General features: G+C 41.0%; 2 protein-coding genes across 4 annotated transcripts; both read right to left on the reverse strand.

Moving 5' to 3' along the window:
- Window positions 1-3,120: 3,120 nt before the first annotated feature.
- Window positions 3,121-14,377, reverse strand: slc5a1 (solute carrier family 5 member 1). Its single transcript, XM_061799332.1, has 15 exons — window positions 14,053-14,377; window positions 11,798-11,869; window positions 11,615-11,719; window positions 10,928-10,987; window positions 10,733-10,837; window positions 10,248-10,353; window positions 7,611-7,691; window positions 7,318-7,526; window positions 6,569-6,704; window positions 6,397-6,504; window positions 6,180-6,330; window positions 5,927-6,095; window positions 4,265-4,480; window positions 4,099-4,198; window positions 3,121-3,798 (listed from the first exon to the last, which is right to left on the reverse strand). The coding sequence occupies exons 1-15, from the start codon at window positions 14,188-14,190 to the stop codon at window positions 3,584-3,586; spliced, it is 1,971 nt and encodes a 656-aa protein (XP_061655316.1). The 5' UTR covers window positions 14,191-14,377; the 3' UTR covers window positions 3,121-3,583.
- Window positions 14,378-23,136: 8,759 nt separating this feature from the next.
- gnaz (guanine nucleotide binding protein (G protein), alpha z polypeptide) lies at window positions 23,137-58,054 on the reverse strand. Of its 3 annotated transcripts, none has more exons than XM_061799335.1 (4): window positions 57,795-58,054; window positions 40,023-40,132; window positions 38,877-39,937; window positions 23,137-25,017 (listed from the first exon to the last, which is right to left on the reverse strand). In XM_061799335.1, exons 3-4 carry the CDS (start codon window positions 39,597-39,599, stop codon window positions 24,673-24,675), a joined length of 1,068 nt encoding a protein of 355 aa, XP_061655319.1. In that variant the 5' UTR covers window positions 39,600-39,937; window positions 40,023-40,132; window positions 57,795-58,054; the 3' UTR covers window positions 23,137-24,672. The 3 variants fall into 3 exon arrangements, with proteins under 3 accessions (XP_061655319.1, XP_061655320.1, XP_061655318.1); XM_061799336.1 differs by lacking the exon at window positions 57,795-58,054 and adding an exon at window positions 46,776-46,858; XM_061799334.1 differs by having other exon boundaries at window positions 38,877-40,132.
- Between the last annotated feature and the right edge of the window lie 14,035 nt (window positions 58,055-72,089).

Raw genomic sequence — 72,089 nt, forward strand, 5'->3', positions numbered from 1 at the left:
GTATATAGTAAACCATGAGGCCTCCTGTTGTTCAGTCCTGCAGCTTCCTGCCAAGCTAATTAGCAGACGGTAATGAGAAAATGAACTCAGTACAGAAATATGTCAGTGAAATCTCAACATCTTTACTCAGTCTCGTTTTTGTGCACCTCAGGAAGTCAACACTGTCATTGTCGCAATAACTAGTTCTCAGAACTCTAGTCATTATTTCATCCAGTGACATAGCATTATTGTCCGGGACAAGAATGCTATGTTCCAAATCAAGTCCCGCCACATGTTTCTACTCAATCAAGTATTCATGAGTGTTTGGAATGATGAATTAATAAAGACGGTGTCACAGTGCTGCAGCACATTTCTGCAGCATTTGAATGTTTAATTACATGTTTTTTTACTCTGCTATTGCAGTAAGTACTGACCGTTTAACTTCCTTTTAACATTAAGGAAGGCTGTTGCACAACAGATCAAAAGATCGTGTTGAACCTGTTTGCGAGAGCACACCTTTCGTATATAGCTTTTAAAAAAGACATGGGGAGGGGGCCGAGAGGAATAAACAAAGCTCCAGTTGTAAGATTAGAGCTGAACTCCAGTGCACCAAATGCTGTCAAGTGCAGTGAGGAATGCACTGATGTAGCGTACACTGCATATCGGGGAAAGCAAGCGACCACTGAGCAGGCACATGTACAATCACAGACGGGCTAACTCTTCAGGTGAAGAAGCAGCTCTCTACATGCACCACAAAGACAAACAGCATTCATTTGAGGACATAAATGTACATATTGTGGACAGAAAATACATTGTTACAAAGAGGCGTGAAAGATGACATCTACATTAAGGTTGTGAAATTATCTCTGAACAGGGGAAGGTTGCAATGCAACACAAGCCCTTTTGCAGCACATACTTGATTGATGCATCAAGTTGTTGAGGCGGTGGCTGTGGGGTTGTTTGTGTTTGGCTATGCGTCCACAAGCACTACATACACAGACTACCTGTAAGTGATTGAAGTGTTGTTTATGAAGTGCTCCCTCCTCGAGTAAAAATACTTTTTGTGCCTGTATGGACACTCACTTTTGTCCACATTCTGGGCTCCGCTTCCACAAGTAGAAGCTGCTCACTTAGTCCCTACGCCGTAGCTCCGTCCCTGGTCTTCATGGTAACAAACGTCAGGCTTGCCATTGTCCCAGCAGTAATTCAGTCATACAGTCAGTCACTTGCATGAGACAGGGCTGCCCCTCAAAACAGCCTAACTTCAGAGAGACAAAAAAGTGTGCGTAAAGTGGGTATTTTGACAAAAGCAAGTCAAAGACATTTTTAAGACCCAGGAATCGTTTTAAATTGGCGACAAATGAAAAATAATTAGCATGAGTTAGTTCAAGATGGTGTAGTGGTACATTCGCCTGACTTCGGTGCGGGCAGCGTGGGTTCAGTTCAAATGGTTGTCCGCGTCTATCAAAGGTGGGTAGTAACGCGTTACATTTACTCCGTTACATTTACTCAAGTAACATTTTCCATAAACTGTACTTGTCAGAGTACTTTAAATGCACCGTACTTTTTACCTTTACTTGAGTATTTATGTGAAGAAGGATCAATACTTTTACTCCGTTACAATGATCTACATCTTCGCTACTTTTATTCATCCATTCTTGCGTGTGCGCGTCTATTTTTAGACTCCATCTTCGACTTCCGCATAGGGTGCCCGTTGCGCCATTCTGACGACACAAGGCGGTCACATGACCACGTACGTTGCCTTCGTGAGCCAATCAAAATGACTCATTTTGGGGAAAAAAACTAAAACAAAAAAGCCTTGCGAGTGTCTTTACAGACTCCCAAAAACAACAGCTTGGTCATGCAGCTCTTCAATTGTGACTGCCCAACTTGAATATTTCAGCCCCCTTATAACTTGAGAAAACACCATGCGGTAAGTTGCAGATGTTTCTATTGTTGTTTTGGCAGTGATATGGCAAAATTAGCCCTATCATATGGTGTTTGTTGCACACCTCAGTCTGTTTAGCAAACAGCTTCTTCATCAAGTCATTTAAGTGAATAAGCAAATAATGTTTCTATAGGGCCCAATGTATGTGTTGTTGGTTTAAAATTGAAACGGAGGCAGGTGTGTGTCGACTCCCATATATTATTATTATTTATTTTATTTATTTTGTTGATGTTCATGCTCTGATTTAAAAAAAAAAAAAAAAATAATAATAATAATCTGAAGTTACTCACAAGTTACTCTTTACTTGAGTAGTTTATTTCATTGAGTACTTTCTTACTCAAGTACATTTTTGGATGACTACTTTTTACTTTTATTTGAGTCATATTATTCTAAAGTAACGATACTCTTACTTGAAAAAAACCCCAAAACTTTTTTTGTGAGCGTTATCAATGTGTAGGATTATTAGGGACAAATGGAAAATAATAAATAAATATAAACAGGAAAACCTCACATAATTGCAAGGCAAAACGTTGAGTAGTATTATGAGTACAATCTATTAGGAGAAAGATGTTGTGATATTAGGAGTAGTCATTAGCACATCAAGACGTACATATTATGAAGGAAAAAAATCATATCATGAAAGGTCACAATTTTATGAGAAATCAAATCAGACTATAATGAAAGCAAAGTGGTTATTTTCAAAATAGCCAAAACCAAAATATTATGAAAATAAATCATAATGCTATGTAATTACTCCTTTATATACCATAACTTTACATTTAAAATAACGTAAATGTCAAACAGGAAACAAGGAAAATACAAAGAAGTACACATATTTGCTGTTCACTCATTAACCATATTAAGCCATAAAGGTTGAGACAAGGTGTCGAAACAGGATCCTATAGCACATTACGTGCTAATTAGAAAGCCTAATTAATGGTGTAATGTTCTAAGAACAACCTTAATGATGACCTAACCAAGAATGTCATGCGTGATGTCATTACACAGTGTGCAGGTTTGTTTTGGCACGAACAGCGACCTCTAAAGGTACGTCAAGAAAGTACTTTTCGCCTGAAATCAACAAACGCCAGTGCATACATTGCGGACTTTACGCATGCATCATTAAAGGTGGAGGAGTGAGGGAGCACATACACATATTTTGTCATTTAAATAATTCACACTCGATGCAGATGTTAAAGACTAAAGACTTTAATACTGAATTTAAATGAAATTTTTAATTCAATGTCATTTTATTTTCATCTAAAAAACAAAACAATGTTACAAACTAACACCGGAGCCACATTTGAAGCAGTGTTGTAATCAAATGTGATTTAATATTTTATTATTTGGGCATTTATTTTTTATTTTATATTATTTACATTTTGAAAATATTTTTTACAAAATGTAAAAACTTTTTTTTTTAAATAACACTGGATAAGTGTTAGAAGTACTGTTTTATTATAATATATTACTTAATCCAAGCCAGTGCAACTGTACAAATTGATGATTGACAGCAATGACTCTGAATTTGAAAGTGGCACGTGTTAGACAAAACAACAAACATGTAAGTTTACACAAGGAGTTTTGCAAGTGACATTAATCATAAAAGAAAATCCTCTTGAATATTCATTGTATATGTATACATCAATAGTGTGTTTATCCATAAAACCCATGAAAAAAGACGGCTATGCAGAGGAGGAGGATAGCGTTGGCATTGACGACGTTCCTCCATAGCGGCACTTCGGACGTGTCCGTGAGCTTCTTCTGCAGCTCGGCCTGCTCCTCTTCACTCAGCTTTGGAGCTTTATTTTGCTCCAGGCCGCAGAAACATGCCAGCGCCTTCTTGCACAAGCCTGGTTCCTCATCTGGTTCTAAACAGAAAAGAACAAAGGTAGATGAGTTGATGGGTTTGCAAGCTTGGATGTGTGTGGGGTTATTGAATCAGTAAATCAGGACAATAGTGTGTGTGTGTGTGTGTGTGTGTATATATATATATATATATATATATATATTTAGGGTTGAATGGACAGCCCCAGCAACTCAACAAAAGGTTCCTGAAAAATGAGATGGTTCAGGACTGATGTTTGTTTTTTTGTTTTGTTTGTTTTTTTACCCTAAATATAAATAAATATTATTTTAATAAATATTATGATTAATCCTGTGACAATTACCCTCGATTTCCATACTGTTGACATTTTCCACCCAGTCGTCTTGTTCCAGGTCGACTCTCTCTTCAGTACTGTTCCTCAGGCTCCAACACAGTCGATACAACTGCATACCAGACAAGGTGTATAGAGTGACATTCCCATTTTCCCCATTCAATCAGACACTACGTACGTTTTTGTCAGCGATGGGTTTGGTCACGAGGGAGATGCCGACGATGATGATGCAGGAGATCACAAAGAGGATGATGGCGAAGTACAGGTAGTGAACACCACATATGATGGTGGGACAGTTACTGGGCTCCACACAGCTGCCTGTGCCATAAACAAACTCTGCTATCATCCTGAAAAGGCCGATTAGGAGGCCGATGGCGAGGCCGTAAAAGGCACCCTGTGGAACAAAATAAGTTCTTTAAGCGTCCATTCATCAATTTTCGATTGTGCTTGCCCTCATTCGGGTCGAGCCTATCCCAGCTGACTTTTGGGCGAGTAGAGTTACACCATGTACTAGTCCCCAGTTAATCGCAGGGCATATATAGACAAACAAGCATTCACACTTACATTCACACCTTGAAAAATATTTGTCTTCAATTAACCTACCATGCATGTTTTTCGAATATGCGAGGAAGCTTAAACCAACACAGCAATAACAACAACAATAATCTGAATTTATTTGGTTTCTATGTAGTTTTTGCATTGTGCACCCAACAAACTGCAATCAAAACAATCCAGCTTTTATCTTTTGTGCTCGATGAAAGCTAATGATTGATACTGAAACTGGTGAGGTTATCATGGTGCTAAGCATGTCATTGTTTGAAGTCAAAGAGGTTTGCTCCTAGTTTTCATTCCAGCTGAGTGAGTCTTAAGCTGTGGTACTCATACAGTAGTAGTCCATGACCTACCTGTAGTGGTATGCAAAAGAATCACTAAATTATTATTACTATTATTACTCTGTAGTGGCTTAAACTGTTTTTTTTCTTTGTTTATTGAACACACACACACATATCTCCGGCCTCACCTGTGTGGAGTTTGTGTGTTTTCCCCGTGCCTGCGTGGGTTTTCTAAACGAGATCCCTGTATACATAATATCAATAACCATAACTAACGGGTCCATCCAAGTGTAAGAGATATTTTACAGTTGAAATACACACATTTCAATATATTCAAGCTAGCATTGCTAACTTCTTCATCATCCTCAATCAATATTCGTGTTTATCTCTGATATATACATATACACATACAATTTTTTTATCATTTTAATTGTATGTATTTATTCCATTGTACTTGATTTGTATATTTCTTATTTTCTTTAATTAATGTATTTTTCTATTCCAGTGCAGTGCATTTGTGAAGTACAGTTACGTTGTATTTAACGTTTAAGTACAATACAGTTGTATATAATCTGTTTATTTCTTAAACATATATTAGATACAATTAACTTTTATGTGTAATACGTTTTAATTGAACCATCATTTAAGCGCAGTGTTAATGTTCAAACTGCATGTTAAAGTGGCTGACAATAATATTTAGTAAATAAAACCTCTCCCTCTTCTACGCTACTGTATTTTTAATGGTGGTCATTATGTCGGCTTGGGGAGCTAAATATTTTTAGTGATTTCTGTTCCTTCTGTTCTGTTTTAAAACCCATTCTAGATCATTACAACACCAACATGTTCAACGTCACCGCATTACAAAACATTGAACGGGAAGCTTTGACAAAAGCAAGGACCTTTGCACAGTCAATCTTTAACATGATAAACAGAGCAGAGTTCACCTCGCTGTTTTACCAAGCCACTGGTAAAAGATAGTAACTAACAACTGCACAGTAGGAACTCACAGACTCGTTGACTCGCTTGCAGAAGATGGCCAATACGAAAACGGCAGCGACGGGCGGCGTGAGGTAGCTGGTGATGGACTGGATGTAATCAAAGAGCTGACCACTCTGAGCCGACTGCACCACCGGGATCCATGCGATGCTCACGCCAATCAGTATCAAAATAAAGACCCTGCAATAAATACGAGCACAGTGGCAGTCAGCCGCATATGAAGCTGAACCATAAGAACAGGTTCACGTCCAGCATTTGTTTAACCTGCCAGCGATCATGAGCTCCTTTTCAGTGGCAGAGCGACGAATCTTGGTGTAGATGTCCATGGTGAAGAGAGTGCTGGCGCTGTTGAAGATGGAGGTCAGGGAGCTCATGAGAGAGGCCAGCATGACCGACAGCATGAGACCACGCAAACCTGAGAATGCATGGGTTGAATTAAAAGAGAGAGGATGAGGAGGAGGCGAGGTCCTCCGCTACCCACCGTCGGGCATCAGATCCACCACCAGTTTGGGATAAGCGATGTTGGTGCAGCCCACCCTGGCCTTACAGTATTTTTCACATTCAGCCGGGTCCACGCAGGCCACCTCTTCTGCAAAAACAGCACTGTTCAGCTGCTTTGGCCAAAGTCGCCTAGAATCATGAGCATTACTCACTAGGGTAGAGGATCCTGCTGATCATTCCAGGGAAAACCATAAGGAACATGGGCATCAGCTTCAAGTAGCCACATAAGATGCAACCACCTTTAACGTGTGATAAACTCTTGGCTGACAGGCAACGCTGCACTATCACCTACACACATTGTTGGGAGGGTGGAGACAGACAAGTCGATATAATAATACAGCTGTTGTTAAAAAAGTGAGCACAGCTCAATCCTTATAATAGCTCCAAAGGCTTCGTGCACTAAACACTGACAAAATACAAAATATTATTTAATTTTGTTAACAGGTTAACACATTCACTGCCATTGACGGCTTTAAGTCAAATATCCATGTTAACTGGGAAGGCTGGCAGTGAATGAGTTAACAACATTGGTGGCCCACATCAGTGGACAGTGACGAACTGTAGTGGAACATCTTTCTGTGAGGTTCAATGATGTGTTTAATAGTTTAAGTCAACGACGACATGGCAGTACAAGCATATTAGTCGTTTGTTACACAAGAAACCGTAGATAAAAGTAATAAAAGACATCTAATGTTATCTGCATGAGTCAAAGTACATGAAAGCACATTATATCCAACCACACTGACCAGTAAAGTGACCTCTTTAGTGTTGCTTGGCCAAAACGATTACCGGTAAGATAAAGCTGCATATTTATTTGAACAACTGTGATGGGATCTATCAAGACTTTTTTTTTTCATGACCACCGCTGTGTCGCAAGTGACGCCGTGTACATATGACTGACCTGATCAGTGCACCAGTACCACGTGGCTTGAATAGTGAGTCCAAACACCAGTCCGGGCCACGGCAGGTCTCCTGTGATGGGGTCCCTAAAAATGTGGAAGGAGTCCTTCCGAGGCTTGAAGCATCTCTCACTGATGTTCCCCGTGATGGAGGGAATGGCCTCCATGTAGCGTCGCTGGAAGCTATCATAGCCACCCACTTTATCGAAGGCTGCAAAACAGATCTTTCTTTATTACTCATTTCAAGGAGGATTCGATACAGCATTAAAATGGTTAAATAAGAAGAACATATTACCAAAGCCCATGAGAATGAATGATCCAACAAGCATGATGATGGTCTGTAAGGTGTCTGTGTAGATCACTGCAGCCAAGCCACCTGAAGGATATAACACAACAGCTTTATACTGCATAACACATTTCCACTGTATTTTATCACCGCTGCATCACGTCATCAATCTGATTGGCCACATTTTTGGGGCAATGCCGTGGCATTGGTTTTCTCTCCATTATTGTTTTATCGTCCTAATGGGAAAACTGTTGGAATGGAGTAAATGCAACAGTCCTGAAGGGGCCTGACATACAAGTCCGGGATGAGTTTTAAATGCTCTTTGCTTGTTCGTTCATCCGTTCAATTGTTTGTTTTTAGCAGGATCATGCTTGAAGCTTCCTGCTGTCCACCGCGGACTAAACGGGATGGTTGTGAGGAAAGGCGCGACGACGAGAAGCGTAAACGCGATTGCCGTGGATGCCCGGCGAGATGTTTAATTGTCAAAACATTTCCTACGGCAACCATGGTGCGGTCGTAGTAAAACGGGAGACACGCTATTAAACTTGACAATACTTAACAGGGTGCATCAAAACTTGGTCGTGGTCTGTAATGGGACGGGAAGCATATGTATTTATGAGAGAGAGAGAGAGAGAGAGAGAGAGAGAGCACTGTGCAGTGTGTATGTGAATAACAGGCTCTTTTGCATGTTTCGGTACAAGATATGGATTGGTGAATTAGATGTTGACAGATGAAGATGAAGCTGCACCTTCTGCCTTGGTGCAGGTCTGTGAGTGCAATTCTAGTTCTCTTTGATTTTTTTTTTCTTCTGTGGAAAAACTTGACATTTAAGTAGCCTGATATGAATTTTGGACCGTAGCACAGATGGTAAACTTCCCAAAGCCATGAAAATATGGTTGTTAAATATATTAAGCTGCGATTGACTGGCAACCAGTTCAGGGTGTACCCCGCCTCCTGCCCGGTGATAGCTGGGATAGGCTCCAGCACGCCCGCGACCCTTGTGAGGATAAGCGGCTCAGAAAATGGATGGATGGATGAATGGAATGTAAAGCATTAAACCGTTTGTGACTCACGATCTAATGTTTCATCCATCAATGTGCTGCACCTTCTGGTGTGCCCGCTTTGGCCACCAGGAGGCACTACTGTATAATACAGTCACGCTGATAAACAAAGAAGAATAGACTTCTTCTTCGGCTGTTCTACCACTCGGTAAGTTGCCGTAATATTATAATTTTTTTGTAGCGGATGAAAAATATATGCCTGTGAGTGATGTTATATTAGCTGTCTGTATTGTTCCACCATATGCATTTAAATATCGGTCTCTTAAAAAGGTTCTAAAACTGCGACTGTTGATCCTAACCGTTAGCATGTCAATGACGTTTCCCATTCATTTGGTCGTTGTTTGTTAGCATTAAGCTCGCGGATTTACCTAAAGAAAAGCTGCGTTTGTTTTCACAAACACAATTCTCTTTATTTTATTCTTAGTTTGACTGTAAACTTCAACTGGGAGTGGCATTAACCAGCTTGAAAACTCTTTTTGATGAAATGTGCACCATTTGTTAAAGTGCTGCTTATTGTTAAGTGAGTTGAACTGAGTTTACTGTCACCATTAAAGTGCTCGTGTCTCTCTCTTTTTTTTTTTTTTTTTTTTTTTTATTATTATTATTTTTTTGTCCGTACTGTTCAGCTGTTAGGTCAAGCAGAAAGGAGGATATGCATCCCTTTTTTACTGTGTCACAGTGGACTTTTTAAGCAAGAACAACAAGGTTGCTAGAGGGGAGTGAGGAAAGAAGAAAACAAAATACAAAGCACTAACTGTAAACAAGATGAGGAAAGTAAATCATTATATTCCTAGAACAATGACACATTACATATGAGTGTTGTATGGAAAGCGCTCGTATCTCAAGTTTGCCCTCGCAAGTGAAAGCAAAAATTCAGCCAAATGAAGGCTCGTATCTTGCGAAACTCTTAAGTCGAGTCACTCATATCTCAAGGTATCATTGTATTCACATTACAGTCACACCTGTGGATTTAGTCTTTAGTGAACTTAACTTTCATGTTTTTGGAATGTTGGAGGAAGCCAGAGTGTCCCTGGAGAAAAACTACACAAGCACAGGGCGAACATGCAGGAAGGAAGGTTGGAGCCAAGATTCGAACCCAGGACCTTTGGACTGTGAGACAAATGTGCTAACCACTATATAACCATGATGCCTTTTCCAACATCGTTTATTATGGATTTTATTTTTATCTCTTGTAAATTGTTAATAAGCATTGCAAACAATCCACAAATGACAAAGACAAATCCAAAGGCACTCCAGAATTAACCCCCTTGAGGCTGAAAACAACCGTCACACTTGCATTCACAGACTTTTCCAATGTGGAGTGTATTTAATGTGTATTAATATTTATTGTTATTGTATTCTTAAGCTCTTCCACTCTTCAATTAGCAACGACACTACAGAAGCCTAGCTTGTAATTATCACAGTTTATGAATCATGAGCACCAATAACCACCAAATATGCCACCGACAAATTAGTTGAGTCTCAATTCTGTGGGAAGACTTAAGCCCCAGGAGACGGCCATTTATGTATTTATTTTATTATGTGTGGCCTGAGACGGAAATGAATACATTCCGGGAGGACAGACCTGTGACGGTGTACAACGCCGTAATCAGAAGCAATGCAACGACGGCCAGGTAGATGTTCAGACCCAAGGCCTGGTTGATGAAAATGGCGCCAGAGAACATGTCTGCCTGAGTGGACAGGAGATTATATGTCACAGCAATTGATAACTTTCAAAGTTAAGACAGTTATATTGTTTTGACTGGTTTTCTTTGGCCTGTAGTTGATTAACCAATAATTCGGCTTAGCATCAGGCGGCCCTGCAAATTTATGTCCAGGAAAAAAAAAATCTGAGCATTTGTAGTTCAACTTGTTTTTTTTTTTTGCTTCAATTATTGTGATTATTTACTGTATAACTAATTGTGTATGTTTTATAACATTGCTGTTGCAAGAAAAGGCCACTGCTTTCAGACACAGCCACAGAGGTTTATTTGCCACATTGAAGTGCTTTACATTGTACAAATGTACCTAATAAAGTGGCAAAGAAAAAAGCCGTTTTTGCATACTTACTGAGATCTTGGTGAAAATGTACAGAAAGAGGGAGAGCACGGAGAGGTAGATGCGAATGCGCTGACCCCCAAACCTCTTCTTCAGGTACTCGGGCATGGTGACTACCTAAATACACCAAAATGCTGTTTTATTTGATATGCCATACTTTCCACAGATCTTGTTTAAATTTGCTAAAGAGTGAGTTGGCCTGTTTACCCCAGCTTTAATGTAGATCGGCACAAAGAGCCAACCCAGGATGACCACCACAATGAGAGCCTAAAGTTAAAACAATCAGTTTATTTTGGAAACTTATAATGAATGAAATACAGTGAAAGAGAAATGTGTGTGTGTGTGTATATATATATATATATATATATTATATATATATATAATATATATAAATATATATATTATATATATTTATATATATTATATATATAATATATATATATATATATATAAATATATATATTATATATATATATAATATATATAAATATATATATTATATATATTTATATATATTATATATAAATATATATAATATATATATTTATATATATTATATATAAATATATATAATATATATATTTATATATATTATATATATATATAATATATATATATATATATATATATAAATATATATATTATATATATATATATAATATATATAAATATATATATTATATATATTTATATATATTATATATAAATATATATAATATATATATTTATATATATTATATATATATATAATATATATATTTATATATATATATATTATATATAAATATATATAATATATATATTTATATATATTATATATATATATAATATATATATTTATATATATATATATATATATATATATTATAATGTTTAAAATCATAATTTACTCACATTCCATTCAAATCCACCAATGGCTATTCCCGAGGCTGCACCGGTCCCAGCAATTCCCACAAAGTGCCCACTTCCAATGTTACTGGCAAAAAGAGATGCGCCAATCTTTGGAAGGTAGAGTTATTATTATTATTATTTTAGAAAGCATTCCACATTCAAGAGACGTGAAAACAAGGGTCTCACCGGCCACCAAACCATACTTCTGCCTGCCAGGAAGAAGCCACCTACAGTGGCGCGGTTGGTGCGAACCATAGCCTGCAAACAGAAGGATTTGAACATGCTGTTTATTTCCTACAGTTATGGTGTTTTAAAAGATGTGGTCACTCATTGTAAAGATCCCCCAAACAGAATTACACTGTAGTAAGAGGTTGCATTTAGGGTTGTGGGGGGGGGAATCAACTCAGTCAACCACGAAAATTGATCGACACAAAAATTTCTCCCTCTAGGCAATAAAAAAATATGAATAAGGACCATTTCAGGGTGTACCCCGCCTCTCGACCGAAGATAGCTTGGATAGGCTCCAGCATGCCCGCGACCCTAGTGAGTATAAGCGGGACAGAAAATGGATGGATGGATGTTTGCGTACCCCAGAAACAATTTGCGTTGTCCGGACCCATTTGGCCACTGTCCATGTTTACCGCACTGACTTTTGTTGCAGAATCACACACTGTTGGACAAGTGAAAACATTGCTAAAAACGACAGAGGAGCATCTGTAAGGGATTTTTGAGACACTATTAGATGTGTAATATACATATAACATGATGTATGAGTGAGCTGAATGGTAGTTAGTGTTTTTTTTAAATGTAGTTTTACCTAAAATGGCAATAGCTAACGCGCTAATACTAATCATTAATGCTAACCTTTTAGCAAAGGCTATTTTTGTTGTCAAATTCTGTACAGTATTTATACCATACACTTAGTACCAACATATGCTGTTTAAGGATAGAAGTCGCGCCCTCATAAATGTGACTAAAATGTTATTAGTAAAAGAAAAAGGGGGCGGGGCAAGGCAGCGATTACTCGAATACGCCACGAAATATCTATCGGTTAACATATTCTAAAAAGATTCGATAGTGACAGTGATAGTGTATTTTTTATTAACTCATTTAGCTACATGAGTCAAAATATTAGATGTCAATATTAGTGCTGTGACGTTTACAGCACTGAAAACTGTAACGCCAATATTCAATATTTCTATATGAATACAATACTTTCAAGATTCAGCATTATCTTTGCAACGAAATGTTTTCCTCTTACTCGATACCAATGGTGTGGCTGGAGGTGTATGCATATGTTGGTGTCTTTTACATCTTAGGGTTCTATTTTCGTAGATGGACGCAAAAATGTATGTATCCTTATTTTCGTGCAAGCGCAACACTTGTTGTGTGTGTTTTCCAATTTGGCAGACTGGTCTGCCAAGCTGGGCGTTTCGGCCCAGCGAGGTTGTGCCCTTGGAGATGCGTCCGGTAGCGTGATAATTTGGGGGCAGAAAGTTGGTCTCAACGTGTGACTCCTGAGATCACGTCTAACTTTTGGCACAGCTGTTCCATCATGAATTTGTTCAGAGCACAGGCAGACAGATTCTGAGGACTTGTATGGTGGATGTCAGACAGATTCCATTCATAAATATTTGAAGAGCGGGAATCAAACCATATGAATCATTTGAATTATCAATTCATGGAACACATTATTATGATGATTATTATTAACATCATTTTTATATTTTGTGGTCATCCCACTAGAATTTGCCTCACCATCCAAGAGCAGCGACAATGCATGTATCTGGAACCAATATTTAGTTCATTTATGCTTAGTTTTCATGGTGTTAAATGACTTCACACGTCTGATGATACCAATCTGCAAATTAAGTGAAGAACCAGTCTGGAAATGTTTGTCCTGATTGAGCAGAGGGACAGCTACAACGTTTTTTTTTTTAAGCTACTCACCACCTTCTACATCCTGCTAGAATTTGCGCACCCCCTCTTCTCTGCACACACACTCCAAAAAAATCAAACAAAGCCTGCTCATAAAGGCATATGGAGAAAAAGCCAAGTCTCGCGTACCACCGAGTGTGTTTTAGTAGTGGAACAATCTTGCTGTAACTTTTTAAGCCATGCAGCACCTTTTTTGCACCATCTCTCCCCTGCACAAAACCTTTAAACAAGTAAACAAAATAAAAATAAACCTGCTTATAGCCAATAAAGTCCCTCTGGGAAAACAACAAAGTAAATGTGTAATCTTAATTTTTAATGTCACTCTCTGAAAGGCACTTGTGCCCCCCAGGTGTAAGTGCACCACAGTTTGGGAATCTCATTGCTTTTTTACTATTATTTCTGGGTCTAGGTTTCAGCTCAAACTAAAAGAAAACAGAATTGACCTTGACAACAGATGACTACTTTCATACCCAAGAAAGAGGTACCCTAAAGGTTGAACTCACCCATACTCCAACAGCCAAGACCACCAAAAAATAAATCACAATGACAGATATATCAGCAGCATTGTTGAGGGCCACCCCAGTCGTGTTGTTTCTGGCATCACTCTTCACCAAGGTGAAGCCAAAGGAGTTACGAGACATCGTTGAAGGTGTCCACCACTCGCACAAGTCTGGATGACTGAAACACCTTTATCCATTCAGGGGACAGCATCAGGCGTGGGAACGTTTGGATGGGCTAGTGGTGGGAGTGGGGGAGCTGGGGGCGATAATGGAGCAAAAATCCAAAGTGTCAACTAAACCAGTAAGAACCTTGTGTTCAGTTATCCAGTTGTTATTCATTATGTGTAATTGTGTTCACTGAAAGCAAATATGTTGTTAATCATCAACACACAAGGAAATACATGCTGAGAGTTCCTGGAAGACAATGCACCTAAAGATAAATCCTAGCGGCCAGTATCTTTTCACCTTAGGACACATAACGAAGACTCATCCGGCGGCACGGTGGTCGACTGGTTAGAGCGTCAGCCTCACAGTTCTGAGGACCCGGGTTCAATCCCCGGCCCCGCCTGTGTGGAGTTTGCATGTTCTCGCCGTGCCTGCGTGGGTTTTCTCCGGGTACTCCGGTTTCCTCCCACATCCCAAAAACATGCATTAATTGGAGACTCTAAATTGCCCGTAGGCATGACTGTGAGTGCGAATGGTTGTTTGTTTGTATGTGCCCTGCGATTGGTTGGCAACCAGTTGAGGGTGTACCCCGCCTCCTGCCCGATGATAGCTGGGATAGGCTCCAGCACGCCCGCGACCCTAGTGAGGAGAAGCGGCTCAGAAAATGGATGGATGGATATCAAACATCCACTTGGCTACTGTGTGTCAAACAATGAAAGGTGAATCCGTCAATCAGTAAAAAGAGATTAAAGAGAGCAAAATTCACATTACTGTACAGTAAAACCATGGCTCATATTGATTATGTAGATCTTATATTATTGTGTGAATGATTAGTTTTCTCATACAGATGTGTCGGTTAAAAAAAAAGAAAAAAAAAAGCCTCAACCATTAAATGTGCGACTGTGGCCAACATATAATAGGTCATCACCAACATCCATCCATCCATTTTCTGTACCGCTTTTCCTCAAGAAAAAAAAAATTATGAACTCACTCATTTTTGGACCAGTGAACTCAACTAGTTCATATTTGGAATGATGAACTGAACTTTGAACTAGTTCGTGTAGAAAAACAACTTTCCCATCACTGATCCTGTGTTATTTCACATTGGAATATATATTGCTGTTTTAAAAACAATTGCAATGTCAATTTTTTTCCAATTTGCGCCCTAGCGATTACTGATGATGATAAAACAATCCTAATAAAGTTTGAGAAAGACATTGTGGTATAATTTAATTTCAGTGGACAAAATACTGCACTTCACTTTGCAAAGAAAAAACAGAATCATCTTTATTAATCAGGTATGTTAAAACACACACGGAATTTGTCACCATTAGTTAGTTGGTGTCACTGTAATATTTCAGCAAAAAAGGAACTATAAAAAATTTACATTTAGGATGTAGAAAATGTACAAAGTGCAGAGTCATTAAACAATGTAAGATGTGCAATACTGATCAACAACAGAACTATGCGTGCAAATGACGCAAAATGACAGTCTGACAGACCTACAGTGATGAATAGAGTAATAATGGCACTACATGCTCCAATGGTAAATGTGCAAAAAAAAAAAAAAAGGCTCCCAAAGGACACAAGTCAACTGTTTATGGCATAGGGGAAAGAAGCTGTTGGAGTGTGGTCGATAGCGCCCTCCACAGGAAAGGAGTTGGAAAAGGTGGTGTCCAGATTGGGGTGAGTCAGAAATGATTTTGCCTGCCCTTAGTTCTTGCAGCGTGCAACGCCTCAAGAGTGGCTAGGGGGTTACTGATGATGTTATCATGTTGATCTCTTGTCTCGTATTAATCTTTTGATGTCAAACCCACATATTTTCTGGCCACCCGTCCAATCCATTTTTTGACAAATGTTTTAGTCCAATGGCAAAAGTGAGGGAACAACATAACATCTTAATTAAACTCTGATGATAAATATTTTTAAATATGAAACGTAGGTGGTTAATTCATTAAGAATGGTGGCTGCTAGTTCAGCAGGGTACAGGCGAGCTTGAGCAAAGCCTGTAACGCTATTAGAAAGCTTACAAATAATACGCCATTGTATTCACCATTTTAATGTGTGCATCGTGTTCACTCCTATATGAGGGCGCATACAAGCACCTAACGGGCACAACGTATTATCCGCGTGGTGAATTTAAAACAACTTAATTCATATGTAGATAATAAAGTGTAACCACACATTAAAGGAGAACATCACTTATTTTAATAAAATACATTCATATATGGGTATCCACCCAGTTAGGGCCACATCATGAGTCGCCGGTCAATCCTTTTGTTTTTAACACTTTTAAGAGTGCCAAGTAGATGGCAGCAGACACTGATGAGAATCACCACCACACATTGTGGCGGAAGGCAATATATTGTGCAGGTATGTTAAGGCAGCCTTTCCCACGGAGTAAGAATTGTCAGCATTAAGGCAGCGTATCATTTAACGTTTGACATGAAATTATTAGTATTAAACAAATTTTAAAAAACTAAATAAATCTTACAGCAGCCATTAAACAGTTGAAGGTCAATTTAAATTGTCATTCCAATTAATCTGACCGCATAGGTCAATGCTGTCAACATGCTAGCCACAGTTACGTTAGCTGTATTTTCGGGCAAAAAGCTAATGTTAGCGTGTTCGTCATAGCAAGGTTAGCAGTAGGTTTTTGACTGCAATTAAGTGTACTAAATGATGATATAAACAACCTTGCGGATGCTATTTAGTAAAGAGAACAAGATGAGAGAACAGAAAAGGACAGGACAGGATGTGGGAAATGAGCGAGGCAGTGCTACTGATGAGTGGTGCGGCGGGATTCCTTTTTAGTGTCTAAACACCTGTAAGAACCTGTGAGTTTATATGTTAGTTTAACCTATGTTGTTATTAGTGGTCCCAGCACAAGCAATTAAATCCTATAGCATGTCTATCGAACTTATGAGTGAATGAACACCCTATCACATGCATGTTAGTCAATTGGTGTACGGAGTTGCTGGCACATTGAGCAAGGGTGGCCCAAAGGGGGCCAAGCCAGCGAGCCAGTCCAGCAGGGGACCCATCCAGAGGGCCACCACCGACCCCCCAGGACCCAGGCAGGTCCCCAGCACTACCGAAACGCCTCAACCAGTCCAAAAGGGAGGGGCACAGTCACCGGACCACCGTGCCCCACGCCCAATCACCCCCCACCCAGCGCGCCCTACCACTGCCACCTCCCCCACCACCTCCGGAGAGCACGGGGGCCCCAGCCACCAACAGGGAACAACGCAGGAGGCAGCCACCACCCAAAAACAGTCATAGCCCGCCAAAAGCGAGCCCATCTTAAGCGCCCGTCGTGAGCAAGTACAGGCAAGGGTGTCAAGAGAGGGGGGAGGAAGGCGGTGCCCAAAGGGGGGCAGACCCCCAGGAGCCAAGTCAAGAGGAATGTGAAAACCCACCCTAATACTATGGTTACCAGGTCACCAGCTGGCAACCATTATCCCGATACCGTGATCGTGTGTGGCGGGCCAGAGAGCAGGCCGGAGTACCGGGACACCTGGCTTATTTTTTTGACAACTCAATGATGGGAAGAAATTGAGCTCAACATGTATGCAACCTAGTGGCACGGTGGATGACTGGTTAGCACATCTGTCTCACTGTTCTGAGGAGCTGGGTTCAAATCCAGCCTCGCCTGTGTGGAGTTTGCATGTCCTCCTCTTGCCTGCGTGGATTTTCTCATCGTGCTTTGGTTTCCTCCCAAATCCCAAAAACATGCATGGTAGGTTAATTGAGCACTCTAAATTGTCCGTAGGTGTGAATGTGAGTGTGAATGGTTGTTTGTTTATATGTGCCCCGTGATTGTCTGGTGACCAGTTCAGGGTGTACCCTGTCTCTCGCCCGCAACCGTAGTGAGGATAAGCGGTTCGGAAAAAGAATGAATGAATGAATGTATGCAACCTTTGACAGTGCGGAGTGGGGCAATAATTGCTCAAATGTTACATGATATTGCTCAAGCGCTGTTTAAAGCAATGACAAACGTATTATTTAACAATAGCTCTAGCCTAGCTATTTGTTAGCAGTAGTTTGTGGCGGTGGTTGTAAATGAGAGGCACGAACAGGGCAAAAAGCTGATCGTGTATGTAAGTTGTAGCCAGGTAAAGTGTACTTTTTTAAAAACATTTTTATGGCTACTAAATGATATACACATTCTAGTGATAGTGACTATGGAGGACTAAGAGTGACAAATAAATAAATAAGTGTGTTACGTTAATTAAATTATTTCAACATTTATTTAATGAACTCTATGCATGCGCCACTTCCACGTTTGACTGAAGTGGTGAATAGTGTCCATTATCCATCCATCCATTTTCTGTAACGCTTAACGTTAGTGTCCATTATTTCTCATTTAATTGTTGCACTTTTTTCCCCACTTTCAGTATTTAATTTTGTAGCTCCTGTACCACTTTTATTTTGACGGCTAGTGATAGGAAGAAATTTTTTTTAACTGCCGACATTAGCATGCTAGGCATAGCTATATGTTAGTTTACTATTGTTTTTCTAAATGAGGTACATAAGCCATGCAAAGTTTTGATGTTAGTGTGATAGTACATCTTTAAAATTATATAACTGGCAAACCGTAGCTCACTAGTTACTCACAATCTGTTTTCGAAGGCTTAACAATGGTAAGAAAATTGGCTCAACCAGAGAAGTTAGCATGCTTTGTGGTGGTTCTGCTAAAAGCTAATATTAGCACGCGAGCTGTAGCTAGGTTAGCTCTATTTTATTTATTTATTTATTTTATTATTATTATTATTATTATTATTATTTTTTTTTTTTTGCTGCTACCAAATGATATGAACAAACTGGTAAAACGTTGCCCTCTGCACAATGGTCATTGTATCAGACTATTGCGAGATTAGTAATTCGGACTGCTCTAACTGCTAGAGGACTCTGCATCTTTTTGCACAGTTGTCAAAAAAAAAATTGTACCGGCATTACCAGATAACTAGCAACCCTTTATTGCTCAGTTACTGTTTTTCTCAATGTCTTTATGTCTCAAAAGTGTTCTCTGTCAATTGACTGTCTGTTGTCGTAATAGAGTGACTCCAACTACCGGAGACAAATTCCTTGTGTGTTTTTTGGACATACTTGGCAAATAAAGATGATTCTGATAAGGTACTCACTGTCTGGGGTCTATGTTAGCAGAAAAAAACCCAAAAACATTGTATTCTTAGGCATTTGCTTATTTATCGCAAGTCATATCATCATTGGAATTTTCAACAACGTTATCGCATTTTGCAGATTTTCCCAATTTTGTGCAGCCTTAGTCTTAATACTACTAAACGAGTTGGTGGAAACGAACTGGTTACCGCCAAAGGAACATTAGTTACGGTTTATTTTTTGACTGTGAGTCCACTGAATGACAGGAACGAACTGAAATGACCTTTTGAGCTATTTTTTGTCTAAAAAATCAACTGGCCTTAAGCAAGCCGGAAGCTAATACTGTGCAGCATCTTGTTTGTTCTGTTTAGTATTGGTACTACGACTATGAATTGGAACACTAACTTTTTCCATCATGATATCAATATTCCATTTATATACCACTGAAGTATTGAAGAAATACTGCAAATGAAAAAATACAAATGAAATGACTGTTTTCAGTTACTTTTTTCTAAGAAATGGGGATATTAAAATAAGGCTAAAATCTTTCAGAAAGAACGTGCTAAATCATGTTAGTGATGACATACCGTACTGGCGACAATAAATTGCGGGAGATTATTATGGGCAAAATGCCCCAACTTTTAAAGCTGCTAGTATGAGGTTGGATTGCTCTGTTAAAGTGGTGTGTTTTGAGGGAGGGGGTACCAGGGATAAATGAATCATACCAAGCAAGGGTTATCGTGACGATAAATAGTAAACATATTAGGAAATGTTTGCAGCTGTGTTCTTTATGCAGATGAAACAGGATTTAATTTGGAATTTTATTTCCAACAGAGAGATTGAATAGTGAATGGCAACCGACTCAAAATTCAGTTTTCATATCTGGACAATGGATTGTTATTCTGGGCACTCAGTTCTAAGAAAGCATGATTGTAGAATTCTGATTGCTTCTCCGAGATAATTATGGTATACGACCAAGGGATTTTGAAAGCTGCAGTTCAAACTACATTGATCCTTCAGTCAAAGACTTTGCGTAGTGGAATAAGTACATTCATTGGTAAACTCAGAACATTACAAGTAAATTCAAGTGACAGAATTTTGATTTCTTTGCTTCCTTGTGGCCCAATTTGGATATTTCTCACAAAATCGGATATCCTCAGATCAGAATCAGGATATTCAAAATATGGATTGGCAGCGATTGGACCACTGGATTGTTACTCTTAATCATATTTCCAACAAAATACATAAAGCAAGAACTGCTCGACAAGGTTATTGATTTTCTATGGATCAGGAAGCTGTTTTTCAATGAGACAACGGTAGCTCTAACAGATGGTTCATGGACAGATGTCACGTTAGTTGATTATTTCTGTCTACAGGAAGAGCAGAGCAACACTCACGGTCTGGGAGACAGAGGGTGTGAAAGGGCAGAAGTTATGGCTGCTTCATTTAGGATGGGTCGCTGTGGACATTTGGCTCATGGCAGACGGGTCAGAGGATGAGGTAGTAACAAGAGGGAGCCCAGAGGATCAGCTCAATGCTGTCGTAGCTCTTTTTGTCAGCACACTGAGGCAGAGACTTATTTCTTTTTTTACTCACCAGGCAGTCTCTACCCAAGGAGGAGAGAGGTGGAGATATGGAAGCTACTGAGGGGGCACAGAGGCCAAACTGGGAACGTGTCAGCTGGATGAGGATGGGAGGTAAGATGAGGACACGACCAAAATCACAAGACACTTGAGCCCTGGGTTTGCAAGGCCTGTTTTGGAAGAAGGTACAAATACTATTACACGGAGCAACGTCATTAAAAAAAAAAAGTCAGGAGGGCTTGCTGGCATCAATACATATTTTAACTTTTTGAAACCCAAACATTTCAGGAATGTTGGAAATGTTGGCTGCGTTTTTTGCAGTGAATAGATGTTAATTGTTTGTTGAATCCATTTGACTGCCAAGAATTTCAGTAGTCGCCTACGGTTATTGGTGAAGTTGTTGCATGATTACAAATACCTTCATTCCCTTTTCATATTTAATTGTCTCTATAGTCGAGTGAAATTTGAGGCACGTCTGGTTTATCTGGGTCTGTGTCACGTTAGCCGCTATTTTAGCGGGGCAGTCCAAAATTCTCCATCCTTGACTGCTTCCTCTCGGTCCACCAGCTGGACACAGCTATAAGAAATCATCCCTCTTGCATGTCCTATGTCTGCCCTGAGACATTAACCCAGTTGGTCTGGCCTGTAACTCCTCAAGAGGTACCAGGCATATGTAATATGTTCTACAGGTGGAAATTGCAGCGTAGCTCCCTGATTTTGCACCATCAGCCGATCATGTTAACTGTACATGGACAATGATATCAACATTTCTTGACAGTGTCCAACAGAACACAGTATGAGCCTAGGACGTAGGACAGAGACAATTTCTATCCAGTGTATAAATACAGTACACTAGCCGATTTGTCCTACCATACACTAACATTTTCCTGAGATACCTCTACTGAGATTTGCTGCCGGGGAGGAATATTTGTTCTACTCTGGCCTCCCTTGAGCTCCTCTCCAATGCAGGGGCAAACCTGGCCACCGCGTGGAAGAAACGTGTCCTTGTTGGCACTTCCCTGAGCTTGTGACAGGTGAGAGTCAAAGCTAAGATCAGCGCTGGAAAAGCAGAACCATTTAGCTGCACAGACCAATAATGTGACTGGAACACTGATGGAGTCCTACAGGCACTTGTTTGATCCTTCCCTCACTTAAGAACCCCAAGATTTCTTTATCTGAGGTAAAACTTCACTCCTAAACTGTAAGACACCCTTTTCGGATTGGGCCTCAGATTTGGAGGTGTGGATTCTCATAGCCTGATAATGTCCATGTCACAAAGCACATCTGGATTAGTCAGGCAAACCCCCTGTGCATTTTTTATTTATTTATTTATTTTTTAGTCTTAAAGTCTTAAACTCAGACTTTTTGAAAGTCACAGTCATGTTTCCTCCATCTGTAATTACTTATTACTTTTACTTTTTACTTTACTAATTACTGGCGGTATTGGCCTTACATCTTCTGTCTTCATCCACAGAAAAGGGACTCCACGTACAGAGTGTCATTATTTGACCAGTGGAATTTCCCTCCGGTCATGCATCAGCACCACCTTATGACCAAAACTATCTGGGAAATGAACTTTGTCCTGACGGTCGTTGTTGTTCCTGGTTCATTTACAGTAACGTCATTGGATTTTGTTTTGCAGTTGGGTTGGGTTCTGTAGCTTTAAACCTTTTTTTAATGTTTGACACTGACGCTCTCCACATGACATTCACGAGGCTTGCTGAACGGAACTATCCAATCTTCAGTGGATTTTATTTCTCACACACATTATTTCCAGGCATTGCTCAAATCAGTCCATAAAATAATAAACCACAGGCCTAATTCCCTTTGTGGAACATTCAGTGGACTAATTAACACAAAATGAGCAGTGAATTTATTTGAAGACATCTGGTGTGTGATGTTATTTGTAATATTCGATCTACCCTGTTGATGAATTATGCCACAACTTTGTCAAAGCTTCAGTGCGTAAGCATAGACCTGCATGTTACTTATGTTGTCACCCAGTCACAAAGAGGCCACGTTTATTCAGGAGTAATTTAATTATGTTCTTGATGTAGCAATTAGTTGTGCCCCAGCAGCATCATTGTTCACTGGAGTCAAACTACCCATTCCATAATTTTAGACAGCCTGTTCCCAGTTGCCATTCAATTGATGTTGCATAGTTAGACAAACAGTTTTTGACAAAGTCACTGTCAAGAAACACATTTACAACACCATGAAAATTTGCATAAGTTGTTTTATTCATTGTTGTCCTTTTTCATTTAGTTTTGTATTTTTTGTACTTGAAGTGGACATCTTGTAAAGTCAAGCGTGAAGCCCTTAGCTGAGTTGTTTGTACATCGTACGTGGAAAGAGGGTAAGAGGAGGAGCGGAATGGAATAGCCCCTTCTCCTTCTCTTTCTCTCGCTTTCTCTCTGTCTCCTTTGCTGTCTCCCAACTCAACCACTATTATTATTTGTTTTGACAAAGTGTACCGTACAGTATATATACACATACCAACTGTTCGACAAGTTCCACATAGAGAATGCAAGGAAGATTGAACATTGCGTGTCTTTTTCACATTTTTCATCTCTCATTTTCACTAATGAGACTTATCATTATCATTTTTTTTAACCATCATAAAGTCCTCATCACTTTAATTATATTGATAGAACTCTTCAATAGATTCCTCTCTTGACAACTGTACAATCTTACACAGTGTTTGACTTCAATATATAGTTTTGGGAATATATTATTCGAACCTAAGAAAACATAAACAAAATTCCAAGGAAAATAGAGTAGTATCCCGAAGTAACAAAATCATGCATGTTTTTAAGAGAGTTTTTTTCCCCCATAAAACCAAAGAAAAATAATCATCAATGTTGTTTGTTTTATTTACAAACTGATCTTGGCACTGTTTATGTCATCTTTGCTGTAAAGTAGAATTATCATCGAGAACACTTTTGATGCTATCGAGCATAACACTCCTGGTATTAGAAGTCAGCGGCCTGCTTTAAAGGGCAGGTTTGCCACACATATTCTTTTTTTAATGCACAAAAAGCAAAAGAACAGAGGAACAGAACAGCCTTTATAGAGTTAGGTGGAGAAGAACAGAAATAGTGCGTAGAAAATATTTTTCAGTTTAACTTTAAACTGTGGCAGCTTCCTCTTTTAGGCAAAAAACCTTTGACATCATACCTGCCCACATTAAATTTCTGCCCAAGAAACACAGGCTCCTCCTACAACCCCTTCGTGACTCTTAATGTTTACCGTTGTTAGAGGGAAAAAATTCTTCAGAGAGAACATTGATCCCCCCCTCCCTCCCCACATTTCTTGTAAAGCAGCATTAAATGTCCTCAGGCAAACAAAATAAAAGACAAAATTAACGAAAAGCCACCCGGCAAGTACGTTGTCTTTTGTTTGGCAGGCTGGTGGGGAAACTGTCTCACATGTCCAGTGTTGTCACGTCAAGTGCTTGACTCTCAATGTTGTGTGAGCAAACATAAAGGTGTGTGTGAGTGTACGTGTGTCCACGTGTGTGCGCGTGTGTTTAAGTGTCTCTGCATACTCATTTTCAGTGCAAACACATTGGGTATAAATTTCTATCTTCGATTAACTAAAGTATTTGAATCCTCACCCTCCTTCCCTACCTCATTTCATTTGCATGTTTTTTTTTTTTTTTTGGTCATTGATGCCCCACATCAATTAGATTCATCATCAGACAAACAGATACATCCCCTGTTCAACCACCCACCCACCAACCAAACGTCTTGTCCTAGCACAACCCAATATACTTGAGATTGTTCTGGATGATCACGTCCGTGACGGCGTCGAACACAAACTGGATGTTGCTGGTGTCGGTAGCACAGGTGAAGTGTGAGTAAATCTCCTTGGTTTCCTTGTTACGGTTGAGGTCCTCGAACTGTCGCTGCACATAGACGGCCGCTTCCTCATAGGTGTTCTGGCCCTTGTAGTCAGGGAAGCACACTGTCAGAGGAATGCGTTTGATCTTCTCAGCCAAAAGGTCCTTCTTGTTAAGGAAGAGGATGAGTGAAGTGTTGGTGAACCAGTTGTTGTTGCAGATCGAGTCAAAGAGGCGCAAGCTCTCAGCCATTCGACTCTGTGCAGAGGGAAGGGCAATGAAAGAGAATCAGACAGTAAGACATTGCACTTCCAGCACGCACATTAATCCAACGTAATGCATCATCACACTTGATTCAGAGAACAGAAGTCGGACAACAAGACCATGTATAAAGGTCACAGTCGTAGAAATCAACTTGAGTTGTCATGGTGTTGTCAACCAAAACCCAAGACTAAATTGCTTGGGTGCCATACTAGATACTTTAACGGAATCATTTATGTGTAAATGCTGTGAAAAACAACACACCCTAAAACCAAGACAGAAAATGGAAACTAATGTCTGGCAATGTGTTTGAGCAGTGCTAACTCCACCAACACGCCAGTTCTTTCTTTGTAATTTGACCCCCAAAAAATGGTTAGTCAAGGAAGCATTTTGAACTGGTTTTTCCACACAAGATCCAAAGAAATAGTGGTAGTACGTAGTAATTAAGTAGTAAGGTCCCTTGCACCATTACTCCTCCTGCAGTCATGAAATGTAATTCATTCAAGCTATACAGAAGAAGAAAAGCGAAATAGCAGAGAACTAACTAAAAGAAAGATACAGTAGCAGCTTGTCCCAAATTGTTGTTATCGTTTGGATGTTTCATTTGAAGACTGATGACATCATAAACGCAGTGCAAAAGGTATCCCTTCTTCCTGTTAGTTTAAGGATACATTAAGGATACATCTATCTGAGACTATTTGCTGCTCAGACCAGACAACAATTTCCACATGATAGCACACATTCACAGTATGTACTGTGTTGGGTGTTAACTCATGAACATTTAATGTCAAATATGTTAAAATTTGAGGGACCTTAATTCTTTTAAAAAAAATAGTCACCTAGCCTAACCACATACCATCATGATATCAGAGTGGAATGGTTACTCAACCAGGTTTGACTTCTGGAGGTGCCTCTGAGGCATCAGTAGACGAAGTGGAAAAAATAACAGCAGGTTCTTTTAGAATGCTTTGTATTTTTTGTTTTGTTACAACAGTTGTACACTGATCAGGGGTATTCATATTAATGCTAGCGCGAACCAGAGTTAAGATGTTTCCAAGTGGCTCCTCAATTGTTTAGTTAAGTGATCTTGGGTGGCGATGGTAAGCAAAAAAAAAAAAAAAGCTCATCTCCTCATTCAAACCCATGTACCATCCAAGCTTTTATTTTATGGAATTATTAAAATGTATTTTATTTCAGGGAAGTCTGGGCTTCCCTGCTTAAGCTGCCGCCCACGTGACCCAAAACCGGATAAGCAAAAGAAAATGGATGGATAAATGTATTTTATGGTGAACCTACCACATATTTTGACATTTATTAGCTAAGTGTTTTGAAAGGCTCTCATATTTGTGTCATTTGTGCTGATTTCAAGCTACTCTCACTGAAAATGTCCGTTCCAAACATGGCACAATGCCATTATTTACTTGGTCCTGCTGACTCCATCGTCATCAGACTAAACTGCATGTTTTGTACTGGGCTTGATTCTCATGTGCCAGTCACATTTTGGAAAACTTATCAACTAATAACGTTGTTTCGTGTAACAGTGACAAGAGCAGTATCCGAAATGTTTGAGAAATTAATAGAATGATAACACTGACTTTATTCATATATGCGGTACTGTCACAATGAACTTTGTCTACATCTACTTTCAATCTACCTGTTAGTTACCTGGAGGGTTAAGATTCTTTTTAAAGGGAGCATCTGATGGCCTGCAGTCATACAGTGTTTGTTGTCAGATACAGTAAGTTTAAAAGCCATCTGTTGTCACTCACCTCACTTGAAATCACATGGTAGAAAATTATCTTGATTGTGGTACACAAGCAGTAGGCGTGTATGCATAACGTTTGTTCCAATACAGTTTGTCGTCATGTTCGAAATACATCAGAAAAGAGAGAAATAAAACTAGAACATTGAGCCTCCCATGGCAGCTGCTGGCATGTGGCGACGGGCCAATAGCTTGTGACTGGGAGGACATTGTCAGATGGAGGGCTGTTGTTTAAAAGGAATAACACAATGCTCTGAGCAAATCACAAGATCTGCACATCCTGGAAAAAATAAAAATAAAAAGATACTCTGGGTGAACCTAAGGGAAAGGAGCAAGAACCCTCAATGAGGATTTCAATCCACAGCTCTTTCATTGAACCTACACACCGATAACAGAAGCAGTGGCATGCCAGCTATATTTCATAGACACACAACACACACGAACTGTGTCATACAGGGAAATAGACCAAGTAAAAGACAATCATAGTGCAGATGCAAAGTAAACCTCGATCTTTCGGTGTCGTGAGTGCACTATTTTTGGACAATGATTAAAAGGCGACCATTATGACAATCCAAAGTTGCATGTAACCTAAAAATAACCTTACACACAGCAGCTGGGTTTAAAGGATTATTTAGTCATAAAGCTGCATCTTTATAATTAATTAAATAGAAAATATAATTCAAGATAAAAAGAAATAATAATGAAATGCAAACACTGGATAGCATTGCGTAGCGATATATTTTTGGGAATTGACGTGTTCTGAAACATCAAAACCAACTATGCCTAGACAACATATTCGACTCTTGTTAATAAAAAGAGGAGTTTAAGCTGGTCATTGTTTCGTCAAATGTAATCCCTTCGACTCACATTTTCTGAACTGTTATGCAATTTGAACAAAAGCTCTCCTTTCATTCTAACCTATACAGTATGTATCCAAAGGGTTCTAGGCTAGTCCACCCAGACACAGTACGCTAAATATAGTTTAACATGCCGTTTGACTGCTATCCTCCACCTTGCATTGTCCGAACAGGAGAGCACCACATGAGCCCAGAAAGCCGCTCGTCTTTCTACCCGTCCTCTAAAACTCATTTGCAGTAAGCAATTTTAACTCGCAGTCTTATACATGTAGACTTACCACAGTCTTTATTAGGCATGGATGCAAACTCTAATAATGAGACAATCCCAGTGAAACCTGTTAAGTAGAACTTTTGGATTGAAATATGACATAAAGTCACACTAAACATCTGTTTGAATAAACCATCATTGTGCACATTATGAGAGCGTAAAAAAATTCACTCAGGCTGTGCATTTTTCTTTGGCTTTCTTTCCTTTCCTCATTAATTTGTTAAGAGGAGTAGCTACATACTGTAGATATCCCGCAAAATTATTTCATACACGAATCAGATAATCAGATAATTAGACCCTTGCTCTGACTCACGACATATGATGTGACATAAAATGTTTGAGGAACAGTGAGAATTAATTTCAGCCCCACTTGACAGGAGACTTTGCCGAAAACCCTTACTTAGTGGCATTTTTAACGATGTATGATGACATTCCTGTGGAGGTATGGAAACATCTAGGAGAGGTGGCTGTGGAGTTTTTGACCAGCTTGTTCAATAGAATTCTAGCGCGTGAGAAAATGCCTGCGGAATGGAGGAAAAGTGTGCTGGTGCCCATTTTTAAGAACAAGGGTGATGTGCAGAGCTGTGGGAACTATAGAGGAATAAAGCCACACAATGAAGTTATGGGAAAGAGTAGTGGAGGCTAGACTCAGGACAGAAGTGAGTATTTGCGAGCAACAGTATGGTTTCATGCCTAGAAAGAGTACCACAGATGCATTATTTGCCTTGAGGATGTTGATGGAAAAGTACAGAGAAGGTCAGAAGGAGCTACATTGTGTCTTTGTAGATCTAGAGAAAGCCTATGACAGAGTACCCAGAGAGGAACTGTGGTACTGCATGCGGAGTCTGGACTGGCAGAGAAGTATGTTAGAATAATACAGGACATGTACGAGGGCAGCAGAATAGCGGTGAGGTGTGCTGTAGGTGTGACAGACGAATTTAAGGTGGAGGTGGGACTGCATCAGGGATCAGGCCTGAGCCCCTTCCTGTTTGCAGTGGTGATGGATAGGCTGACAGATGAGGTTAGACTGGAATCCCCGTGGACCATGATGTTTGTAGATGACATTGTGATCTGAAGTGAAAGCAGGGAGCAGGTGGAGGAACAGAAAGATGGAGGCGTGCACTGGAAATCAGAGGAATGAAGATTAGCCGAAGTAAGACAATATATGTGCATGAATGAGAGGGGTGGTGGGGGAAGAGTGAGGCTCCAGGGAGAAGAGATAGCAAGGGTGGAGGACTTTAAATACTTGGGGTCAACCATCCAGAGCAATGGTGAGTGTGGTCAGGAAGTGAAGAAACGGGTCCAAGCAGGTTGGAAAGGGTGGAGGAAGGTGTCAGGTGTGTTATGTGACAGAAGAGTCTCTGCTAGGATGAAGGGCAAAGTTTATAAATCAGTGGTGAGGCCAGCAATGATGTGCGGATTAGAGACAGTGGCACTGAAGAGACAACAGGAAGCAGAGCTGGAGGTGGCGGAAATGAAGATGTTGAGGTTCGCTCTCGGAGTGACCAGGTTGGATGAAATTAGAAATGAGCTCATCAGAGGGACAGCCAAGGTTCGATGTTTTGGAGACAAAGTTAGAGACAGTTTGGACACGTCCAGAGGAGAAATAGTGAGTATATTGGTAGGAGGATGATGAGGATGGAGCTGCCAGGCAAGAGAGCTAGAGGAAGACCAAAGAGAAGGTTGATGGATGTCGTGAGGGAAGACATGAGGGCAGTTGGTGTTCGAGAGGAGGATGCAGGAGATAGGCTTACATGGAAAAGGATGACGCGCTGTGGCGACCCCTAAAGGGACAAGCCGAAAGGAAAAGAAGAAGAAGCTTTTGTCTTTAGTTTAGATTTACAGCTCGTGTTTTTTAATGTTTGTTTGTGTTTGGGCAGATGTGGGTGTGTACTGTATACGTTACCAGTTAGTGTATTTCGATAATGTAGAGCTCGCACACATGGTGTGTGTGTGTGTGTGTATATATATATATATATATATATATATATACACACACATATATATATATATATATATATATATATATATATATATATATATATATATATATGGCAAGCGGAAGCGGATTTGACATTTAAAAGTTTCACTGATCAACAACCCCTCCCTTATTTGTTTGTTATTTACAGTTAGGTCTCAACAATCCGTTTGATCCAAAATCCATTATATTGGGGTCCATTTTATCGAGGTTCCACTGTATGATCTGCACATACACTGTACTTGCAATGGTAGCTATCCGATGTGACATTTGTATCCACATTTGGAAGAGGCCTGAAGAAATCAAATTTCATGCATGTTTTTTTTCTCTTTACGCTGCCATGAAACATCCAAATTGAGCCACTTGAGAGGAAAAAATAAATTGGAATTGGCACTTAAACCTTGAACTATAAATTCAGCCTTAATCAGAACATCGACACAAGAGTTGGAAAAAATTGAAGCATATGGACCATCTGTTTCGCAAATCACCTTCATATTATATTTACTTCATTAAAAGTTGTTTTTACTTCTTAATATTCACAGTGCTTAATTTTTATTGACACTTATTTTAGACTGGTAACAATTTTACAACATCCAGGTACGTATATTGGAATTGTGTTTGAGGTTATACTGTCATTAGTTAATGACTACCTGAGCATTACTATATAGGCCTGTCACAATAATTACTTATCGTTCAAAAAAATAAAATGGACACGTTTTTTTCCGGACTCGATAAATTCTCATTGTTGTGGTGTTGCGAGCCGATAGAGAGTTGGACGGCTCCACTCTGAAGTGGCCTGTTTTTCGTGGCTAGGCTAGTACGTATTAGCTGCTAGTGGGGTCGTGGAGCACTAGCGGACTGGCGTTGGCTCAGTCTAATATTCCACAGCCTTGCTCCATGTGTTGCATGTAGATCCACACAACAGAGACACTTGAGGGAAAGTTAACTGTTTATTACGTTTGCTGAGCTACCAAGCTAAGGAGCTAAACAGCTCGCTCAACCGCGGTGAGGTCGTTTAAAACGTCAGCGCCTCGCTCAGAGTTGTGGTGTGTGTTAGTCCCCACATAACACACACATACCCATGGGAAAGTTAACTGTTTATTAACCATAACCGCAGCGGCACGTTATTCAGCTAGTAATTCAAGACAGCAAATGTATTTGATTGACAGGTGAAGGGCTATCTGTCTCCAGTGCCTTCAGCAGACACGACCACACAGTCCTGCAGCTCAAGGGTGGGCCTTATTTTTCATGATTTGTTTTATTTTGCAAACGTGATTTATTTGTTAGTATTATTTTTTAATTCTTTCAAATTTGGCAGGCTTTTTAAAAACACTTTTCTCTGTGGTGTGTGTGTGTATGTGTCAAATTTACAAGAGATTTGTTGGGGCTCTATAGTGTGTTAATGACTCTCTATACCTCAAATGTGTAATATTTGTTTCAGGTAATATTTGTGAACAGAGTCTGTTTTATTTATATTTTTAATTTATCTAAGATATTTTATGGATTGTTCTACATTTCAATGCCAATTTTCAATATTCTGTAGAATTAAAAGTTAACTGTTCTTAAAAAGGATGTACTTGAATTATTATGCTGTAATATCAATATATCAATGGCATTTTAAAAAACTGATATAGTTGTTGGGATTTGGGGAAAATATATCATCCTACTGTGGTTTGCACGCCTAGTCCCCTTGTCTGGTCTGTCCCTCTGTCTGTCCCCTAAAACTCTTTTATGTCCGGTTGCATTTACAATAAACCTCAGAATAATCAAAAAATAAATAAATAAACGGAAGGAGAATTTCAAACTCCTCTGTTGCACAGCAAAACTGTTCCAGCACAAAAGGGATAGTGATCCACCATTCTGCAAGGCCATGCAGCTGAACAGGACAGGTTAGAAAGAAAGAAAGAAGGAGAAATCATCCTAAAACATTTGCTATCATGACAGCCTATTACTGTATTACATCATTAGGAAAGCTAAATGTTTGATTGGATCGCATAAGAAATCTGTGTAACTAATGAAGCGTCTGGTGAGTGAACGTATTACCCATCATCTCCTCACAGAGCATTCCATAGGCGTACAGCTTTAACATTAATGATGTTCAGTACAATTTCACTGCTCTATTTCTTGTGCAAGCAACATAAATCCACAGCCCCTTCTTAACGTGCAATTTTAACAATAGTACCAGTAATACATCTGATTTGTTTGTGTAACACCATCTTTCCCATTCTGCTGAGAAATATATTATTCACACACTCCCCATTCCCTGACTGTTAATTACTAATGGGTTTGTGAATGTGAGCAGTTATGCTGCTGCTGTTTTGCGTACAATGGAAAATAAATGGCACAGTTACAATTGCTACCAAGCAGTACAAATCAGTTCAGATCACCATGGTATGGAATAGTAAACCTTGATCTGGCTTGTTTTTTCACAACAGGTAGTGTACACCAGATGGCTTCAATGTGAATTACGTTACTTCATACCAACACAACGCTCTAATTTTCACAAAGAGGACAGAAAACAAGGGTAACAATAGAGCACATCCAGCAATGTGTGTTTTCTTCTTGGCACGTGGCTATTTACTACATAATCAAAAAAAGCTTTGTTTTAGAAAAGGTTCTAATTTCATTGCTTTTATGCCATAAACGTGATGATTCTCTGTTGACTAGTCAACAGACGGTACAGTGTCTAGCTATGCCCGTTAAGTACCATATCACTCGAGTTGCTTTCTCAGCAGAAGGGTGAAAAAGGTCGTACAATATTTTATTACGTGAGCAATCTTAATCATTGGAAGTATTGCTTTCACATCTTTGTGCAGACATCGCAAATACCCTTGCATGTCCGTTACGGCACAATCAATTACTACTTTCAAAACTGGAAAATCGCCGTGTCAACTCCCCCGTCGAGTCAGTGCCATCTGTACAGAACAGCAAAACCAGATAGTGTCTCTACAGTGAATTACTATCACAGCATTATACAATAGAATCAAGACCACATCTTGTTAGAGAAGTTTTTTTTGTGTTTTTTTTTTATGGACACTGTTATGTCATAAGAGCAATCTGATTGCATGATACTGTTGTAATCTATTTCCTAAGCAGGTCTTAATTTGTGTCTGAGTGGTTGATTTGAGACAGCAGTCAGACATCTGTGCGTGTACCTGTAAAAGGGACAACCTGTGTTATGTACAATGCCACTGCTTTTGGGAACATGTTATTTTGTCAACTAAAGAAATTTTTTTTAACAACTTATGTGCTAGATTGATCAAGTCACCATCGAGACCATAGTATTGACACTACTTCCTCTTCTCCTTCTTGCAATGTGACAAGTGGCCGTCATCTTTGTGGAACTTTCTTAAAATTTTTTTTTTAAAAAAACATGGAATGAACACTTCTATCCATCCATACATTTTCCATACAACTTATCCTCACTAGGGTCGTGGGTGTGCTGGAGCCTATCCCAGCTGACTGTGGGCGAGAGACAGGGTACACCCTGAAATGGTCACCAGCCAATTGCGGGGCACATATAAACAAACAAGCATTCGCACTCACATTCACACCGGTGGGCAATTTAGAGTGTTTAATTAACCTACCATGCATGTTTTGGGGATGTGGGAGGAAACCGAGTACCCGGAGAAAACCCACGCAGGCACGGGGAGAACATGCAACTTCCACACAGGCGAGGCTGGATTTGAACCCGGGTCCTCAGAGCTGTGAGGCAGATGTGCTAACCAGTCTTCCACTGTGCCGCCCTGAGCACTTCTAATGCCTCTAAAAAAATCTAAAAAAAAATATAATAACACAAGTACATGCCCTATCCTGTTGCCCACCAATAATGTTCCATTTGTGCTAATTCAGTGGAATTTTTCGGAAAAGTTACACCGTTTGAAATATCGCTCTGTCAACTTGGACAACAATCCCTTGGACTATGGGGTGACGAGTGGGATGGCCACCTTTTTTTTCTGGCCACCCCCTGGCTCCGCCAATGCATCATCCTTGTTCTTAAAAATGGGCACCAGCACACTTTTCCTCCATTCTATTGAACAACCTTGTCAAAAACTCCACAGCCACCTCTCCTACATGCTTCCATACCTCCACAAGTATGTCATCAGGACCAACTGCCTTTTTTTAATCCTCATTAGTGCCTTTCTAACTTTCCCCTTAGTAATCACTGCTACTTCCTGGCCCACCTCAATTGCCTCTTCTACTCTCCTTTCTCTCATTTTTTCATTGAGAAGCTCCTCAAAGTATTCTTCGATCCAGCACCCTACTGGTACCAGTCAACACATTTCCATCGCTATCCTTAATCATCCTAATGCTGAATATAATTTTCATCACTATCTGTGTCTGGCCAACCTGTATAGATATTTTTTTTTTTGGGGTTTGTTTTGAGAAAGGAAGAGTGTTGTGTAGCACTGACAATGCAGTTTGGTATGGTTTGGTCATTCACATCCCTCTTAAACACTATTTTCTGCAGTTGTTCAGCATCAGCAATTTAATTTCAACCTGCACTATGCATTCATAATCCAGCCAGGGAGAACGGCAGCCTGGTGTAAGTGTGTTCATATTTGGCACTGGTTGCTAAGTTACCAGACAGGGAGTAGCCAGGTGAATTTTCTGTAGGTTTTGGATGTTTGCTCCAATGAAGTGAGACGTAATACAACTGCAGCATGTGTGGCTATGCTATACTGTATTTTATTTTAAGCTAAAATGTTCACTACAGCTTTCTACCACTTTCAACCAACCCGGCATATTTAATGTAGTGAAAATCTTTGTTCATTGCTGTGTCTTCTTTACCATGTCTTTTACCTTGGGGGACACTGGGACACCGCATTAATTTCTTTTTCCTCCATTTTCTCCATCTCATTTACTGTACAACTCTGCCAAAATCTCTTGGTGTTGTCACACTGAAATCACACCGCCATCACCTCTCCTATCGGATGCGCCGCCAGTCCTCACAACGGCACTGCGCCCAAATTGAACAATTTGCATTTCAGGCACATTTGCTGTCGCGGCACCGTCCATACACAACGAATGGGTTGTTCAACGGCGCGCTGTGCTAAGTGCAGTGTGAAAAGGCCTTTAGACTCCAGGGGTATTACTTCCAAAGGGGCAAATTTGTAGTTTGTAGTTCAAATACTGTTTATCTTTTGTGACTTTCAGTCATCAAACTTACCTGAGACACCTTGTACACCTACATGTATTATCTGCAGTGATGTTGTTTGTTGGATTACCCCCTCCCTTGTCCTCCTCTCCCTTTTCCTTCTCATCCTCCTTTCCCTAGTCACAGCTCACTGTCAACATTGCAGGATTAGGAGCATTTGACTGGCTTGTTGCTAGGCAACAGTAACCACGGAAACCGATTCATTACAAGGACCAGGATGGGACAGGGAAAATGCAACTGGGAATCGGTTGACGGATAAACATTGTATAGTAATTATGGTGTTTTCAGTGTTGCTGATCACTGATACGAACAGGCTAAATGCAACTGAAATTGATTGTATAAGTCAACATCAATCCTGCTGTTGTTGCAGTTAACTTGGAATGTAAGATGGATTGTTTTACAGATCCATACAGAACACGACAATCATATTCTGCGTTACTCTTTTTTTCAGGAGCCCCATGAATCTGTTTTTACATCAAAGTAGTTCATAAAAACATGCTTCAAAGTACTTGTCTGTAACGTCCAAAAAAGGCCATTCAGTGTATGTCCACGTAACGCCTTTCAAATGGAATGATGTGAAGGGGGGGGGGGGAAATTAAAATTAATCCAAAAAGCTCAGAATGGCATCAAAGTATTGCACTTATTTTTACACAGTCATCTGTGTAGTTTACAGTTGAATAGCTAACTTAGACACACCATTTTTGTTTGTTTGTTTGTTTGTTTTGTTGTTGTTGCTGTTGCTGCTTTGTTTATTAAAACAAAGTATGGGTGATCGTTTTTTGTCTTCAGTTGATTAATTGGTGGCGGCACGGTGGCTGACTGGTTAGAGCGTCAGCCTCACAGTTCTGAGGAGCGGGGTTCAATCCCCGGTCCCGCCTGTGTGGAGTTTGCATGTTCTCCCCGTGCCTGCGTGGGTTTTCTCCGGGCACTCCGGTTTCCTCCCACATCCCAAAAACATGCATGAATTGGAGACTCTAAATTGCCCATAGGTGTGAATGTGAGTGCGAATGGTTGTTTGTTTGTATGTGCCCTGCGATTGGCTGGCAACCAGTTCAGGGTGTACCCCGCCTCCTGCCCGATGATAGCTGGGATAGGCTCCAGCACGCCCGCGACCCGAGTGAGGAGAAGCGGTTCAGAAAATGGATGGATGGATGGATGATTAATTGGTTAATTACGCACATTTACAGGAGGACAACACATTCTTGTGATAGAAAAAATAAAAGGCTTCATGAAGTTCAAAAAGCTATTGTCAGACAGCGATGATACGGTTGAAGATTAAAATTTGAAGATGATTTAGCAAACTTTCTGCTTTTGACAGCTTGCAGCTTCACTCTCTTGACAATCGTCACTCATCGCTGCCTCCTATATCTTGTCAGACGATGCTGATTGCTCTGGATTTGACCAATTCCACCTGTCTCACAGTAGTCACTGGGTGGAGAGATTTTTATACCCAATTAGCTGCAGCTAAATACATTTGTTTGTCAGTTTGTTTGAGATCATCAAACGGAATGTAGATGAAGAAAACTTTTTTTTCTGTTCTATTAAGGGCTTTAATCCAGTTCTGTGATATTGAAACAAGAATACAGCAAATGTTGAGGTTGACTGGCATCTATACTGCTGGAATTCTTTGCATCATTCTTCATCATTTTCTAACAAAAAACTATTCTTTGTTGTTCTCTAGCTAGCAATCTGGAAATCTTTTTTTATTATTATTATTTTATTGAGCACCTGTAAACTCCCACAGGGCTGGTTACATAAACCTTTGCAATCTGTTAAATCTCACAGGTAAAGGTTCACATGTGGTTCTCTGAACTCAATTAACACCATACTGGATCTTTCTCTGCAGACTATTTTTAACCTGAAAAAAAAAAAAAAAAAAAAATCATACGCTGTTCCAACCTGTCTTTGTTAAACCTTTGTCTGTAACCCATGCATTGTTAGCTCACTCCAGTAACCACAAGGAACAAGAGACTTTCCTCTGTGTTAATGTTATTTAGTGCTCGAAAGGCCTTTGGGTGTGGACATTGATGCCTTTTAGGAAAGAAAAGGTGCGGAATTATAAAAAAATAGCTGACCCCTAAGTGATCCTGACCAAAAACCGACATAGTAACCATTGTTGAGCTATCAAAAAGGAAAACATTAACAACACAGCATACCAAAACAGCTAGATAAGGAAATGGATATGCTTTGGGTAGGAAATCAGTGAAATTCCAAAACCACGAAAAAGAGATAACAAAAGCATCTCTCTTCAGTCAAGACATATTTCAAATAGCTATGTTTTTCTACATCACATTAAAGTGTTGTATTTGCCCTGAAACAAGGTGAAACTTGGGTGGCTATCTGTGTTATAGCATCGTGTCAAGGAGATAATATGGTTTGATCATTTTATCATCCAGAAAGGTTTGTACAAGCACTACACACAGCTTAGAAGAGTACTACTCATGCCAGCTAACAATGCACTGTAACCTAAATGCTATAAGAAACCAACAAATAATAGCTAGTCAGTTAGATTTGCATTAGAATTGTATCATTCCATTACAAGTCTCAATGATAACAAATCCAACAACAAAAAGGCTCAATGTGTCAGTGCTGGTCTGCCAATAATTTTGGTTGTTTGTTTTTGTTTTTCCTTGCCTGGATGGGGGTTTTAAACTAGTGGATGTCATTGATCTTTGTGAACTGTGGGCAGTGTGGTACCTGAATGAAAGTTCATGAACGAGTTCATATTTTGGCCGAACGTGAACTGTGCGTAGTGCATTTCTGCCTGACGAACGTCATTGAGAACGTGCTCATTCTGGCGTCAAAGAACGATTTTCGAATGAAAGTTCATTTTCATTCAAGAGTGCCAGGTTTTGTTCGGGACTTCCAGGACAAAACTCGTCTGGACACACTACATACAAGCCTTCATATGTCGGGGATGAATGCCGTATTTGGCAACCCCCATTCATGTTCACCTCGCAGCAGCCTGTGTGCACGAGGTGCGTTGAGGGACACTGCGTAAATGGGAATTTCTGTGTTCTTTGGTTCTTTTGTAATGCAGTACATCATTGTGAAAAGTGATTATTAGGAAAATTATTTGTATCAGAATGCTCTAGTTAAAACAATTTTCAATGACACTGTAATAATATGGAATTTGTTTTGTTTTGTAATATAAGAATAGATGAGATAAAATATTTTGTCAATACTGTGTAGTAAGCCAGCGCTGCAAGGAATGCAGTTATCCAAGTCCTTTCACCATCGTTCCTGTCTTACTGTGTTGCGTGTTTTTGCTTGCACATTAAGGACAAAAGTCCTGTTTTTGTTTGAATTCCTCATTTTATAAAAGACTATTCAAGCAAGAAGTTTTTTTCTTATATTTATGAGATTGTAGGGTGAAAGCTGCAGCTGGCTACTAGTGTGGACTGAATGGGTGGGAACAATGCAGAAATGTAGTGCCAGTATTTTGAGGGTAATAGCCTGTCAGCAACATATGAAGACAAAAAAAGAAGAAGGAACTATGAACTAGTTCATTTTTGGAACGGTGAACTGAACTTTGAAAAAAACTTTCTCATCACTGACTGTGGGTCTGTGAAGGCCTTTGAGACTCTTTTGTGATTAAGGGCTAAAGGCTACAAATAAACTTGACTTGTTTGCAGAGCATGCATGTGTTTTGTTTGTTTCAGTGTTCATAATAGTCTTGCTCAGGAATTTGGATATTGGTTACCTTCAGACACATGATGGCTGCATGGATACTTTGACCTTATTTTAATTGTGATATATATATATATATATATATATAGTTTATTTTTTTAAAGCCTGTCTGTGTGGAGAGCTTTACAATTAATTTTCCTTACCGTCTGGTTGTCCTCGTAGAGTTTAAGGTCATAGCCACTCAGTTCGACACAGAAAATGATTGCCGTCACGCCCTCAAAACAGTGGATCCACTTCTTTCTCTCAGATCGCTGTCCACCTACATCTACCATCTTGAAGGTGAGCTCCTTGAAGGTGAACTTGTTTTCTACAATGCCAGTGGTCATGTCTCGGGATCGCAGGATGTCCTCCACTGTAGGGATATACTCGGGCGCAGAAATGCGGTCCAGGTCATTTAGGTAGTAAGCAGTGTTGTCCTCTAAGTGGTACTCATTGGATCGCTGAAAGCACTCTTGGACTCCCGAGTCAGCCCAGAGGCGTTTCATGACCCCCAGCAACTCTGGAGTGATCTCTCCCTTGCTTTCAGCCGGCCCCGTGAGGGCAAAGAGCTGCACGGCATCATAGGCGCGATCAGGATTGTGAAAGTCAATCTTAAGGGTGGTCAGAGCACGGATGATGCGTGTGAGCGAGTCGATGGCATTGTATAGGATAAGGGGCTTGTACTCCTTGCAGGCCTCAAGGTTAAAGCCGCCGCTGTGAATGATCTTCATCTGCTTGACGATGGTACTTTTGCCAGAGTTGCTGGTGCCCAGCAGCAATAACTTGATCTCACGCCTCTGCCGCTGACTCTCTGAGCGCAAGTGGCGATCGATTCGCCGCGAGCGCCGAGCTGCTTCCTTCTCCTCCGAGCTCTGACGGCATCCCATGGTCCTCCACCACGTGGTGAGCGGGAAGGAATTCGTGCTGCCGCTAGACTTGTGAGCAAATTGCGAAGAAGAGGTGACGGAAACTTTGGAGGAGGCCGACGACTGTTGGGAGTAAAGGCAGGTGCAATGTCACAACAACTAAGAGCCAGGAAAGCCTTTACAGAAGTTAGTGACTCAGGAGTGCTTCATTCTTTTTGCTCTGGGGCAGTCTGTGAGTACTGTATGGGCAAAACCCAGACTTGTGGGATGCCCACACAGTGCCTGGCACTGAGCTTGGACTGCCTGCTGAAGCCAAGGCAGCTGGGGATCATAGCAGGGGCTCCCCTTGAGGAAAAGCTCTGGAGGAAGGCAGACAATGTTTAGCTTATGACAGTAGAGGAAGTGTTTGCGCTTGATTGGTGCGATCAGGAAAATTCTTCTCACTCCATTGCCACATGGCTCCTGTGTCGTGTCCTCCTTGTCAGCCCACTGCAATCATACACACCTGATTGAGATTTATCTTCTCAAGCTTGCAGATAGATTCTTCTCAGACTCTGGTAAAAGACAACAGAGAAAAGACATGAATTTATACATCGCACCAGACCATTGCACTGACATCATCATGCGTACAGTATATCTAATTGCGGGATGCTGTGTTGCTATATGAAAGCACACAGTCCCTGCACTACTGTATCTGGCTCTGCTAGATTCTGTGTAAAAGGCAAAGGCAGATAAATCCTGTCTCGGCACTGATTCTGTAAATTTGCAGGGCCTCTGTTTGTAAGTGACACTGAGATAATGAACTGTAATATTTTTTTCAATAAATACAAATATAAATACAGTGTATATATATATATATATATAACTATATATATATATATATATATATATATATATATAGTTATATATATTATATATATATATATATATATATATAGTTATATATATATATATATATAGTTATATATATATTTATATATATTTCTATATATATATATATATATATTTATATATATATATATATATATATATATATAGTTATATATATATATATATATATATATATATAGTTATATATATATAATGAGCAGAGATATGCAGTATAATGTAGTAGATGCAAGATGAATTGCACTTCAAGACTTCACTGCCTCTGAATAATGTTTGCTGTTCTCAGACTGTGGTTCAGCAAAATGACAATGGGTAAAATACTTATTTACTGTCTTGAGGGAAAAATAACAGGCTTAAGCCAGCAGGTGCCTCTCCCGCGCTGTAATGCCGCAATTAAGCCGTTTCTCCTCGCAGACATCTGTGATATTATCCACCAGGTTCTACATTGCGATTAGTAGAAAAGTACAAATATATTTGTGGGGTTCTGGTTTCATTTTGGTCTTTCGGGCATGTATTAGTTTTTCAGGAGGGAGAGGTTCACTCGTTAAAAAATATTGAACCCTAATATGTTTTGGGATGTTAATAAAGTTCTGCTTTTCCGGTGCAGAAATGGCCCGTGGTAAATAGATGCATATTGAGACAGGCTGTTTTCTTTTGGCGGAGTAACAAATGTTGAAATCATACTTTGGCCTAGTTTTGCTGGCAAAACTCAACTTTACTGAGCCACCAGATAGAGAACAATTCTCTGAGCTTGGAAAGCGAGGTCCGTTCTTCAAAAGAGCGAGAGGACAAACAGAGCAGAACAAAGCCATAACAATGCATCACCACACAAACAGCTTGCATAGTTTCCTGGCTTCTGGCACCTGACTACCCTCACTGAATGACACAGCCAGCCAAGGCGGTTAATGCATAGATTTTGAGAAGCTTTGCAGCAACTGCATTTCTACACCTTTTGAAGTTACACCACATTAGATAATTGTGAGGGAAGACAGTGCCAGCAGTGCAAATGAAAAAGAAAAAAAGAAAACGCTGACAATGATCATAGCCTCATTTTAAAGTTTGAATAGTGCTGAACTTAACAAAAGGCTAACATACATCATTGCTACGAACATTTCACGTACCTATTAGGACTATGTCACACTGCAAATAGTAGTACTGTAGCACTGTCTCTTTTTTTTTTTTTTTGCTTTACGTAACTTCTTGGCTGTTTTCGTCTTCTCCTCTCATGTTCTTCTTTTCATTTTTTCTCTCTTCACACCCCTCGGAATCGGAGTATTACATGTGTCGGAGTACAGTAAGTGTTGATAAAAAATGCCACACAAAGCCAAAGAAAAAGCAATAAAACAATAAATCAGTTGATGCGCACTGAGCTCTTTTTTTCATGATTTATGCTGGCATCTTGCAACATGTGATGTGTCTTGTGAACTCACGCATGAGCGCATCACATTTTTGGGAATATTTGCACAAGGAATGTTTTACAAAGCCCAAAAACAACAACTAATAATAATAAGCATGGAACATACTGAATCGTCAAATCCGTGCTGAACCAAGATTTAACATCACGTGCGACACGAACACGTTTTGAAATTAGTCTTGCCAAAAGCCATCGAAAAACGCAACGACATGTACAAGCTGGAGTCATTCTTTGAGGTTCACTTAACTGAACTCCCGTGATGTGCACTGAAATCTCGCATGATATGCTCACGCTTCTTGTGACTTCACGCTCGAGGTGTGCTGTATGGACAAAAATGTATATCCCGATACAGATAATTTTATATCAATAACGGCATATATAGCAATATAGTATTTTTTCTTAAAATTACATTAATGGTAATTTTAATCTGGTAATTGAACCACTTTTCAAGGAATGCAGTAAATTGCAAAGAATTAAAATAAATACAACTTGATGTAACATTTAAGTATCACTACCATTTATCCAGTAAAAGCGCTAATAAATGAAGTGTTTCAGAGGTTGAGTTTTAGGGACACAAGATTGTCAGCTTGTTCTAATGGCCTGACTGCGATGTCTCAGTCTGAACATTAGGGGCACCATGTAAAAGGAGTACATAGATAAGAGATGAAGGATATGGTCATGTGGATGGATTCTGTTTACAAGTAGATAAATGGATGCTATGTTGGCACTGTGTGCTGAGTTGTAAAGCGAATGGATAAAGAAATCCTGATCGGCACAAGCACATAGCGGAGGAAAAGAAACTACGGGACTCCTTCAGTAGCGACGAGGGAAAACTAACGATAGATGGACTACAAATGGAAATTAGCTTTCTGCTAAATCTGGTGCAAGAAACTCTTCATGTCTTTTGATATATATCTATCTGTGTAAAAACATGTTAAAACAACGATATAAAGCATATACCAGTATATCATACGATTTATATCGTATGATGCTATTACATCATTTAAAATAAGTCTGCAAACAAGCCATAAAAAGCTAATGGAAAAAAAACAGGATTCATCCACTGATTGATTTTTCCTGCAATTCTGTGACCTCCGGGACATTCAACTTTTAATTTTAGTGTTTCACTGTTCAAGTAACTAGTGGCGTGACTGACATTTGTGTTAGATAATATTTGAGTATTTAGACCAGTTGGGCGAAGAGGAAGTGCGACTCTTAGATGACTGTACTTCCTTTTTCTCTCGGGTTGGAGGGCCCGCTCAAGCTTTGCTTGGCACCATCCGTTGTGCATCCTCACAAAGGCAGGGTTATCCCTATGGCACTTTTAGATATTTGACAAGCAAGCCTTGCAGTGGCAGCACAGAGAAGGCACACACAGAAAAGCGCTCACATGTCATTTAATCAGCAAAAAGGCAGCTGTTTGAATAGCTGGCTGCGTGCTTCTTGCCGCTAGCTAGGCTCCACCTGACAGCAGGTTTTTAAAAGAAGTTATTGAGAGGACTTTCTCTATTAATAAACAAATCACTAGCTAATCCCAAAATCAGCTTCTGTGTCAAATAGTGGGAATTTATGGCCCAATCGTCACATATATCATAGATTGATTACCTCTGTGGTGGATTGCAATTCCAACAACAGCATGCGACTATTCACTTTATTCAGGATTCCTAAAGCCATGCGAGAGAATGCTGGCCTCTTACTTGAGACGAGGCGCTGCTGGAGGGACATTATTAATGTATGTGATGAACGAGCAATGCATTAGCGAGGTGATCAATGCACTCGCTCCGCTCGACTACTCTTGTCTTCCACGCTGTGCAGCCACCACAAGGTGACACGTAAGCCTGTTTAGTATAAACACAGCCAACTGGCTTTTCTTGAAGCAATGCTGGGGAATCCAAATGAGGAAAATGTTGAACAGGCATATGAACACGTGACATAGCAGATAAGCTCCTGTCAGTGTCAAATTTTGCTCCACAAAGTATGTGTTCTGCTACAGACACCACACTTGGATACGAGTCAAGGTGACTTTCAGGGCTTTGTGATGATTGCTACAGTGGAGCCCTTGTGAAAGGTCCACGGGCATTTGTGCATCCTTCAAAGGGATGTTCCTTTCAACGTCTGTAACCGAAGCTGTCGACAGTTTAAACATGCCGTTCACCTGCAGCCAAACAACAGTAAACAAAGAATGTGCAGCTTAATTTCAGCACATTTCATTCCAAAAAAATCCCTTTTATTTCTTTCCGAGGGCTGACTATTGAATGTTGCTGTTCGTTGTTCTGAGCTGCCCAGTAACAAAGCTGCTTCTCTAATCAGGAGCCGACAAACACAGCCACCATAAATACCAGCATACCTTGGCATTTTCAATCGAATGGAGTAACTACATCCAATTAAAGCTGCAAGCAGTGACAAGTGGGCCTCACACCCCCTTTTCATCCTCAAAATGTTCCTCAAACTTTGATGTCATGCTCGATCCACATTAAATGGCGTAGGCAAGAAAGTTTAGCAATTTAGCGCGCCCATCTGTCTAGAACAGCTGCTTCCAGTCAGGGCTTATTTGGTTTTGTTCAGTTAACAAAGTACTGGCCTTGGATTTCACACAAAATGGCGGCTTCAAACCAAAATGGCCAACTTCCTGTTCCATTTTAAGGCATGGTTCCTTGAGACTTTTTTCATGCATCCTGTCATGATTGTCCACTGAATTTCATGTTGATCAGTGAAACTGGTGTTGTGATATAAAGAATTTTCTAACTTTCCACGGGTGTCATGTTCTAGGTCCCTAAAATGCATTTTAACCAGGATACACACCTTTGTAAAAAAAAAAATTTCAAAAGGTGATTGACTCGTCAGAGGAAGAATAAAAAAAAAAAAGAATCCAGTAGTGCTTTTGCACCGCTCGGTGCTTAAGCCCTTATAAGAGCAGATTTGTTGAAAACCTTTTTTTGTTTAGAACCTTTTGGAACCCTCAACTAAACAGGCCTGCCATCTATTCTAATACACCTATAATATTGTAACCTGCTCAATTTCCTGTAAAACTACATCCTTGCAAAGAACAAATGGACCAAAGAGAAAAACTGGCATTGACAATTGCCACTAAATCTCCCTGTAATTTGTATTGAATTGCAATTGAATTGCACATATAGGGAAACCTTTAAAGGAAAATAGAAATTGACAGACTTGGAACACGATTGAGAGATGTGTGATGAGCTGTTTTTAACTTAGCAAGTGCATGCTGAAATGTGGGACAAAAAGGCAAACTGTCAATTTCGTGGTTCCAGCCGCAGAATGATTAATCAGTGTCATCCTGGTTGGTAGCACAGATCTTTTCAGATTGTAACTGTATCATGCGATGCGGTTGAAAAACAAGCGGCATGCCTTATTTTGCAGGGCTAATGAGCATAATGCATGCTTTTTACTGTGCGTACCTCAGAGGAACAAAACATAACGTACTCCAAAGCTCGAAAGCCTGCTTCAATGTGTTGAGTCAGTCTGTGTTAGTCCCACTCTCCATCACAATCAGAGTGGATATAGGTCAGACGTGATTTTTCTGCAGCCTCCAACAGTGTGTGTAACTTTAATGATAGCTTTACATTTGGATTCTTCTACAGCTGTATGGAGGACACACTTAATTGGGCTCCAAAGCGTCTCATATAGTCTCCTTCTATTCTATTCTACTATTATCAAGCATCAGCGTTTTGTGATAGGCATGCGATAAGGCCATTATAGTAAAGGGGCACCTCGGTTTACGACAGCGTTCCAACGGCAGCAACGTAACCCTAATCTTTTAAACTGTTTCTCTTTTCTAATTTTAGAGTGCTGTAGTTTATAACTAACCTAAGTTAATGGAGTTTTAGAATCATAATTAAAGTAAATATTTGTATGAAAAACACTTCTTCTTAGCCATAAATATAAAACAATCAAAAGAAAAACAGTGAAAAGTGTGACAGTGATTGAGCATGCCTTCTCGTGTTGCGGTGGCGTGACAACATTCTGTGCTCTTTGTAAACTCGAAATGTCATCATTACAGTAAATATTTATTTTATTCATATAACATTGATGGAGCTGCAGGAATTTCTGGCAAGTACGGGTTGTTTAGTACATGTGACAACAATCTTCTGTTTTATTCATATGTCTGAGCATATAAAACTTACTTGAAATCTCCTAAACCCATTTGGGGAAAATGTGTTGTGGTATGTTGAAATCAAGGTTGAACAGTTTGGCCATAATACCAAAAGGTGTGTTTGGCACAGACACAAAACTACTCATCACTAGGCTTTACACGATCAGGATTTTTAGGGCCGATCAGCGAGTTTAAAAAACTGATAACCGATCACCGATCCGATCACATGCACATGATGGAGGAATGTGTCTATTTAAATGACCTGTTCATTTACTGTATATACCTGTGTACTTAATTGCTCCAAAAATTATATTTACAATAAATAATATATCTTTGTTCCTCTATTTATGCCAGTGAGGCATAGTGACAGACAGAACAAATGAATGGTCTTCTATTAGATGGCAGGAAGTAAATACAGTAATTAATGTTTCCACTTTTTGTGAAATTTTTCTTTGTTGGTGTGCCATGAGATTTTTCAATTTAAATATGTTCCTTGGCTCCATAAAGGTTGGAAATCACTGCTCTAGTCAAATCATGTATTCTAATCAGTCAGGTCAAACCAACATTACAACATGACAGAAATAATGGGTGCTAACTTACTGTAATTAAATTACTTTATTTATAATTAAATTACTTCACCCACGCCGAAACTTTAGAGCATGATTAGACAGAACGGCGGCCTGTTTACGTACAACAGTTCGTGCTAGTAGTAGCTTGCTAGGCTACATAACGTTTTATTGCCTGTTGCGAGCCGTATCGTATTAAAAGTATGTGAACATACCTCAAGCAAGCCTTAAATGAACGTCCTCTCCTGAGCACCGGTGACCACCAATGCACGTTTTCCCCCATTTTGTTCTTACAAACACATGGCGCGACCCATTATTGTTGTTGTCGCCATGGTGACGAGTGTATCCGGCCGCGTTTGCGTTGACACGATGAATCCCAGTGATGGAAAAAACGGGATGCGGTGGTAGCGGAATACAAGATTTTATTTCAGTAGTCTGACAGTGCAATCGTGAAAGAGCAAATTTGTAGGTCTGCTCTCCATTGAGTGATACTGTTATATATGGCCTTAGTAGCATTGCCAAATACTTTTGTACAGAACGTGAAAGTCTTTTCAAATGAAAGTATTATTTATTAACATTACTGTAACAGCTGATGGTAAAGAGTATGCTGCTGTTCATAACTTTTAGTACACCTCTAATGCGATCCAATTCAACAGATACTTTCATATTAATATTAATGCTTCATTTTGAATGACGCTGTCGGAGAAGTATTAATTTCACGTTGTGATTATTTTTGTTGTAGTTTGTAGTGCTGTGTAACTCCACAGTGTGACACTGACAGGTAAATTGGATATCAGAACCACAGTCGTAATAATGATCTATTGTTGAGCGTAGCAATCTAAACTGAGCAGTTTTTATATTGGTAAAGTTAGAATTGTGAATACAGCTCTTGGATGGAAATACTGTATATTGTGTGCATGTACCCAATGTTGTGTCCATTATGCAACGCTGAAGGCAGACTTCAGAGACGGATGCCTGTATACTCTGGGCACACGTGAGGATGTAACTCATTCATTATGGAAAACAATGAAGGGCAGTGTTCTCGCTGTTCTTGCCCCAAAACAGTGGGCCCATTTAAAGGTGGAGGCGGGATGGTGGTGGCGGGGGCCAGCTCTCTTTTTGTGATGATGCCGTGTATAACGTTGTTGATGCTCAGTGGCTGTGTTCCCCTTGCGCCAATCCGGCGGATCACACTCAGTCACAAGGCCAGCCAATGTTGACAATGGCATGTTTGTGCACAGGCTGAGTCTACAAGCAGGCGGTCAGATGCGAAAGGACGGCTCAAGGTGGATACCCGCATGTCCATTGAATGGACCACAACTACAGCAGTGTTCCGTTCCCATGGCGACGAAACCCAAATCTGTTGATAAATTAAAATGCATCGTTGTCTATTACTCGTCTTAAAGTCATAATTACCGTAACTATTTATATGAAGATGAATTCGAGGCCAAGAACATAAAATCAGCAAATGAAAAGCAGTAAGTACGGTGGTGACTGAGTGTGCCTCCTTGCGCCACCTGGCCCTGGTTTCTTGCAACGCTGCGCAAACTAGTTATTTGCATGCCATTCGGAACTTTGAAATGTCATATGTTGGGATTGTTGCAAACCCAGAACCCCCTGTAAGATTGACCTTTCCTTACTCTTAAATATCATTGTACTAAATAACGTGGCAATCAACATATCTGCGTGCTAAATTCATCCATCCATCCATTTTCTACCTCTTATCCGAGGTTGGGTCGCGGGGGCAGTAGCTTTAGCAGGGACGCGCAGACTTCCCTCTCCCCAGCCACTTCAGCCAGCTCTTCCGGGGGGATCCCGAGGTGTTCCCAGGCCTCTCCAGCGTGTCCTGGGTCGTCCCCGGGGTCTCCTCCCGGTGGGACGTGCCCGGAACACCTCACCAGGGAGGTGTCCGGCAGGCATCCGAATCAGATGCCCCAGCCACCTCATCTGGCTCCTCTCGATGTGGAGGAGCAGCGGCTATACTCTGAGATCATCCCGGATGACCGAGCTTCTCACCCTATCTCTTAGGGAGAGCCCGGACACCCTGCGGAGGAAACTAATTTCGGCCGCTGGTATCCGGGATCTTGTTCTTTCGGTCTATTCAGGGGTGCTGGAGATGAGGGTCCGTCGGGAAGTCGAATCTCAGATTCAGGAGGAGCAGTGTGGTTTTTGTCCTGGCCGTGGAACAGTAGACCAGCTCTACACCCTCGGCAGGGTCCTCGAGGGTGCATGGGAGTTCGCCCAACCAGTCAACATGTGTTTTGTGGACTTGGAGAAGGCGTTCGACTATGTCCCTCGGGGAGTCCTGTGGGGGGGTACTTCAGGAGTATGGGGTACAGAATCCCCTGATTCTGTTCATAACGTTTATGGACAGAATTTCAAGGCGCAGCCGAGGCGTAGAGGGGGTCCTCAGTGTTGCATCTCTGCTTTTTGCGGATGATGTGGTTCTGTTGGCTTCATCAAGCCATGACCTCCAACTCTCACTGGAGCAGTTCGCAGTTGAGTGTGAAGCGGCTGGGATGAGAATCAGTACCTCCAAATCGGAGACCATGGTCCTCAGTCGGAAAAGGGTGGCATGCCCTCTCCAGGTCAGGGATGAGATCCTGCCCCAAGTGAAGGAGTTCAAGTATCTTGGGGTCTTGTTCACGAGTGAGGGAAGAATGGAACGGGTGATCGACAGGCGGATCGGTGCAGCGTCTGCAGTGATGCGGACTTTGTATCGGTCCGTTGTGGTAAAGAAGGAGCTAAGCCAAAAGGCGAAGCTCTTGATTTACTGGTCGATCTACGTTCCTACCCTCAGCTATGGTCACGGGCTAAATTCATACATTCATTTCAATTCTCTTCAGGTGCTATATTGATTTGGGTCATAACAGATAAGATATGCTAACGCTCTGTCTGCAGCAGAAAATAGTCTCTTTCAGGTTCCTTCAAACCAGACATTTTTAAAAAAAAAATTATCTTTGCTACCAAGGATCCCATGCAGCATTATGTGTCATCTTGCAGCTAACGCAAAAGCCCTTTTTAACAATGACAGTAAGTTTTTACTTCTTGTTCTGTGTTTACCTGACACATTTATGACTTATCTACATAACCAAAGCACAAAAATATTGGAATAGGTCAGGCAATTCAGAATTCAATGACAATTTTTAGGAGCAAATTACACATTAAAAGTCGTTCAAAGCATGCCTGATGTCGATCTAGGATTCCTCAAATCTCTCTTGACCTCAGTTCACTGCAGAAGTGGGCAGAGTAACCAAAAATTGTTCTCAAAAGTACTTACTGCACTCCAAATAATTACTCAAGTACTCAGTGATAAAACTTCTCAAGTACTGAATAACTGATAAGTAACTGATGAATAAATTGTTTTATTTCGTTTTTTTTTTATAAGAGCGGAACATAAAAATATAATATAGCGAGGTGAAACTTCAGATATTGCCCAACAATATAAATTTCTCAGCAACAATCTTTATCAAACAACATAAACTAAGGCAAATTCAGGCACAAGAAATGGTCTTAAATTACTTGTCTTTCAGTTGTCTTTAACTCCTGAAACGAGTACGTACAGTGCAGTGAAAAAGTATTGGCCCCCTTCTCAAATTTTTTTAGTTTTGCATAGTTTCCCCACTTTAACGTTTAAGGGTTAGTGTTATGAGCATAGTCGATACCCAATTGATACTTGTGAGCGTATCGATATGTTGATACTTCAGAATCACCTATCACTAATTTTTACGCTAGTGCGACAAAAGTGACCAAAGATTTAATGCTTTAGTTGCATCCTTGCTCGGACTTTTGCATCTTTACATCACTTCTTCATCAAAACGTTAAGACTGAGTGTTTTATTGTTTTTATGTTGTACTATAAACAGCTGTGAGTGGTGGTTCATTTGTTTGACTTGTGTGCAGGCAGCGTGGGTTCAGTATCCACTCAGCGGTAATGTGAATGCATGTGTGAATGTTTATCTGTCTCTGTATGTGCCCTGTGATTGACTGGCAACCAGCCCAGGGTGTAAACTGCCTTTAACCCGAAGTCAGCTGGGATAGGCTCCAGCTCCCCACAATCCTGAACAGGATAAGCGGAGTAGAGAATGAATGGATGGATAAACTATGGTTAACTTATTTTTGCACTTGTATGACTGTTTAGTTGATGTTAATATAACTTTTTTCCTGAAAACCGGCTATCTTGTTAAAAAAAAAAAAAAAAAGCGGGGGGGGGTTAAATTGGCAGTTTGACCATGGAATCACTTGTCTTCAACCTTTGAGGCTCCCCTGTATGGTGTTCATAAAGTTGTACAGTATGTGTGTACGTGCCACAGCAAAAGATACATGCAAACATATTTTCGATAGCTCTCACTGCACAGCGACATCTCTCACCCGCGGGTTGCAGGCCATAGCACTCCCTCATCAACCCACCACAACCCCTCCTCCCCTTCCTCTCCACTGCCTCCTTGTTGTCATATGACCGCTGTTATTTGTGTGCAATGGAACACAAAGTTGCTCTGTTTGTCCCTGCCACTCTGCCCTCTCATATTTGACTGCTGTAAGTGAAAGCCCGTTCACTTGTTGGCCTTTGGTGGGGGGAAACAGACGGGTTCCTGTATGTGGCCATGGGCATTGATGACCGAAAGAGAGGGAGGTCAAAGGAGAAAGAAAGAAGCAGGTCAAGCTAATGTTGTTTTATATAACACCAAAGACGCACGCAAACTGTCACCAAGCCCACGCCTTAAAACTGGGTTTGATTCAACACAGGCCCGTAAGTTATTTATTAGTCCTGTTCACGCCAGTGCCTGCATGAGCGAATTGGACGTGTTGTCGTAGTACCTGACCAGGATTAATAACCGATAAATATACCTGTCAATCGTGTCGCAATCCAATGAACGTGATTTTGGACGCCGAAATCGAGGAACATTTTGATCTTTGTAGGAAGTACAAAGAAGAGTGGAAAGAAGAGTATGCGTTCATTCTCCCTGTGTTTATACTGTAAATGCCAAGCCAACTTGTCTCACCTGCAACAGGGTTGCAGCTTGGACGTGGGTTGCGCAAAGTGGCGGTCCACCACGGTGCATTGCACGGTGGCGATCCTGCGCCGTCCAATCACACCGGGGCTTCCACCGAGTCACCGGTTGAAAGTCGAGCGCATTGAGCGCTGAGCTAGAAGCCCTAATGACCCTCTTTAAGTATTGGGGAGTGAGGTTTCTCAACGTGCGTCCGCACCGCCTCTCTTGCTCCCGTTACACGATGGCCACATCTCGCCCTATTGATTGCAAAATGACGCTCAGACAGGCAAAGTGTGTTCAAAGTGACGATGATGTGTCCATTAGTTGTCACCACTATTTTTTTAGTGGGTCACAGTGGGTAAACAGTTACGGCTGGCGCAGCTGCCATTTTGTAGACATTACTTCCACACTGAACGGCGACGCAGCATTTCGGTCACTTGGGCAGTCATGTGGGTAAGTCGGCCATTCAGGTGTTTAAATACTGTAACAAGGAAGTGAAGTGAGCGCTGTAGCAGTCTTTTTTTCCCCTGCCATTGTGCTTTAACAGCCCGTCTCATTATTGTGCCTTGACAAACGTCAGCTGGCAGGCCAGATATAATTGAGGTGAGCTAATTATGGCCCGCGGGCCGCTAGTTATCGACCTCTGCTCTATTATTAACTAAAATATTCGCCTATTCACTGTTTTTGTCCTCAGACCAAAGCCATGTCTCATGGAAATATTGTTTAAAAATAAAACCTGACTGACTAATTTAGTACCAAATATCTTGTTTTTACGGTTGTCGCTGTATGAATTTGCAGTTGTCGCTGACAAATTCGTAAAAAAAAACAAACGTTTTCATTGGGAGTTTAGATACACAGTGATAACAGTACATGTCTGACATTCATGTCATATAAGATCAAAATAAGTCAGTGTACAGCCATAATATTGATATGATTGTGTATAAATATGGTAATAAAATAACACATTGCAATATTGCTATTTTGTCCCATCAAGTGACACTGAACCCTAATAGGTAACCATTTTAGCAATTTAGTAGTGTATTTAGCACTTGTGTTGACTTGGTGGTGTAAAATTCCCACAGGGACTCTGGTGTCCCCAGTGCATGGGCATAAACCTCCACAGTATTGCTGTCCATTTTAAATCAAGTCTGCCTATGCCGTCCCCAGCCATTATGTCCCCCAGTGAAGTTGAATGAAGCAAGTAACAAAAAGAGGTGGAAGAAGGTCATCTCAGCATAGGTTTTTGTCACAGTTGCGCTTGTTTTATTTGCATACAACTTGTTTAACTGGCAGCATACTGCTGGCAACAAGAGAAAGCATTTGTCATTGGCACAATTGCGAAGAAGCCTCATGTTTCATTTATGTGCCGTGAGTTCATCTGATTGAGGACATATTCTGCAAGCAAAACTGATGAAAATCCTTCTGTGGGCCAACACCTAGACATGTTTTATCATTTGTTAAAAACCCGCTCAGGTAAGCCCCAGACTAACCTTTGTACAGTCCCATTGTGTTCAGAATAATAGAAGTGTGGGTCTTCTAGCTTTTATTTTGACATTGGGAACACTGGTATTCCAAATAAAAAATGTGGCAATTTGATAGTGCTTGACAGAGAGTGAAGGAACAAGTAATTTTAGGCTGTTCAAAGAAGTAGCTTTACTGTGAATTACTAAACAATTTTTTTGTTGTAAACCAATTTTTCTGAGAACTGCTTCACATCAGTGTTGTATGGAGTTGTGAGCGACTTATTGGCAAACTGGTATTCGAGTCCAAGACCAATGGACTACATTACACAATTCCTCTGCATTTCTTGAACATGCCTATGTTAAGCCAAGCTTCTTCTTCTTCTTTTCCCTTCAGTTTGACCCTTTAGGGGTCGCCACAGCTATCCGCAAGAATTTCCCTGCAAAGTTTACATTTTGAAACTAAAAACAACCTGAGGTGAGAGGTTTAAATTTGCCGAAGAACACAGTGGCTGGCCTAAAGAGAAAAGGTGCAACATTTCATGGGCTGATGAAAGCAAGTTTGTTCTTATGGGTCCAGAGGCTGTCAGATGATCCCAAACATTAAAATTAAGCCAGAGTGCAATGTAAAAAAGTCCACTATATTGCTCAGTTCTTGGGAAACAAATAGCCTCATGCCAAAGATGTAATGCCCATTAAAAGGATGTTTCAACAAGCCCACAACCCCCGAAACAGCATGAAGGGAGCACCATCCTGGTTCCAGACCCAGAAGATTAACAGCATGGAGTGGCAAGCCTTACTCCAACAGTAGTGGTGTGACATAAAAAAATATCTTTCTGACAAAACCAATGCTTAGGAATTGTGGACTGTAGTCAAATTGTCTTTGGCTGGAATGCCAAGGTGCCACACGTTGGTCGACTTTATGCAACACAGATGTCAAGCAGAAACAGTAGTTGTACAAGAGGTCCTCAGTTTACAATGGTCCCCACATAGGTAAATGTTTGCAACCTAGAAAAACTAGTGAGCGAAGAGTACGTCATCAATTGGCACAAGAGGGAACACTCAGGAGAAGGAGCAGTGGCTCGACTCTAAGCCCCTCCCGGATGACCGAGCTTCTCACTCTACCTCTAAGGGAGAGCCTGGACACCCTGCGGAGGAAACTCATTTTGGATGCTTGTGAGGGTAGCCGGTACGCTGTACCACAGCCTGGATGAATACCACACTGCTCCCCCTGAATCTGAGATTCGACTTCTCGACGGATCCTCCTCTCCAAAACCCCTGAATAGACCTTACCAGGGAGGTTGAGGAGTGTGATCCCCCAAAGATTCCCCCTTCTTAAAAGGGAGGCCACCACCCCAGTTATTCAATCCAGAGGCATTGTCCCTGATGTTCACGCGATGTTGCAGAGACGTGTCAAACAGGACATCCCCACAATATCCAGAGGCTTCATGAACTCTCGATGGTGGACCAGAATTTCCTCTAAGTTTTCCGGAAGTCATTCTCCATGGCCTCGCCGAACTCCTCTCATGCCTGAATTTTTGTCTCTGTGACCACCAAATCTGTGTTCTGTTCTGTTCATCAGCTGACTCCGGAGTCCCACAGGCCAAAAAGGCCCGACAGGACTCCTTCTTCAGCTAGACGGCATCTCTTACCCCTGGTGACCACCAACAGGGGCAGGGTTTTCCGCCACAACAGGCACCCACCACCTCACAGCCACAGCTGCGGTCAGCCGCCTCAACAACGGTGGCGCAGAACATGGTCCACTCTGACTGTTTGTCCCCCAGGACGTTGGAAAGGTTCTGTTGGAGGTGGGCATGGAAGCTCCTTCTGACAGGGGACTCACAATATGTTTGGGTCTGCCAGGTCAGTCCACCATCCTCCCCACTATCGGAGCCAACTCACCACCAGGTGGCGATCGGTTGACAGCTCCGCCCTCTCTTCACTCGAGTGTCCAGGACATGCGGCCGCAAGTCCGATGAAACGACCACAAAGTCGATCATCGAACTGCGGCCTAGGGTGTCCTGGTGCCAAGTGAACATGTGGACACCCTTATGTCTGAATATGGTGTCCCTATTGAACGATCCGTGAGGAGCACAGAAGTCCAATAACAGCACATCACTCGGCTTCTGGGCGCCTGGCCCATTCCTCCCAATAACGCTCCTCCAGGTCTCTAGGTCATTGCCTACGTGAGGACTGAAGTCCCCCAGCAGAGTGAGGGAGTCCCCAGCGGGAGCACTCTCCAGCACCCCTTCCAAGCACTCCAAAAAGGGTAGGTACTCTGAACTGCTGTTTGGTGCATAGGCACAAACAACAGTCAGGACTCGTCACCCCACCCGAAGGCGGAGGGAGGCTACCCTCTCCTCCACTGGGGTCAACCCCAATGAATCAGGCACCGAGGTGAGGGCCAATTAGAATGCCCACACCTGCTCGGCGCCTCTCACCGTGAGGAACTCCAGAGTGAAAGAGAGTCCAACCCCTCTCAAGAGGAGTGGTACCAGAGCCCAAGCTGTGTGTGGAGGGGAGCCCAACTATATCTAGTCGGAACTTCTCAACCTCGCACACCAGCTCGGGCTCTTTCCCTGGCAGAGAGGTGACATTCTACGTCCCTAGAGCTAGCTTCTGTAGCCAGGGATCAGACCGCCAAGGCCCCTGCCTTTGGCAGCCAGCCAGCTCACTCACCTCTTGGCCCCTCCCACAGGTGGTGAGCCCATGGGAAGGGGGACCCACGTTACCCTTTTGGGCTGTGCCTGGCCAGGCCCCATCAGGCCTACCTGATGCTCGCTTTGGAGCCCCACCTCCAGGCCTAGCTCCAGAGCGGGGCCCCGGTGACCCACATCTGGGCAAGGGAAACCTAGATCCATTTATTTTATTCTTCACAGGGGATCTCTGAGCCATACTTTTTGTGGTCCCTCACCTAGGACCTGTTTGCCATGGGTGCCCCTGTTAGGGGCCTAAAGCCCCAGACAACTTAGCTCATAGGGACACACAAACTCCTCTACCACGATAAGGTGACGGCCCAGGGAGGGGCACTACTATTTTGAACATCCTAATATAAATTTTTCTGTAATTTCTGATATATAAAATTTTTTATTACTTATTTCTCTCTATGTTTTGATTTGGAGTTGAATGCAATGTTCCCAATGCATTTGCATGGAAATAAAAGCTGTTCTAAGGATTTTGAGGTCCACTCACTTCACACACACTGCGATTGTAGGCTACTGTCCTTTCCCGCTCCATCAGACATTACAAGTGTAAAAGTAAACTGTTTGGTGGGGAAAGGCCACTCAGATGTTACTGCAGCTTGCAAGGCTGATAAGAGCTTAACCTTGGTTAGCCTCCTGTTGGGTTCCAAGCAATGACGAGACTGTGGGCAAAAAGGTGGAAATACTCTAGCCAGATACACGTGGTATTATTTCCCACGGTGTTTCCTGCTTTCAGTAATTGACATGACAGGATGTCCTCAAGCTTTGAATACCACACGTAATTTTCTTCCTTCTCGTTTGTGGAAAGCACCTAAATGCTACATTGCTCGTGTTATTTGTTCATATTGAACTAATCAAATGAAAGTGTTACATGACAAGTGGAAGGTATATATGAAATGATGAGTTTCACATTTTGGATAACAAACCTCGCTAGAAAGCTGCAAAATCTGACTTGTAAAAAGCCTTGAACAGGGACTTAGTTAAGAATAGCCACCCATAAAAATCAGTGTCAGACCAAGACTGATCAATATTCCTATCCTTTCTCAGCCTTCACAGACAAGCCCAAACCACACAACATTATAGGCATTTAAGCAAGCTAAGACTTTATCCACCATTTTTTGCTTAAACCCATGACGTTTGAGGCCTGTCTGTGTACGCTGTCACACTAAGCAGCCAGCATTCCGATAAGAATTTTTATTTTTTTTTACATGCAAGTCTATCCAAGTCGTCTTTTTTTCCTTCTTTCTCTCTGCAGCATCACACCCTCCGCCCCTCTGCCCCATCTGCCTCCTTACTGTTAACCCACCACACTGCCGCTGCCACCACCCCAGGCCCCTCCACCCCTCCGCTTCAAAGGTTCCCCGTCTCTCAGGCATGGCGCACGAGCATACAATACAAAAAGATGTCAGTTATATTTGTGATATGAAAGGCTGCTAAGACAGAGAAAATCATTTTGTCTTGTTTTTTCCCTTCTTGCCATCGCAATCCATAGAGCAACTCAACAATGATTAATGACGATTTAATGCCGGCGTAAAGCAGCGGACAACCCCAATCCCAAAACGCTCCTACAATCTGTACCGGCGCCTGCAGAACAGCGCTCAAAGGGAATTTTGTCTCCTTACGACTATACATTCCCATCCAGCGTCTTCTGAAGTACCTCATCATGTGGTGCTTCTACTCACCACATATTTCCAAGCCCAATGGCCCGGACAGACACACATACACATACACATACACATACACACACCCTTCTCCTACATAAGCTAGCTGCTAGATTTACGCACTTGGATGTAGCGAAGCATCCTTATGGACAGAGGATGCTGTTTGATGATGAGTCAAATAGCAAGGCTATGATAGCACTGTCCACTGGCACAAAGCTAGCAGGGTGGAGGAGGGGGCCGGACAAGCTGGCTGCCTTGGTGCCATCTCTGAACATCACCTTGCCTGTTATGTGCAGGAAAACACACCCAAAAAACATACAGGTGTCCTGTATTTGTCCTACAGTGTCCCAAAACAGGCCTTGCTATGGAGCTCACGAAAAGAAAGAAAAATAGCAGTCAGAGTAGTAGTTATCCTTACCGTGTTGACAAGTCAGCATCCATTTACAAAAGATACTGCAGATGAGCCCTTGCGCGCAGAGAACGCCTCTGAGCAATCCACCCTTTTAATCACGCGTCTTCATTTTTATGTCTTCCTCATACTCCCAATTACACACGCACATACGTGTCTGTCTATCTTTTCTGTACCTTTTACACGTCTGTATCCTTTCTCGTTTGTTCCAAGGCAGTTGAGACACTGCAGCGATGGGGGTGGAGGGCGTGTATATGTGTGTGTGTGTACGTGTGTGTGTGTGTGTGTGTGTGTGTGTGTGTGTACGTGTGTAAGAGACAGAGAGAGAGAGTGCAGGACAGAAATGGAGGGAGGAGTCAGCAGCAGGGATAGCGAGCATGAGAGAGAGAAGGCTGAAATGGTCAGGATTAAATCATGAGCGTAACAGAGAGAATGGAAAAAGGAGAGAAAATGGAACATCCACTTTATCTTTATTTTATGCAATAGTGATGAAAAATGTATCATCCAGGAAGGAGTCTGAGCAACTCCTGGTTTGAATGGACATGCTACAGTGTGTGCATACTGTATGTCTGTGTGTCTTTACATTTAAGGCTAGCATCGCTTGTGATTTCATTAATGACAGAAAAAACATACTAGCGAAGAGAGAGGGAGGGAGGGAGGGCAGTAATGACGACAGCAGAGTAGGAGGAGGTTTGGATGATGGTGTAATGTGCTGTTTCCGTGCCAACTGTCTCCGTGACAGTGGGGCTGCTTCATTTATTGCCATTGGTTAAGAGCAGGAACTGACAGAATCCCAGGCAAATGAGACGGTGTTCCACAGGGTGTGAATGGGTTGTTCTTTTTTGGTTGTTTTTTTTAAATGGGCTTCCTCCAAATCTTGTTAAACCTCCTGGAAGCAAACAGCGTTTTGCTCGGCTAAAGCTGTACAGATGTTGTCAATATGTGTTGTAGATTTTCAATTGTGAAGTCACATAAACTCCCTGTGTCCAGAAGACAAAGAGGAGGGAGAGAGAGAAAAATCCCCGGGTCGGCTTGCTGAGGGTGTGGGGTGTAATATAATTTCCTGGACACCAAGCTCAGTGTCACAAGCTGTCGGATAATTAATCAGCAATGCAAGAGCACATCTGGTAAGGATGAGTAACTTTGCCTCTCCCTGAACTGTCAGACGCCCTTTTTAATCCATGCAGAGGCCGGCAGGCAGGTGGCGTATTGTCCCCATCCTCTGTGCCTTTTATATCCATTGCCCTGAACTAGTTGCCAGCCAATCGCAGGGCACATACAAACTAACAACTATTCGCACTCACAGTCACACCTACGGGGAATTTAGAGTCTCCAATTAATGCATGTTTTTGGGATGTGGGAGGAAACCGGAATGCCCGGAGAAAACCCACGCAGGCATGAAGAGAACATGAAACTCCACACAGGCGGGGCCGGGGATTGAACACGGGTCCTCAGAACTGTGAGGCTGATGCTCTAACCAGTCGTCCACCGTGCCGCTGTCAGAAAACCAATGTCAGTAAATACAGTTCGGCGCTACATCCGTAAGTGCAACTTTAAACTCTATTATGCAAAGCAAAAGCTTTATTAACAACACCCAGAAACGCCGCCGGCTTCTCTGGGCCCGAGCTCATCTAAGATGGACGGATGCAAAGTGGGAAAGTGTTCTATGGTCAGACGAGTCCACATTTCAAATTGTTTTGGGAAATTGTGGACGTCGTGTCCTCCGGGCCAAAGAGGAAAAAAAACATCCGGACTGTTATGGAAACAAAGTTCAAAAGCCAGCATCTGTGATGGTATGGGGCTGTGTTAGTACCAATGGCATGGGTAACTTACACATCTGTGAAGGCACCATTAATGCTGAAAGCTACATACAGGTTTTGGAGAAGCAGATGCTGCCATCCAAGCAACGTCTTTTTCATGGACGCCCCTGCTTATTTCAGCAAGACAATGCCAAACTACATTCTGCACGTGTTACAACAGCGTGGCTGTGTAGTAAAAGAGTTTGGGTACTATACTTGCCTGCCTGCAGTCCAGACCTGTCTCCCACTGAAAATGTGTGGCGCATTATGAAGCGTAAAATACGACAATAGAGACCCCGGACTGTTGAACAACTGTTGCTGTACATCAAGCAAGATTGGGAATGAATTCCACCTACAAAGCTTCAACAATTAGTGTCCTCAGTTCCCAAACGTTTATTGAATGTTGTTAAAAGAAAAGGTGATGTAACACAGTGGTAAACATGACCCTGTCCCAGCTTTTTTGGAACGTGTTGCAGCCATACAATTCTAAGTTAATTATTATTTGCTAAAAACAATAAAGTTTATCAGTTTGAACATTAAATATCTTGTCTTTGTAGTGTATTCAATTAAATATCAGTCGAACATGCATCCATCCATTTTCAACACTAAAATGTTAGGGTCGCGGGACGCTGGAGCCTATCCCAGCTGACTCCGGGCGAAAGGCGGACTACACCCTGAACTGGTCGCCAGTCAGTCGCAGGGCACATATAGACACAGACAACCATTCGCACCCACATTCACACCGTCACTGAATGGGAACTGAACCCACGCTGCCTGCACCAAAGTCAGGCGAGTGTACCACTACAATCAGTCGAACATGATTTGCAAATCATTGTATTCTGTTTTTATTTATGTTTAACACAACGTCCCAACTTCATTGAAATTGGGGTTGTATTAGTCACTTTAAATTGCTCTAAATTGCTTTGCACAATTGCCATTATATCAGCATCACCACACTAGTGGTAAACTTTCATTGCTCAGTGACTCTCCATACTTTTTATTTTTGCACTAAATGTATATTTTGTCATAGTGGCTGAGTTGCTCCAACTACCAGAGACAAATTCCTTGTGTGACTTGTAACATACTTGTCCAACATAGCTGATTCAGATTCTGATTCTGAGTTTAATTTGTTCCGTGACCACACTCGAAACTCTTGCATCTTAAATCATCTTTCACTATTGAAATTAATGGAAATACCACTAATCTATTCCAGCCTTTCAAAAAACCCTATTTGTAATGTTTTTAAATAAGACAAATACCACTCTATTTTACTTTATAAAAACATTCTAATAATATTTAATTAGCCTCACAGTTTTTGCCACTTTTTTTGCTTCAATTCAATGGATGTTGTGCTGCTCCTTTTTGGTGTGCATGCCTTGGCCACCTGGGGGTAGTACAATACATACATACACATACACATGGAGATGGAGGAGAGGTCACAACTCCTCAGCAGTAATATTAGTTGTTATTAGTTATAACATTGTGCCACATTAACTCGTCTATGGCAATTTGCATTGTTGTTAGCCTTTGTTAGCCAAGGCAAAACTGTGTGGTTGTTTTAAATACACATGTAATTCTCCTTCTGTTATGGGTCATTTTTGTATAATTTTATCAATAACGGTAAAGACATGGCCCACTGAATTTCCTTCAGAAAATCAATAAATTTTACTAGTATGAGTATTTGAATTATTGTCAGTTGTTATCCATCAAAATGTCATAATCGTTTCTAAGAGAAAAATATTCTAATGTAATATTTGTCTTTTTTAATGCCAAAATGATTTTACCATTAGGTGTCCAAAATGAAGATTCATGATTTGCAACACGTTTTCTGAAGATGATAATTATGTATTTTTTTATACAATGGATATTTATCCTGGCGGCACGATGGACGACTGGTTAGCGCGTCAGCTTCACAGTTCTGAGAACCGGGGTTCAATCCCCGGCCCCGCCTTTGTGGAGTTTGCATGTTCTCCCCGTGCCTGCGTGGGTTTTCTCCGGGCACTCCGGTTTCCTCCCACATCCCAAAAACATGCATTAATTAGAGACTCTAAAACTCTAAATTGCCCGTAGGTGTGGCTGTAAGTGCGAATGGTTGTATGTGCCCTGCGATTGGCTGCCAACCAGTTCAGGGTGTACCGATGATGGCTGGGATAGGCTCCAGCACGCCCGCGACCCTAGTGAGGAGAAGCGGCTCAGAAAATGGATGGATGGATGGATATTTATCCTATTGCCTTTTCCATGAAAACAAACACAAATGCATATTAGTATCTTCAGTTCCTTTTTTTTTTTTTTTGGTTCTTTTACAAATGGACTTTGTCACTCAAGGAGTCGTTTACAGTTAATGCCATTGGAGAGTGACTCATTATATTGTTGCACTACACCAGATGAGCGTTTAAGTGCCAGGATGAGGCAGCCATTTTGCATTCACACAATAGCAGACAGCAAAATACCAAAATAATTTGTGTTATTTCTGAGATATGAATTAATATGTATGAATTTGTGAAAGTGTAGGAACTATTACATGTCTTTCCCATTATTATGATTGTATAAAGACAAGAGTGTAATGGGTTAAATGAGTAGCTAGGAGCATTTATGAACTTGTATCTGCAGTGTTTGAAGGGCAACATGCAAATTGTGCAGCTCACATGATTTTCTTTTTTAAACTGTTCAAGTCTTTACCCTTATACACTGTTGTATTTACCGTTCAAAAAAAGTGTATTTCAATGGCCCATCACCATTTACTTTCTCAGTAAGGTTTACTTTTATTAGGAATGCCTAAAATGTTTAATCATCAATAACTTTTTGAAAATAGGAATTTAAGCGACACTGTTTCAGCATGGGATACATTTTACCCATATAAAACCACAGCAGCATATAAAATTGCTAAATTAATTTTTTTTTCTACAAGTATCTTTACCGTTATTGATCAGATCATATGAAAATGACCCATGTATTTAGTTTGACAGTAAACCTCAACTGGGGGTGGCAATAAAGAAGAATTATTCACTATCCGCCAAACTGTTGCTAGTTATAAAGTGGGTTCAGTTGAGTTCATTGCCACCCTGAAGTGCTCATATCCGGTGACTCGTATCTTAAGGCACCACTGTATATACTTTTTACAACATTTTTGTTTGTAAATCCTCACTTGTGGACTTGGGGCATTTGACACAATATGCAAAGCCAACAATTTAGAACTGGTGCTGTAATCAAATCCAGCTGGAAAAGGTTAAACCCTTTTTTGCACAAGTGCACTTGGAAATAGTAATCCATGACTTTATTACGTCTCGGCTGAATTACTGTAATGCACTTTATTTTGGAGTCAGCCAGCCCTCCCTTAAACGTCTCGTTAGCTCAAAATGCTGTTGCTTGCCTCTTAACTGAGTAGGCAAGAGGCATAACTGTTCCTGGCCTCCCTCCACAGGCTGCCTGAGCATTTTAGAATACATTTTAAGATTCTTTTACTTACCCTTACCCAATGCTGTGGCCAATGTGTGGGTGTTTAGTCTTGGATTCACTCATCACTAGTGTACACAATAACACTGAACAATTTGAAAAAATTATTTGAATGTGGCCTTTGAAACAATTGTATTGCTTTATTGGTAATCAGAGCCATCTGCTCATTGCTTTCTGTCATATTCATTTCCAAATGGTCTCTTATTTGGTGACCATAAAATACAACTTCCCCTGCTTAATCTTGTTGACTACGGTAATTCTCTTTTCCTGACCGCACCACGTTCCCTTTTTCTCCTCCCAGATGAGGTTATTGCTGCTCGCCTGATGGATTTGCGACCGATTTCAAAATTTCGGAATTTAATGGCATCTCTGTATGGCAAGACTTAAGGCACATGAGCTTCAAGACCTCCTTAACAGGATTTCACTGTCCATCCACCCATTCCAAATTAATTTTGATGTTCTATTTATTGTATGGTGGCATTAATGTGTATTGGATTATGTTTAGGAAAGTACCGGAGACTCTTTTCTACATCCTGACACTGATAGGCCTTTAGTCTTCAATTCCTTTCCCAAGATGTTCTCTGCCAGTGCCTCATGACCCCTCTCTTTTTCTGCCATTGTTTTCACTCTCCATCACCATCCTTTTTTTTTTTGTCTCTCCAGAATTGTCTGTGTGCCTCTCCCAGTTTCCTGTCTCCCTAATCCTTAATCCTGTGGAAATCGGTCAGGCAGAATGTACCAGCTTTGATCAGGCCCTCATATCAGGCACGCTAACAATGTCTGCACACTCGGATCCCACAGAACCCTGGAGCCCGGAGGTGGGGGGTGAGGGAGGGTCATCAAAGAGGTGTGGACCCCCTGACATTGCATAGGCAGAAGGGATATACCACAGTGGAAAAAATAAAATAAAAAATGTGAATTCCTATCTAGTGATCCACTGGGCCTTTTCTTCATGATTTAACAACATTCAACATACATGATAACTTTATTATCTTATTTACTACATGAGACAGGTCCAATATTAGAAATGTCTCCCAATATGATGCAGTGCTTTTAGAATGAACAAATAAAGTAAGAAGTGCATGTGATCAAAAGCACAATCTTCACATTATTATTATTTTATAACAACAATGGAACAATGAAAAACAGCCCTGTAAACAATTACAGCTAACACTGTAGAACATCAACAAAATTTAACTTTTACCTGAGCCTAGTGTCCTGCTCAGTTTGGTCTGTGGAAGAATAATCCAGCTACATGACCCACACACCATACCAGTCTGGTTCCATGCGCTGACGTCTTGGTCGTTGGATTTGCAGGCCCTTTTGGTGTGACTCCCCCACCGCACCCCCACCATTCTCATGGTCTAAATGGGAAGGAGAGGGTAGAATGAGCACAACCGGAGTGGGGTCCGATGCAGCTGGGGCGGATGGCGTGTTGGCGCTGGGGCCAGAATCAGGCTTTGTAGATCAAGATCACGGTCTACCGGGTTCTCCTCCAAGACTTGCGGTGGGACCTCTGTGGGTGTCCAATCCTGTGCTTTGTCAAGGGCCCAGGTGTTGTCCAGAGGCTCACAGCAGCGGTAATGCTTCAGCTGACAACCGGAAGTACTGTGGTTTGCTGCTCAAATGTTACAGACTTAACATTGTTTAAATAGAATACAATGCCTTTTATTGTGACTATAGAAAGATTTGCTTTGTAGAGTGCACTTATTGATCATATGTTATGTGCCCTTGCATATATGTACGTTTGTTCTCTTGGAAAAACACCCCAAGACAACTAAAGATAGGCATGAAGAGACAATTGTATTCAAGGAAAAAAATGGATCTAAAGGAGAAAAAGTCACAACATTTTTAATTTGGAATCATTTTCATGAGTGCCCTATAAAGTGTTATTCTATTAAATTTGGGTACCTTCAGCATTTTTTAGTTTCGTGTTTATGCATTACTGTTATTGATGAGGTGCGGTTCATGTGATTTATGCACGATGGGTGGTAACGTCACAGGGGTTGCAGGGTTACATGATTATGTTTGTTCGGCTGTGTGTTTTAATGACAAGAGAATAGTGACTCACAAGTACACGCATGTATAAGTGCCCTGGTAACAATAGCCAGTACCTGTGTTCATAAGACCGAGAAAAAGTTGGCCGCATTTTTGTTGTGGCCATTGAATGCATGTTTTAAAACAACCGGCTCTGGCAGAGGTTAAAAAGAGAGAAATGGCGAACACTGCAAACGCGAGCCAAAGATATGCATCAATTGATGCAAGGCAAACATGACCGTGAATGGATCTGTTTACAGCATCCTTCATTTAATTAGAGCTAAATTTACATCAAGTTAAAATTAAGTGCACTATGAATTATTAACGATCCAGTCTGTGAACCTTGAAGTGTACCGTATGCACGCATGCACAGCATGCACATCTGTCTCATTTGTTTTATATATTTGTATATGGTAGGCGTGGTCTGAATTTAACAACTTATTCTAAACTCTGGGAGTTCATCTTGCAGAAATATTGAATCCTAAACAAAGATCATGAAGGTAACAAAAACATATACAAGCGTAAGTGTTTATGTCAAAGCAATCAAGTGTGTCGAGCCCTTATTTTAGTTGATAGTGAAGCAAGGCACACACATACCGATTTTTAACATTTTAACCGACTTTTAAAATGTGAGAGACCCCACACGTGACGAGGAAAGAATCGGCAAGTGTGTTCTAACTGCTCTTTTTGTTGTGCGTTGTACTCCAGATGACCAACACAGCACGCCTCACATAACAATATCTTGCCCGACAAGCATGAGTCTCCTCCCCCAAACCAGATATTGTCACTGTCATAGGATCAAGACTGACCTGTAAGAGGCCGCACGGAACCACAGGGCAACCAGACTGCTGGGAAATACAAAGAAGAAGCGATTAGTAGGAGTAGTAGTAGTAAGAAAGAATACAAGAAGTGAGGCTAACTGTTAGCTTATGTGGTAACTGCATTGCATTTGTATTATGGTAATAATAAGAACATTTAGGAGTTATCTGCTTCAAAATTCTAATTGTTTTGTGACACGTCATTGAGTCCGTGGCCCAAACTCGGTGTTGACCACACGCATAAGGATTTGCCATATTGAACAGGTTTGACATTTACGATTGTCGACCTCAGCATTTTTCCGAGTAGATCGGAGAGGAAAAATCACTTTTAACACACACCACACTCTACTGGATAATCAGTCAGGATAATCTTTGCAGACATCCGATCGCAAGGGGAGAGGACTGCTCAAATTCGGCCTTATTATCGGTATGTGTGTTAAAACTAGCACTCCACTTTCACTTGAAAGAGGGAACAAGAACTTATTGACAGAGAGTAAATGTTACAGAACTTGAATTATCATTTAATCAGTGGCTGCATACATGCCTGATTATTTTTCGGCCCTCTCTGATGAGTAATTCACAGACGACTTGAGCGTGCAACGCTTTCCTCTGCTCACAACCACATGATCTGAAAGTTTGGAGCTCTGTCAGAACTGCAACAATACTGACAGTATATTCTGCCTGACCATTTAATCAGTTCACAAGTGTAATCGGGTGCTTTAAATCAGCCTGAGAAATGAAGCATTTCGTGAGGCCCTGTCAGAAGAGGACATGCAGCCTCTGACATGGGATACCAGGCCCATTCTTCTCCAATGAAGATGAGCTGCCGAGTCCTCAGTGATAATATCTTTCTGACCTCAATTTGGAGTTTCTGTGTTAATTGTAATACCTGGAACGGCATCACATGCGCCAAACATTACATTCAAGTCTATGAAGATGTACAACCACCTCCGTGAGGTGTGCATGACTTTTTTAGGCTTTCTGTTCAGGAAGTGCAGTCTTGCTCTGCTGCCCGTGAAGAAGTTAGTTTTAACAGTTAATTTCTCTACAAGTCATCATATGACCATCTTCTGAAACCACAAACCTCATGAGGACTGCTATTTGACCTCCAAAACATTCAACTGACAAAATTGTTCATTATGTATAGTAATTAACATTTTTTTAATACCAAAAGAGCCATTTGGAATGTCACCCACTGGAAAAAAACAAAAAGAAAAACACACAAGTCACAAGACCCTTTTGACATCTAAAATGAGGATAACATTGCATATATTTTTTTTTCCTGTGCATAACAAAACTATAGTGTGCTGCATTTATGAAATCAATTAACTGCCACATTGAACACATTTTATTTCTGCATCAAACAAAAACATTTTGAACTCTAAAAGATGCTTGGTTGAAGCTTATTTTCAAATTAAATACTCAATGTCTATTATGAAATTAAAGCCAAATTTAAATTATCCACTTGCAGCAAAGCAACAATCCGTCTATTTCGTCTTTATTTCATCGCGTCAGCTGTCAACTTGAATAAAAAAAGGACTATTTCACTTAACAATGTAAAATATAATATTTTTAAAATAATAGCCAATTAAAATAGTATGTTTACCTGGTTAATAGGGTGTTTACCCCTCAACCTCGGCGCACGGTGTCGCCACATCAGGGCAGCAAAACTTTACCTTCATCTTCACGATTGCAAACTGTCATCTGTGAGGTTTGCGTGAGCGATGTTTGTTTTTAATCTACTGTCGTTCATGCAGCCAACCTCTGAGGCATAAATAGGGAGACGCCACACCTAAAATGTTCGAATTTAAGAAGCCTTTTGGATGAAAGATGAAACGTCTTCAACAAACAAGCAGTCAAATTGGCTTCATTCAACCCTTGTGGATTACCATCACCTGGATGACTGGAGAATCTACATGCACAGACATTCATGAGTGAATACTGAGTGAGTGAAAATGTAAATGCATTGTTTCCCATAGGAAATCATAGAAATAACCTTTTCCAGAATCAAACTGAAGCAAAAAAAAAAAAAACATAACTGTTTTTTAAATAAAATTTGACCTAATAATTATAAGCATTAATCACTGACTCCACTGCATTAGTTTTTTTTAACTTTGCAGGCGTCTCAGACTTGTGCCTTGATTGCCCTTTTGCTGGTGATAAGCAAAGACTGACATCATGTGGTCAGATGTGAACACACAGCCTGGCATCGCTTACTCCTAATTGCCCTAAGTGTCACATTAAGTATCCATCCATCTGTCAGCTAAGGCCTATCCGAGCGGAATTTGGGTGAGATCTGCAGGCTAATAAACTAATTCCTACTTTTGGTCTATAGCGCTACATACTGCTGCCTTTCATGCAGAAGGCGTGTCTCGGATTCCCGGTCACTGCCGGTCCCAAGCCTGGATAGAAATGGGTGGGTATAAATCTGGCCGATTTCCATCACTGAATAGCAATACCAGTCTTTCTACATCCATCAAGTTTTGCGTCACAAATGGCTGTTGTTGTGAGCAATTTGGGGAAAGCTGCTCATAAACTTGGCCCTGAACGTTAATTCAGATGCATTGTCTGCTGAATGGACACGGCTCTGTTTCTGAGGACAGATTGAGCATAATCTGCAAGAAAAGCAGCTCTCTGCGGACTTCTGTAATCCCCACACTCTTCGGTTATAGAGGGAATCCCGTTGACCTCTCTCTAAACCCCAAATGCAATCTCCACGCGCGGGAGAGTCTCAATTTGCCTCTGCTAAGCCCTAACAGGGAAGTTTTGCTTTGGAAAGCCACAGTAGTCATTACACTGTGTATAAAAACTCAGTCAGATGAAGAGTCTCCCATGGAAGTACAGGTTTTACTTTAAAGTTTTCATGAATTACACTCAGTGTGTCCTAATGATGGTAAACTGGTGGTAATCTCCTGTGTACAATACCATTTGCCAACCAGATGTCATTTATCAAACCAATAAAATAGTGATTAGAAGAAAGGTTCACATGGACCCAATCCACCTTTTTATTTTAAGATGAATGCATTTAATAGCCCCAATGAATAATTACAGATGTATGTATAGTGAAGATTAGAGTGATTATGTCCACTGTTGTGCAAGTGTGTGGAGGTTTCACTTTTATAGTTCAACAGTTTATATACTGTATACATAAAAAATATCATTATTGTATATTACATTCAATAGATTTTTCGGGGCATTGTAGTGAGTGAGAGCTACTCAGTGTTGCCAACTTAGTGATTTTTCCGACCGCGCTTACGACTATTTTTAAAAAAGAGGAACTAGCAAAGAATCTGGCAGCACGGTGACCGACTGGTTAGAGCGTCTGCCTCACAGTTCTGAGGACCGGGGTTCAAATCCCGGCCCCGCCTGTGTGGAGTTTGCATGTTCTCCCCGTGCCTGCGTGGGTTTTCTCCGGGCACTCCGGTTTCCTTCCACATCCCAAAAACATGCATTAATTGGGGACTCCAAATTGCCCGTAGGCGTGTACTTGTGTGGGAATGGTTGTTTGTTTAAGTGTGCGCTGCGATTGGCTGGCAACCAGTTCAGGGTGTACCCTGCCTCCTGCCCGATGATAGCTGGGATAGGCTCCAGCACTCCCGCGACACTTGTGAGGATAAGCGGCTCAGAAAATGAATGGGTAGCAAAAAATCTAGCGACTTTTGTGGTTTTATTGGAGACTCTGAGCAGGGGATTTTCACCTCTCCAAACCACAATAAAGATTTGGTTGTATTTTTACTTGTGCAAGCAGCACTTTTGCAACACCACCGAATGACACTTTGCCAATTTAGTGTAGTTGCTGCATGCATGTGGTGCATGCAGCGACACATCGCCAAACATAAGATACCCCCACCCCTACATTGACAATTTAGCTGAACATATGAGCATGTGCCACTTTCAGACACTATACTGCTATTCTCTTAAACTAATCTGGTCTACAATTGCAGCTCTCCTTATTTTTTGTCATTGACATTATAGTGCTTCTGTGTGGTCCTACAGCCTAGCTAATTATGTCATTGGCAGAGAAACTCTGGGTGGGGTTTATTACGTACAGCGATGCGGAAATGAAAACACCTCACTCACAGGCACATTTTCAGAAATAGACAGATAAAATGTTTTCTTGGTTGTTGGATTTCACACTTGATAGGTGGGGAAATTTAAATCAGCTGTGTTAGGATCCAACTGTACAATTATAACGGAAAAAATCCCTTTCACAAACAATGTCCCATTTAAGGATGAATCACAATGCTTTCAATCCCCACCTGACCTTTTCTTATGAAAGAATCTGCCCAAAAGGTCCCCCATGTTCTTTTACAGCGTCACTTTACAAACCAGATACTTACAAACTTACAAACTGTAAGGATGTTGTCCATATAAATAATTATTTACACTGCCTGTAAACGCTATTATTTTTCCTCCTTTTTCCACATGTAATTAGTACTGAAACGGAATGGGAGGACAAACTTGACCGGGCAATTATCCACCTTTGTAGGTAATATCAGAGTCCTAACTGTTGTGTGGTCAACACCTGTAAGGGTATTCTGCAATGCCGGAACATCCAAACTCTCTTCTCCCACCCTGTTGTGTTGAAAGCAATTTTCACTGTCCAACAACTATTTCACATCAGACGCTAGCGCTGAGGTCATCCAATTCCCATATCCTAACTATCCAATTGTGGAATTTATTGTCGGCCGTGTGAGAGCACACAAATTTGTGGCAATATCCTGTCTTTGCTGGGTTCTGTGTAAAAGTTTAACAAGCTTATTATTTTTTTACGTTCTAGTTAAATATTTTGTTTTTTACTTGTTTTTATTATTATTATTATCCGTCCATTTTCCGTACCGCTTATCCTCACTAGGGTCACGGGCGTGCTGGAACCTATCCCAGCTATCTTTGAGTGAGAGGCGGGGTACACCCTGAACTGGTCGCCAGCCAATCGCAGGGCGCATATAAACAAACAACCATTCGCACTCACAATCACACCTACCAATTTAGAGTCTTTAATTCACCTACCACACGTTTGGGGGATGTGGGAGGAAACCGGAGTACCCGGAGAAAACCCACGCAGGCACAGGGAAAACATGCAAATTCCACACAAGGCGAGGCCGGACCCGGTCCTCAGAACTGTGAGGCAGATCTGCTAACCAGTTGCCCACTGTTCCACCATTATTATTATTATTATTATTATAAGGCACAAAGAATTTGTCTCCGGTAGTTGGAGACGCTCTATTACGTAAAAATACACTACGGAGAGTCACTGAGCAGTGAAAGGATATCGCTAACGTGGTAATGCTGATACAATGACAGTTGTGCAAATGATGCAGAGTCCTCTACTCAGGGCCTTTAAGTAAAATACGCCAATGCTAAGGGCGCCATGGCTTCACAAAATAGGGGAGGAAAAAAATACACCTTTAATGTACTCCGATTATATTAAAACTAGTTATAATCTTAACTCTTACAAATGGAAATGCGAATTACAAAGTAATACTACTAAAAAGGACAATAGATGAACAATATTGAAGAGAGTGTGACCTTTGTTTTTATAGGAAAAGTCTTTTTTTTGCGTCATGCATGCTGCTAACCTGGCAACCCACCACCACTCTGACACAGAGTGCAGAGGCCACCTCATGAAGCACGTATCATGGAGGGAAATCCTTAAACGATGAATCTTCCGTTACCACGAAAGTACAGGTGCAGGTGAGCTACGCTAACTTCACAATTTAGCTCACTGACAGCTGGTCAATAATCCACGTCAGTTATGCACTGAATTGATAAGACATTAAAATGATGGACACGGGAGACTGAAACTGAAAAATATACCATTAAAAAAAAAGTACGTTTCTGAATGTGTTAGTATATACAGTACACATACGCCTTGTGTGAGTGGGTTAAGTCGTTGCTGTGCTCGTCAGCAGCGTGTCTGACATACTGTGGCAAATCCACTCACAAACTAATGCAAAGTAATGGACTGAACTAGAGGCGTAACGATCAATCTATTAATCGACAATTAATCGGTTATCAAATTAATCAATAATGATTTTTGATCATCGTTTATCGTTTAGAGACCTTGTTGAACTTAAAATGGTCCAAATCCTCAGAATTTCAGCCTCTCAAGAGAAAATATAAAAACATTATATTTATCAGAATAAAAAAAACGTACAAATAATTAATTATATTTACTATAGCAATAAAGAGGCGGC

This window comes from Phyllopteryx taeniolatus, chromosome 15, assembly GCF_024500385.1.
Source record: "Phyllopteryx taeniolatus isolate TA_2022b chromosome 15, UOR_Ptae_1.2, whole genome shotgun sequence".
NCBI lineage: Eukaryota > Metazoa > Chordata > Actinopteri > Syngnathiformes > Syngnathidae > Phyllopteryx > Phyllopteryx taeniolatus.

Coding starts and splice junctions, on each gene's coding strand:
- gnaz (XM_061799335.1), bottom strand. CDS start 39,599: ATGGGATGCCGTCAGAGCTCGGAGGAGAAGGAAGCAGCTCGGCGCTCG. Junction 25,018..38,876: donor TCTACGAGGACAACCAGACG/GTAAGGAAAATT, acceptor CCCTCTGCACAG/AGTCGAATGGCTGAGAGCTT.
- slc5a1 (XM_061799332.1), bottom strand. CDS start 14,190: ATGTCTCGTAACTCCTTTGGCTTCACCTTGGTGAAGAGTGATGCCAGA. Junction 7,527..7,610: donor ATTCATTCTCATGGGCTTTG/GTAATATGTTCT, acceptor TCTGTTTTGCAG/CCTTCGATAAAGTGGGTGGC. Junction 4,199..4,264: donor AACCCATCGCTGACAAAAAC/GTACGTAGTGTC, acceptor TCTGGTATGCAG/TTGTATCGACTGTGTTGGAG.